At 38.1% G+C, this 72,089-nt stretch overlaps 2 protein-coding genes across 5 annotated transcripts; both read left to right on the top strand.

Moving 5' to 3' along the window:
- Positions 1-7,621: 7,621 nt before the first annotated feature.
- On the top strand, positions 7,622-23,930 carry AMBN (ameloblastin). 2 transcript variants are annotated; one of them, XM_026712787.2, is made up of 11 exons: positions 7,625-7,741; positions 10,947-11,057; positions 11,974-12,024; positions 13,658-13,705; positions 14,767-14,883; positions 16,076-16,315; positions 17,442-17,480; positions 17,694-17,753; positions 18,853-18,897; positions 20,330-20,371; positions 22,989-23,930. In XM_026712787.2, the coding sequence occupies exons 2-11, from the start codon at positions 10,986-10,988 to the stop codon at positions 23,463-23,465; spliced, it is 1,191 nt and encodes a 396-aa protein (XP_026568572.2). In that variant the 5' UTR covers positions 7,625-7,741; positions 10,947-10,985; the 3' UTR covers positions 23,466-23,930. The 2 variants fall into 2 exon arrangements, with proteins under 2 accessions (XP_087782566.1, XP_026568572.2); XM_087926440.1 differs by lacking the exon at positions 17,442-17,480 and having other exon boundaries at positions 7,622-7,741.
- Positions 23,931-37,464: 13,534 nt separating this feature from the next.
- On the top strand, positions 37,465-58,957 carry ENAM (enamelin). 3 transcript variants are annotated; one of them, XM_087926417.1, is made up of 9 exons: positions 37,492-37,583; positions 42,891-42,955; positions 43,203-43,271; positions 43,370-43,414; positions 44,519-44,560; positions 48,829-49,155; positions 51,075-51,116; positions 55,284-55,325; positions 55,622-58,957. In XM_087926417.1, the coding sequence occupies exons 3-9, from the start codon at positions 43,218-43,220 to the stop codon at positions 58,196-58,198; spliced, it is 3,129 nt and encodes a 1,042-aa protein (XP_087782543.1). In that variant the 5' UTR covers positions 37,492-37,583; positions 42,891-42,955; positions 43,203-43,217; the 3' UTR covers positions 58,199-58,957. The 3 variants fall into 3 exon arrangements, with proteins under 3 accessions (XP_026568454.1, XP_087782544.1, XP_087782543.1); XM_026712669.2 differs by lacking the exon at positions 42,891-42,955 and having other exon boundaries at positions 37,465-37,583; XM_087926418.1 differs by lacking the exons at positions 42,891-42,955; positions 55,284-55,325 and having other exon boundaries at positions 37,465-37,583.
- The last annotated feature ends 13,132 nt before the right edge of the window (positions 58,958-72,089 follow it).

Raw genomic sequence — 72,089 nt, 5'->3', positions numbered from 1 at the left:
AATAAGAGGAAGTTCAAATGAGAATCTGAATGAATGAATTCTATGGACTTGACATCATTGAATGACTGTCCACCAGGAAGAACTTTACAAATTCTTTCTTGAAGTTGCCTTGTAGGGGAGGTGGGCGGCACAATTTCATTTTAATAAAATAAATAAATTTACAAATATTAAAACATTTGAATGAAGCTGATACCTGGTCAGGATTCTGAGAGTTTTCCATGAACATGGCAAATGTGGAGGAACAGCATATTAATGTGGAGTTGCATACCATGAGATATTTTTTTCATCCAGATAATATAATCTGACTATTTGTGACTTTTGGAGTGACTGCTAAGATGAAAACATGAAAGGCCTCTGTTTTAGGCCAATTACTATGATTTGGTAACGTACAACAAAGTTGTATACTTAGGTTGGACACGATGAATGAATGTATTTAAATTGATTTATTACTCATCTACTATTTACTGTGAATGTTTTAATGATTTCTATGGTTGTGAACCACCAGGAATCTTTCTGAATTACACAGGTAGTCCTCAACTTACAACCACAATTGGGCACAAAATTTATGTTGCTAAGCAGAACAGTTAAGGCAGTTTTGTCCCATTTTACGACCTTCCTTGTCACAGTTGTTAAGTGAACCACTGACATTTTATATTGGTTACACAGTTGTTAAGTGAATCTGGCTTCCCCATTGACTTTGCTTGCTGGAAGATCGCAAATATGAGTTTATGAGTTTATGTTAACTCATAAAACATTTTGTATACACGTTTTATAGTTGAGAGGGATCATGTGACTCTGGGACACAGTAACCATCATAAATTTGAATCGCCAAGCATCTGAATTTTGATCACATGACCACAGGGATGCTGCAACAGTCATAAGGGTGAAAAAATGGTCATAAGTCACTTTTTTCGGTGTCGTTGCAACTTTAGGGGGGGCTCACTAAACAAACCATTGTAAGTTGAGGGCTATCTGTAATGGTATATAAAGAAGATATAAGACAAGGAAAGTACTAATAATTAAACAGTATGTTTGTGAGTTAGCGTGGCAAGTGTCATATTCTGTTCCTAGTTTCCATTGTTTCCATTGAATTGAGGCCTCACAGGAATAAACTACACCTAGGATCACCAGAGGTGTGCACTGGCATCAGCTTCCCATCACTTTCTATTTCCACCTTGCCACTTTTCATCGAAATTTAGCTGGTGGGAACAGAGTTCCTTCCAAACTGAGTGAGAGAGCACTGGGGGCTGAAGCTTTTTTTTCTGAAAATCAACTGGAATGCATTATGCTTTCATCTCTCAGCCAGCATCTCACTTTATTTCTAGGGTTTTTTTTCACCTGAAGCCAGACAGCCGCAAATGCCACAAGTCATTCAGAATTTTCCATTGTCTAGCCAGTCCTTTGCCTGACTTGCTGTGCTATATAGACAAACCGATAGTTTTCTAACCACCATAGATCATCCTTGTTTGTAACTGCAAGCTGTGCAACATCCATTACAAGCAATTTCACCTTGTGCTCCCTGTCTGCTCCCATTTTAATTACAGTTGGTTGGATGAAATATTGCCCAAGCTGCAGAAATCTTTAGCTCATCATTCTGATCTGAGACACTACTTCAGTTTATATAGAATGTAGCCTTCTAAAAGCTACCCAGAGATTAAGACAAGCAGACGTTCTGTTCTAATTCAGATGTTCACACGGGTTCAGCAGTTTCTATAACTTCCATAATGACTATAAGAGCCATTCAGGTGGCAGAGAAACACAACCCAAAGCTTGTGATGGCCCATTTCCAGTGTGTGGAAGGCTGACTTCTTTTTTTATTTTCCAAATTTTTTATTAATTTTTTAAAAACAAACATATACAAACAAAACACAAAACATGAAAAACATAAAACATCTTTTTTGAAAGCAGCTTGATCCCGGGTTACATCTCTTCGTACAGACATAAATTCAAGTTCATGCTCACTTTTATATACCATTCCATATCTTATTACCATTCTACATTTTTATATAGCTTCTCCCCTCTTTTCACTCTCTTAATTCTATTTTATTTATTTCATCTTAATTTAAATCATTATACTTATATCCTTTGTCTGTCCTGTTTCAGCTGTCTATTATCTTTTCTCATTAACACAAAATTTCTCCTATTATCACTGATTGGAGTATGACGCCTTTATATCTTTCCCCTAAATTTAACACTTAATATAATACATAACTTTCATTTGGATTCTGCTTAGTACATTCTAAAGCTATTTTAAGAAAAGAAAAAATTATAAATATATAATATAATTAAAACAACAATCAGTTCCAATTGAACTCTATCATTAAAATTAATATTCATTTAAATCTTAAACATTTTACACATTCCTTTTCAAATAGGTATCATGCTTCTATGGGAACAGTTATAAATTTTGCGTAGTTACTTCCTCCCATTTCACTTATATTTTAAAACATTATGTAATTAAAATGTTCCCATTCCTTCTTAGTTCAATTCTCTCATATTTCATTTCATTTATTTTGTTCAAGAAAAAAAAGTTTCACTGAATTACATTGAATATTTTATCCCATTTTATAATCATAAGTTATTCCAATTTTCTAACATTATTTCTAATACAAATACAACAATACAGTCTTATGTACCTTTGCAGAATCTCTTTTTCAGTTATATTTTACCCATTATCTCTAAATAAATCCTGTTTCTTTACATCTTGTTTCAAACCTTTGTAGCTTCTCTTCCCTTCCTTCCTCCCTTGCTTCTTCACTCTGCCCTTTTTACCCCCTTGTCTCTCCATCTCCATCTCCATTTCCCTCTTCTGTATTCCTCTTTTCTGTTGCTTTCTGACATTATATCCACTTTTCACCTTATTTTGCCCTTTTTTGGTTGTTTTTTTAGATCTTAAAATCTCCATTTTCTTTCCTCACTTTCCCCTTTCTTCCCCAGATAAAGTTACTTGTTCATTAGCTTCTTCTTTGTCCCAATCTTCTTGTTCTTGTAATTTCTCATATGTAGAAATCGCCATTTCTAAAAAATGAAAAACAAAGCCAAAATAGCCCTTCCCTTCTTGTTTCTTTTCTTTATATTTTTTAAATTCCATTTTCAGTTCATCCACAAGTGATGCCATTGTAAAAAATTTTTTAAACAACCACCCAAGTGTTTTTAATCATTGAAATATAATTTCCCAAAGTCCCAGAGTCACCAGGCAGTCCAAATACACACAAGCTGTTTCATTTAACACTTTCTTCTTTTTTCACATTCTCTTCCTGGGGCTATAATTCAGTTACAAAGTTCCAATTAAAATGTATCTTTTAGAAGTCTTGTTACAATTTAACTTTAGATTCTTTTAAATTCCAAGCAGTCACCTCCAGCCAACTCTTACTCTTATTTTTTTCCCTCTCCCTTCCCACTTACAGAGAAAAAAGTTTTTTCAGTGGTCAGAAATCTTTATTGTCCCCTTGGCTTTAATTTTCCAGTTTAATTAGCTGCTGATGCCAAAATGGGTTTTTCCAATTTCTCATTCATCTGCTGTCACCATAAGGAAGGAGAGTGAGAAAAAACAAACTTTCCCTTTTCACTTTTATTCACTGCTTCCCGATCTTCTTTGGGAGCGATGTATCCTTTTTTAAAATTTAAATTCCAGGGTATCTTGAATGTTGCTTCTTATCCCGGTCAGCCAAAACTTTTACTTCTTAGCTTCCTCCTGCACATTCTTTTCTGGATGAGTGCTTCTTTGTGGCGGCCATTTCTGACCGCCACTCTACAGCCTTCAGAAAACGGAGTTAAGCTGGCTGAGGAGGGGAGGTGCGGCTCCCCTCAAGCCCTGCCCAGTCTCCCCTGTCTTCAGTCACCTCTACAGGGTGACTTAGCCCCGAAGCCAGGTGGCTCGGGGCACTCCAGCGGCGAGCGCAAGCAGAAACCGCACACAATCGTGGATTCCTGCTGCCGCCGAAGCCCTGCAAACCAGAAGTTTCAGGAAGACTGACTTTTGATAATTTTCAAAAAAAATATCAAGTTGCCAGAACACTCTCAGCCAATTTGTTGTTGATTTTCTATAGAGTTGACACTTCCCTAGTCAAATAGCTTAGGATAAATCGTTTGTAGCTCTTTTTGCATTCAAGATTAACTAGAAGCAAATTGATCAGATGCTGCTAGACTCTTCCCTCACCATTGCTTCTTCTTCAGTCACATAACTGGAGCCATAATATGGATATTGTGCTCAACCAAGTATTTCAGCAGTATGTTTCCCACAGATGGGTGAGCTGCTATGGGAAACCACCCATTTATGAGGGCCTCGGGATGAAGTTTGAGAAGATAAAAACCAAATTTATTGATTTGTATCCCTTCTGTTATTAGTTTTACAAAAAGCCCAAGGCAGCAAACATATCCAACACAACTTCCTCCTCCTATTTTCCCCACAACAATAACCCTATGAGGTGTGTGTGGGTGGGCGGGAAGAGAGATTGGACTAAGGTCAACCAGCTCTCTTTCACAGCTAAGGTAGGACTAGAACTCACAGGCTTCTAGTTTCTAGCTTCATGCCTTAACCACTAGACCAAACTGGCTCTCCACTAGAACAAACTAATCAGGTGGCACTAAAGATCACCAGAGTGAAACTTTGGAAGATGATCAATTCCTCCATGATCTGAAAGCTCTAAAGGTCTTAGCTTTTTTTAAGTGTATTTCTTAGAGCCTTTATAGTTTTTATCATTATAAATCTTTGTAAGTTACCCAAATAATGGTCACAATGTTATACTACAACTTCTACAAGCCCTTACTCATTTATGAGCACCATAATAGTTGGGTTGATAGGAAAATCTGAAGATTATGAGACTCACCATCCCAGATCTTCTAGATTTCAGTTTTCAAGTTTATTTGGCACTTTTGAGGTGTTCTTTGAGAATCTTTGAGAAAGTAATTTATACATTAAGTCTTCAATAAAAATATGAAATATAAAAGCCAACCCAATGAAGCCACATTGTAGGACAAAAATCTGATTGTTTGGTTGTCTCTTCTCATATATAGTGCAAAAGTTTAGGAAAAGAAAAACAGTGCTGTAAAAGGAGCTTAATTTATTTATTGCAATAGAATTATTTATCAGTCACAGTACTTATTGAAATCAAAATTATCTTTTGATTATCAATTATCAAAAGATTACATAATAAGGCAGGTTCCTTTTAAAGTTTTATTCATTTTTCTGCATGTATTTTTCAAACTTACTTGCCAAAAATATTCCTCTTTTTATTGAAATCAAAATTATCTTTAAAAATGTAAATAACATTTATACTTCTACAACTTATCTTTGGGCAGGAGGAATTAGAATGATCTTGGAATCTGTTCTTTGGAATAACTGAAGAACTGGATTGGAAATAGAAAGATACGGGAGCAATTTATCATATGTACATTATAGGGTTGAAGAATGATAACGATTAAAATGAGAGGATTCCCCAATATATACTGTGTTGACCCCTTAATGGAAAGACAAGATATAAGTGCAGCAAAAAATTAATTATCAGACATAAGGTAAAACAATTTTTGAGGATTTTAGAAATAAAGTCATAATTGACTGTCTGGCTAGCACCACCTTTTAACAATTTTTTATCATAGCTTGCCTCTTTTAAATTTTATATACTGTTTTTATGTATTTAATATTTTATTGTACACTGCCCAGAGTCCCTCTATAAGGGAGATGGATGGTTTTAAAATAAATGAAATATATAAATAAAATAAATAAATAAAAATAAATAATACTGGGGCTATTTCACATAGCATACTCAACACTGACTTATTGCTACATCAGGTGACAAACCATGATTGAGAAATAAGTGTCTTGATCATGGTATCTCTTTTGTCAGGTAAGTATAGAAAAAAGTACAACCGCTAATTATTATAGTTAATTCTATTGTATCACTGGATATTGTTCAAATATGCCTTGATTTTGATATCTTGATATTCAAATCCACATTTCTCTTTGCATTATACAACCATCTATTACTTGCTCCAAATCATTCAGGCTCTTAGCCAACAGTGGAATATTCCCTGCACACAAGAGTACACAAATATTCACATCCCCAACACTTCTCTAATACCACTCCAAACTTTTTCATTTATTCACAAAAACATCAAACAATCAAGTGAATATCACACATTTTTGCTTTATACCCTGCTCAGTGTTTAACCATTTGCTAGACATTTCATTTATTGTCACTCATGTTTTATTTCCATTGTACATTATTCTTGATGTGATGGAATGTGGTGAAGAGGTAGATTGCCAGGAGGGTGCATTCTTAGAGGCATGAGACATCTTCTCAGTCCAGAAATTGTGATTCCAGTGTGAAAGAAAAAGGATGAAGACAACACCACCCTATTTGTTCACAAAATATATTGTAGGTGCAGATAATAGAGTCTTCAGTCTGGTAAGATTTTGTCTATAGGAATCAAACAAAACAAAGTAAGTCAGCTTGGAAGAATTGCCACATGCCATTCTTGGTTTGGGGCATGACACTTACCATATATATTCAGCAACTAAACGTCACCATTTCTTGCTTTCTTTAATTACATTCTTTGCAATTATCCTTTCCTTTTTAGAAATACAATGCAGCCACCATTCAATTAATTAAGGCTGCCAGGCCAACCCCGCCCCGCAACAGCCTCTCCATCTAGATCCCAACAGCTTTGAGATAAAATCTTGACTATATTGCTTGATTGACCCGGGCTCAAGAAATACAACTTGGTAACATCAGTCTACCAATGGACCTGAAACGGTGTTGTCAGACGATCTCATGCAGCAGCTTCATTTAGATGTTAAATAGAAAAACCACAGAGACTGACCATGGAAAAAGAGGAACCGCTGCAGCACTGGGCCCACTGCTCCTAATCCTTGAAGTCAGTCCAGAAAGATACTATAATTATATAGTATAGTACTATAATTTATATAGTATCTATAGATACTATAGTATCCACTATCCAGCACTGTTGCAGTACAAAGATAGCTGTATTGTGTCCATCTCAGCTCCACCAAGACCATCTACAAGTACAGTCAATGCAGTATCTTTGTTACAATCAGGCATGAAAGCAGACCAGAAAGGACATAAGACTTCTTTCAGGACTCTCTGAAACCTGACCACCAGATTAGAGAATGATAAGAAATTGTTTAACATTGCTATAACAAATGATAGCTGAGGAGGGGTTGGGGTACACCATTGCTTCCTTCAGAGCCACAAGACAACCCCTCATTCTTATTTCTCCTGGCACAAGCTCTGTTACTGAACCATGACACGACAGGCAGTTATTTTACTGGCTAATTCTTCTGGAGATACTGGGCATGTGAAATTCTAGCCTTTTAGGGATTTATTTAAAATGTACCTCCATTGTCAGCAGGTAGAGGACTATCTTGAGACATGGTGTCATAAACAGACTATCTCACCCTGTTGTTTTGTTGCACATTCTACTCTGATGCTCATGTTTTATCCGCTAGAAAATAGTTTCTCTAAATACAGGCCTAAGAATCCAATTATAAATAATAAGATGTTTCAGGTTTTGTGAGCACAGAAAGGATGGGTGGGATGAAGTGAGAAGCATGTAATTCCCTTGCCCTCTTTCTTGATTTGATTGGCTAACCAGTCTTTTCAATCAGGTTTATATTCTAGAGTCAGAAAAAGAAGCTCCCATGCCTGTGAAAGCTTTATTTTGTGAAGATTTCTTGAATTGCTCAACAAGTATTGGGAGGAAATTTCCAGACGCTTTGAAGGTAACATTTATTTCAATATTCTGCATTGGACAAACTTGGTTTTACGATGATCATATCTTGTCACAGATGGGCTTCTACCTCTTTAAAACCTCTCAGAAACAAGGATATTTCCTTTCTTCTCCTCACTGCAGTAATTGGAAACATGGCACTTCCAGGATTTTATTCTGCACAAGTTAAAAATGTACAGAAACAACCCAGGGATCTATGACAAAGCTGCAGTTAATATGATAATCTTTTAAAAGTTCCAAATAACTCTATTGTTTACTGCAAAGATTATCATGATTACTGAAATGTGATCCATAAGAAACCTTGCTAGCATTAAAACTGAAGCCCAACAGTATATCAAAGAATTGACAATATTTTTTGGTTCTGCTGTTGGTGAATTTGGGGGTAATTTGGCTTTGTCTGGAAGCCTTCCAAATTGTGAAACATGGCAATTTTTCATGGGAGACTTTGGTTTGGTTAGATTAATCCATTCATATGAAAAACCTTGCACTCATCTGGATCACTGCAACACAACCATGGTATAGGCCTAATTGTTGTTATTATTGCTTCTTAAATTTGCAGCTTGTGAAACTCAAAACATTTCCCCCCTTTTTGCTGCTAGCCTAACAATATCTGATAGATGCTGCTACAAGGCAGGAAAAAAAAATCCTAGGATGAATATCACATGATTAGGTTGTTTTTATCCAAAATATCTGCATCTTGAAGTCAATTACCTGTGTTAAAATGCCAGAAAAATGAACTAGAATTATTTTTTATAGCATAACTGAATGGTACAGAGGCAATAAGCTCAGCAGAAGCTGAGACAGTTGTCTGTTGGTGGGGGAAAGAAAGGAGAAATCACCACGCTTGCTAATAGTAACCGAAAGGAAGTGACTATCAATTATGGAAGGAATTGTCCTATCACCAAGATAAGCCTTGTGGCAGAAAACCAGGAGTCCATTTAGAAAAGGGACCACCAGTTTTAATAAAGATGCCACATCTCATTTTGTAGTTAAGTCATACACATTATCATTTAAAGAGCTTTTTCTTCCTACGCTGGTGGTGGGATTCGAACATTTTTACTACCAGCTCTGTGGGTATGGCTTGGTGGGCATGGCTTGGTGGGCATGGCTTGGCGGGCATGGCAGGAGAAAGATACTGTAAAATCTCCATTCCCTCCCCACTCCTGGGGGAAAGATACTGCAAAATCCATATTCCCTTCCCACCCCACTAACCTGCTTTCCAGCTCCGTTCTCCAGTGCAGGGCAACAAAAGAACACCCAGTTGATCAGCTGGGACACGGGAGGCAGAGAATAGATGGGGGTGGGGCCAGTCAGAGGTGGTATTTGTCAGCTACTCAACTACTCAAAATTTCTGCTACCGGTTCTCCAGAACTGGTCAGAACCTGCTGAATACCACCTCTGACCTACATCAACTCGTTTCATGCCAAATCCTCCTACCTTCATTAAGCTCCAGAACCATACTTGAAACCATCTTAAAGATATCCTGTATTCCTGTATCATCGTTAAACTAGTGCTTTCCTCCTTACTCCAATACAGATTTTGCTTCAGATACAATCTGTCCGTGATTCTGTTAATGATTCAGTCAGATGATTTTTGTGTGGTTGGATTAGCTCATCATGTACTTTAGGCTAGTGCTGATACAGTAGTCCCAAGCAATTCTGGTCTCAATCATGGTCGTAAGTCGAGGACTACCTGTAATCCCTATGTTGTGATATGTCCTACATCTATTGCCCAACAAAAAGGATATTATATTATACAATATTAGTACATTAACTTCTGGGCAATACTGCATAAGATAAGGATAGCCTAATTTGCCAGCACTGTGGTTGTGGAGGGCAGCCAATGTTATGCTGGTCTAGTTTTCTATCATCTTAAGGACTGGTGGATAACATTTGGTACTCAGCTTTGAGGAAGAAATCATTAAGAAGGGTTAGGGTTAGGGTTATCCGATTTCTGACTCCCTGGTTTTCCACATGTTTTCATTACTGTATTTTTATATATCTAACTTATCTGTATTTTGTCTTGTTAAATAGTTACGTTATGTTACTGATAAGGTCTTATGACTATTCATTTAAATAAACAATACAATACATTAAGAAGGCCATTTTGGACTAGTGGTTAAGGCACCGGGCTAGAGACCTGAGCTCAAGTCCTATCTTTGCCATGAAAGCCAACTGGGTGACTTTAGGCACTTTCTCTCTCAGCCCAAGTCAGGGTTAAGCAATGGTGGGATTCAATTTTTTTTACTACCAGTTCTGTGGGTGTGGCTTGTGGGCATGGCTTCCGACTCCAGGGGAAGGTTACTGCAAAATCCCCATTCCCTCCCCATCCCACTAATCTGCTTTCCAGCTCTGTTCTTATGTGCAGGGCAACAAAAGAAGACCTACCCAATCAGCTGGGACTTCGGAAGCAGAGAATAGATGGGGGTGGAGCCAGTCAGAGGTGGTAATTGCCGGTTCTCCGAACTACTCAACGTTTTTGCTACTGGTTCTCCAGAACTGGTCAGAACCTGCTGAATACCACCTCTGGGATTAAGGACAGTATACAAATAAATAAAAATTAAGTTCAAAGGTGCACCCTAAGAAATAGCTTAGTTTGTACACTACAGATCCATGGTTGTGATTACACCAAGGTCAACCGGCCGCTGTGTGGTCGCATAGCCCTGTGTGATTTGATTTCCCTTCTCTGCCAGCTCCTATCACTTTCTGGCAGTGAGTCAAGGAGACCTTGGAAGCCTCTCCCCAAAGGCCTGGTGTGTTTACATCAGTGTTGGAAGGAAGCATGCCCAGAGCAGGCCTGTCCTGGTTTAATTGTTTTCTTCCCCTTAAGGTCATGCCAACCATTTTATAACCAAGTTGAGGTGACAACAAAAGACAAATCTTCCTCTGGAGAGGGCCTGCACTAAATACTAAATACTTGTCCTCCACTAAATACTTAAAACATTTTTGATGAACATCAGAAATGCACTAACTGAGCTACCCTGAATTTGCCATTCACATTAATTCTTAATGTGATAGAATTATTAATGCAGTTAAGAATTTTAATGTGGAAGAATAGTTGATGGGACAAATTGGCCTTCCATCTTCCTGTCAAACTAGCAGTAAGGATGGGAAAAATAATAATAGGATGTTTGTATATTGGTGATTTTACTGTTTCATTAAATATTGTCCTTTTTTCTTTTTTTTAACTCCTTCCAGGATTTCATCACCCTCTACAGTTCCTTCTAGTCCCCTTTTATGGGCCACATCCCAATTATGAAACAATGGACATTTGTGTTATGCCTTTTAGGAGCATGTTCTGCTTTGCCGGTAATTCTTACAACTTTATCTCAAACTGTTACTTATAGCCCATAAAGTTAAAATAAACCCGTTTCTTAATAAAAACAGAAATAATGAATATTATGCGGTCACCCGTTTTGTGTTAGATTGTGTTTCTCAGCCTAGACAACTTTAAAAATTCCCTAGTCAGGATGCTGGTTGGGGAATTCTGAGAGTTAAAGTCAACATATCTTCAAATTGCCATGATTGAAAAATACTGTGCTAGATCTTTTCTTTTTAATCAAATCTAGTAATCTCCAGACACAGTTCCTAAATCCCAGCTTTGGGTTCTTTTTCATATCAAAATTACAGTATATTACCATGGTTCTATAGGGCAATGTCTTCTGCTCCTTTGTGCTTCTAGCAGTAATTATGGTTTCTGTATTTCCTGTAATGAGGACTTTTGAACAACCATTGTACTTTAGAATAGTTTCCTTGAAATTTTCATCAATTGTTTTCAATAGGTAAACAAGTCCTCATTTTCTAAATCTGCCTTACCTTTCTAATTGTTTTAATTAAAGATCCACTAAGAAGGCTGAAGAATCTCTGATCTAAAATATTTCATCCCAGTCCTGGAAACCTGAAGTCCTATACTTTAAAAATCCAGAGTTCATCCTGATGTTCAGTAATTTAAACCGAGCCAGTGGGTTGGTTGCCAGTTTTCCCTCTTTGGGCCCCATAAATTACTCTAGATTGCTGAAATATGACAGCAATTTCCTCTAATAACAGGGGAGGAGGAAGAATAACAAAGAAGAAATCATATTCAATATCATACCTCAATCCTCCAATGAAATCATCATGTCACCACCCCAGCCCACCCCAGCAGTTCTCAGTAATATTATTCATATTCTTTGAAACAGTGTCACCTCTGGTCACATAAATTATTCTTAATCTTGCATATCTATAGATACTGCCTCATCATGCTGGGATTCCTGGAATGGGTAGTATAAGCCTTGAGGTATGTATTTGTGTGTTTATGGGTCTCTATTTGTGTCTGTGTATGCATGTATGTATATAAGTATGCGTGCAATCTCCAAAGATTTACACACACACACTCAAAATGTGTTTCTAAATTATTTTGTTTAAATGTTTCTATACCATTGACTAAGAATGAGTTAGTATACTGCTTAAGGCACCTGGTTCCAAACCAAGAAGCTGCAAGTTCTAGTCCTCTCTGGGTGACCCTGCACCCTTCCCTCTCTTTTAGCCCAAGGAGGCATGCAAGAGTAAACCCAGGGCTGGGCTGCTGGGGGCTTGCAGGGGTTTAGGAGAGCCCTAGCTAAGATTCTGTGCAGTAAATTGCCCCTCCCCTCCACGTGGCCCATTTGGGATGCAGGTAAGTGCAGAGCTCACGTGGAGGCTCGGGAGGGTGAAAAACAGGCCTCCTGGAAGTTCAGGAAGGCCAGAAATGAGCCCGTTTCTGGCTTGCGGAGAGCCTTCAGAGCCAGGGGAAGATGTTTTAGTCCTCCCAGAGGCTCAAGGAAAGCCTCTGGAGCTTGGGGAAGGAAAAAACAACCCCCCGCCATGGTTCAGGAAGCCAACTAGGCCACACCCACAACAGCCATGCCCACCCAGCAACTGGGCAGAGAACCCTTTGCTAAAATTTTTGAAGCCCACCCCTGGGTAAACCCCTTCTGAAAATGTTGTCTAGAACAGTTGCCCCCAACTTTTGGGGTACCAGCGACCGGTTCCATGAAGAGAGGTTTTTTTCCATGGACTGGAGGAGTGGAAGGAACGGGAGAGAGGGAGGGCCACCAGTGAAATGAAAAAAAAAAAAAGAATAGATTTAGAGGATAAGGCGCAGGCAACCCGGCACCCAGAAGCCCAGGACCAAAAAGCTGTGGAGGGCAAACAGCCAATGATCAAGGAGAAGAGATATTTGCCTGCAGTGAAATGAAACATGACAGGCAAACTAAGCAGAGCTGTTTTTGCTCAGGCATGACGGAAAATATTACTTTTCAAGGTCTAGTAGTGTAATGGAGAATGTCTTCACAGTTGGTTGGGGGCAGTTGAGGACAATGCCACAAATTCTTGCCCTAGAGAAATGGTTAAGGGGCCTTTCTGTGCACTAGGACAATTTAGTTGTACATATCCACCTTTGTTTTCTCAGAAGTAAACAATTTGGAATTTTCACATAGAAGGATAGATTGCATATGAACAACTCTGCTCCCTCAACACCCACCTTTTGAGTTAGTTTTTTGTCCAACAGCTGAAAGAATTTTTCCTTCCTCTTTTATACATGTAAAGGTAGCAACACCCATACAAATGAGTTGGCATTAGATTCAAGACAGACAAAAGAAAATGCTTCTTCACACAGTCCATAATTAACCCCCTGTGTCTGCAAAGAACTAAGATGCCTTGTAAAAAGGAGATGGGATGAACGTAATAGAATTTGTGTAGATGGGATTGTGATCAAACACGGCTGTTTCAGAGGCAATACAATTCTGAATACAAGCTGCATTAGGTGGAGGGGGAGTGGAGGCTATTATTTTTAACTACTTTTTGTGAGCTCCGTGAAAAGATGTGCAAACATCACAAAATAGAAAATACTGATTACAATAACATTGAAGATTTTAAATATTGCTTTACAGGGAATGAGACAGCTGGGTGGACCAAGTATACCAAAGGTACTCCCACAGGTAATCACAGTTATACCACGTATCCTCTTTTCAGAAAAATATATTAATGGTTTTGAGAATAAGCTGGTGGTGCTGTTGCAAACTTTTTTTTATTTATTGACTTACATCCAAAGCAAGGAACCTTTGACTTTAGAAAGAATTGGAATTGATTAACTGTACTGAAATGATCACTGATTAGGGAATGAGGACCAAACCTCACAAAATCTGAAAAAAGATTATGGGTAAACTTAGTCTTAACCAAGTTTACAATCAAACCAAATATTTATTTTGTTTATTGAGAAGCATGAAATGACTCTGTTTCAATGTACAATTATTTTAATCAGGTTCAATAAGACATACTTCTTTAATAAACAAGTTACAGATTAGGTTCTCAAGAAATCCTACCATGTTCCCTATGACTTAATCCCAAGTAAATCTTTAAGGGAGTTCAGTGACTAATAAATTTAAAATAATAACAATAAAGTGTGGATAAGTCCGAATTATCCTGTTGTTTTCTTAGATATTCAGCTCAGTTTAATACTCTGTGTTCAATAGAAAGTACTTCTGGACTCAATGACTCTTACTGTCCAGCAACTATGTGCTGTAGTTTGATTTTAATAATAACCTAACACTGTCACGCTTCATTTATTTATATAGTAATCCTGAAGACACTCTGGAAATTTATGTTATTGTGTCAAATATCCTGTAGTGATCTTCTAGGGTGTTTGTTAAACTGACTGTATATAATATTGATTGAAAGGGTTCCAAGCTGAATTCATTTGTTTCCTTATCGAGGCTTGTGTGTTGTCAAAAGGCAGAATGATTAATAAATAGGTATGTAGTGCCTCTTCCTTCTCTTTGGCCCTTTTTCTCTAGATAAATTTATGGATCTATTATCAATGAAAGGAATTTGGTATCCATATATACATAAAGGAATCAAGTAGAAAACCCATTACAGCAACTATCTATTATTATGAATTAATTCTGATTGGTAATATTGGCTTGAATTTAACTCCTGTTCAAACTTGTTAGCCTCTGAATTATAGCTTCAGAATAAATGTATTTAATCATACCACTTTTAGTATGGCCAGACATACAGCTACGCTGATCCATTTAATTCAATGTGGATGCACAATTTCCTACCATCACATTCATCATTTTACTTGATACGGCAAAGACCTCAACATGAAACCCAACAGGTAAGCAATTTAAGGTATTATAGCCCAGAAACATTACAGTATTAAAACAGAACTCTTCTTTTTTGCCTTCTAGATATTTTTCCCTAGACTGTTCTTTTTTTTAATATTCTTGGATCCCAACTTTAAGAATTCCACATCGCCCATTATGGTCCTCCATGGAACTATAATTCCCTGGATCTTCCATGAAGATTCTCAGTCATCTAAGTCATGGTTGTCCCAAAGGTGCTTTTTTCAAAAGGCAACTGGACTTTGTTTTTCCATGAAGATGTTTTGCTTCACACCCAGTGTCAATTGAAGAAGTTTCTTGGATGAGAAGCAATACATGTTCAAGGAAAAACAAAGTCCAGTTGCCTTTTGAAAAAGCATCTTTGGACATTTCCTGGATTTTCAGCAGCATGACCTCTTTCTTATCTTCTGCATGCAATAGGTGACATCAGTCTCAGTCCAGTCCCCTCAGAATGGCTGTATGCCACGGCTAATCACAAAACTTCCATTTACTAAAATGCTAAGAGGCATTGAATCTAGTCCTTTTCCCAAATGCTTTCTATCACTCCTATCAGTATATCTTTATCCTGGGCTTGTGGTTCACCTTTACACAAAGCACAGAATTGCAGTTCCCTTCTTATTTAATGTCTAGAAAAAGCTTTGAAATCATACTTAACAGGAGTCATTTTTCAAAATTGTCTATGGAGGTTCTCATTCATCCAAGTCAGGGTTGTCCCAAATGTGCTTTTATTTTAAAGGTAACTTTCTGATTTTTCTTTAAGACATTTTGCTTCTCATCCAAGAAGCTTCGCTTCTTCTGTTCTGGAAGTTTCTTAGTTGTGAAGCAAAATGTCTTAAAGAAAAATTAGGAAGTCTAGTTGCCTTTAAAATAAAAGCATCTTTGGGACATTCTTCAAAATTGATGAGGTGCTAGATGTTGACATTTTTCTCTGCAACATGGTGGCTTCCTGTATTAAAAGAATCAATAAAAATATTAGGTGGGACATGGCACTTATTAGGAAACTTTGATGGCCCTGAGAATTGAGAATTCTGATCTGGGAGGCAAACAAATTATAGTATGGAATTTTATAAGCCCAAAATTCATTTGTCAGTTCCATTGTTCATGCAGCCTTTCAGTGTGCCTGAAATGACTCATTCATGATTTTAACTTTCCTCTTCTGGTTATTCATCTTTTATCACTCCATAGTATGAATACACAATGCCAGTGCACCCTCCTCCATTGCCATCTCAAACACCCACTCTACTCCAACAACCTGGGATACAAGACCAACCTCATTACCATTATACCCATTTCCTTCCTACAAGGCAAGTCCAAATACAACATTATGATATCCAGCCACCATTTCATCCAAAACAGTTGTCTCTATCAGAAGGAAATCAGCCAGACGTTCAGCAGCAGCTATCATTGGACAGACATGCTCAACAGGTCAGTTTGATAAGCAATTGCGATACTTCTAATATGAGTGGGAATTGTCTGCATCTTGACTTATGACTGCCCATAATTATGGTTGTAAGTCATTATATAAGTCAAGGCATTACGTAAGTAGATCCAAAATCTTGGCATTTTCTGTGGCAGTTGTGAAGCGAATTCATTTTACCCAGTGAGTGGATTTTTTGCTGGAAAATAAATAAATAAATACCAGAAGCTAGCAAAAAAAAGTTGAAAATGACAGTCACTTGACCGTAGGACACTAGAAATGGTCTTAAAGGTGATCCAGTTGTCAAGTGCCAAAATGCGATGATGTGCCAGTGGAGGGGGGAGGCCATCACCACTTCAAAATTGGATCATAAATAGCTTTTGGGGTGTCTGTTATAAGTTTGATTGGTAACTAAGCAATTAGTTGTAAGTCAAGGACTATCTGTGATCAAATCATTAAGCACTAATCTTTGGCATGGAGGTTATAAAGAATATGATGGCACAAGATCAAGTTAAGGCTGAAAGAATCATTTAATTCTGATTGTTCTCACTTTTTTCATGTTACATAGTTTGCGGGGGGGGTACAGTCTAAAATGTGTATATATTTTAATGCATGATTCTTGTTTTAATTTTTCCTTTTCCTTTTAACCACATATAAAATTTTTTACAAAGAGCCTTTCCTGGTATAACTCGTACATTTTGGATTTTTAATTTAATCAATATGTGCCTTTTCCAGCAGACTTTTCTTTAATAAACTTTTTAAAAGAAATGTTGACTGCATTACAGTAAATTAGACACATTTGCAATCAAAGGCAAAGAAAATATTTGGAAGACGGTATTTACTAAGTAAATTGACTGATGTAGATTCTTTGAATGTGATCTTGCAACAATTCAAATCTACATTATGAACAAATTCCTTCTTAAATAAATGTGGTTCATTTATATATCAGTTTCTGAATTTCTCTGTAAGATACAAATAAACATTTCTTCTAGATTTTAAGCCTCTTCCAAGAATTTAAACACTTATAATACAAAACACAATTATATTTAGATTGAAAGCTTTGCTTAGTTTATTCTTTATTTTCTACATGTTGTCAAGTTAATGATATCAAATGTTTTCTTTAATTAACTATAGTTACCAGCTATACAAGACTATTCAGGGACATTGAGCCAAGTAAGTATATTTTAACTATGAGAATTATAACAGAGGCAAACATCTTGATCAAAACAACTACTTAGAAACAGACACAGGAACACACACACACACACACACACATTCAGTGTGCCATATGGAGTTCTTTAGAATTTTTTTTCTGTGTTAAGGCAGTATGTATTGTAATCCCTCATATATTTTTTTCCATTTAACTTTTTCTTTCTTTTTGTAAAGATCTACCCTGGCTTATTTGGAACCCAACAAAACACAGGCGAACAACCACAGCAACGATCTGTAAGTTGGTTCCCCAACTAAAATCTTATTGTTAATACAGTTGAATTTCCATCATTGGAATTTCATTTCCATCATTAACACACAAATGTAGACATACTTATTTGCAAATTATCCTTTGTCTCAAACATTTCAGTTCTCCGAAATGCAAACATATTTAACAAAGCAACTTTTCCCCAAATATGATTCTTCCCTAGAAAGACCTTGATCCATGAGTTTATTAAATTATTAAGAGATTCCAACATAATCCTGATCAGTGGTGGGATTCAAATCTTTTTACTACCAGTTCTGTGGGTGTGGCTTGGTGGGCATGGCTGGGTGGGCATGACAGGGAGGGATACTGTAAAATCTCCATTCCCACCCCACTTCAGGGGGAGGTTACTACAAAATCTCCATTCCCACCCCACTCCAGGGGAAGGATACTGCAAAATCCCATTCCCTCCCCACCCCACTAACCTGCTTTCCAGCTCTGTTCTCCTATGCAGGGCAATCAAAGAAGACCCAGCCGATCAGCTGGGGCTCGGGAGGCAGAGAATAGATGGGGGCGTGACCAGTCAGAGGTGATATTTGCCGGTTCTCCAAACTACTCAAAATTTCCGCTACCAGTTCTCCAGAACTGGTCAGAACCTGCTGAATACCACCTCTAAGTTTCCTGGTTCTTATGCATTTCTGAAAAAAATGGCATAATCTTAATAAAGAGAGCCAGTTGGTCAAGTGGTTAAGTCACGAGGCTAGAAACAGGGAGACCATGAATTTCAGTCCCACTTAGTTATGAAAATAAGCTGGGTGACCTTGGTCCAGTGTTTCTCCACCCAACCCACCTCACAGGGTTGTTTTATGGGGACAATCGATGGAGGGGAGGCATATTAGATATGTTAGCTGCCTTGAATTATTTATAAAAATAATAAAGGAAGAATATAAATGAAAATAAATACTGAGGTACTTCCTTAAGAATGTTTATGATACCTGTTAAAGCCAGGTTGTGGATAAAGATGAATTATTGTTCTGGCTAAAAGGGTATTTTCCTTCCTATTTTTATATAGTTTAAAACAAAACAAGCATCTTAAAATCAGTTTAATTCTTTCTTGTCTTTTTTATCTAGATTTATCCCAATTTGCAATATATGTCTTATGTAACAAATAAAGGAGTAAGTACTTAACATTAATCTACACCAAATGAAAACCTTCAGACTTATGACATTTGGGATAAATAATTGTATTTCTGTGTATTCTGTATAAAATACCGCGTGGAAATAGTGGAACCAGCTGATTACAAAAACAGTTCATTAACAGAGGTTTTTGGAATTTCAATATTGTCTTTTTTATTATTGTTTACAATTTTTAATACTTTTATATTTTTACATAATATACTAATTATTGTTTTTTCTGTTAACCACTTTGTTATTAATATAGTTTATAGATGACAAGCTAACAACTTGTAAGTAGATGTAGTAGTTTAATGGTTTAAAATACTACTTTTAGCCTGTTTTGCGAGGGGTGACAAACCAATACAGCTATATTATACTAATTAGCATTCAAGTAGGGAGGATGTTATGTGGGTATGAGTTAGGGTTTTTTTAGGACACTTTTTTTTGTTAATGTCTTTTTTGTTTTTTTTCTTTTGGTTTTTTTTTAAATATTTTGGTATTTTGTATTTATTCTTTGAATAAAGTAAAAAATTTGAATTAAAAAAAAATGAAGGAAATAGTGCGAACCAGCAGCATCACAACTGAACTTTGAACACCCAGAATTAGATTTTAGGAATAGATTAATCTCCATTGAAAATGTGCAATAAATCATTTTCTCGCATTCCCCATAGGGATGGAAAGGATTATATGAATCTTAAACTTGGACCACCTCTGTAGTTTCCTTCCCATCTGTTAATCTGCTTCTGTGTGTTCCCATTTATTATTTTGTAGGTCACACTAAAAGTGAGCAAAAAATAAAAAGAAGTGACTTAGTCATAGATCACACTTCCCTCAACATAGGCACAGACTAACATTTATTTACAATAATAATGTTACTATACATCGTTTACAGATGTGTGTTAAGAGAGTTGTCTATGTGCATCCTGAGATACGGAATACTACATGTGCATTTAAATTCCCATAATTTTCTCGCCAACATATCCATTGTTCAGAATTCTGGAAATTAATTCATATTTAGAAGTCGGTCAGGTTGGGGAAAACTGTAATACATGATCTATACTGTATATTAATATATAAACAAGTTTAAATCCAGATGTTTGAATGGCAAAGGTAATGATTATTATTCAAGTTATTGTGGCCACTGAAAGGCTCACATTTCAGATTTTTAATTTACAGCTTTTAAAATGGAGAACAGTTGAACTTACCACAATACCTGCAGTTTTTTTTTTTTCTTCAACAGATAACATAATATTTCAAAAGAAAAGAAAAACGTGTTTAGGAGCATTAATCTTGTTGTTGGTAATACAGGAATGTGCACTATTAAATGCAACAAAACAATAGCACCTGAAAAATTAGGACTCTGTTGATATTAGACTGGCATGTTTCATTCCTGATATGTGGTTTGCTTATATACATGTTATTATTTATACAGGCTCCTACCAGATTAGGAATAGTAAGCTCAGAAGAAATGCAGGTAAGTTGTGGGCATCATACTCATTTACATATGGGTTAAGAAGGGATAAAAATCTACTTTCTCTTTAAAGATAACCAGTCATACAACCCAAGGTTGAGAAATGGATGTGCAGATCAAGCTTCAAGGGTTTTACCTTAGTAATATAAATGTGAAGTACAGTGGAGGGAGGGGAAGCTATTATGGCCAAGGATAAATATATAAGTGGGAATAATTCTGAAAAGCAAAGATATAGTCTTTTGCTCCAAAAGGGTGAGAACTTTATACACACACTTGGAGACCCTTGAAGAATGGCCTCTGTCCAGGGGTGGGATTCAATTTTTTTTAACAACTGGTTCTGTGGGTGTGGCTTAGTTGGTGGGCATGGCTTGGTGGTCATGTAAACTCAATATCACTCACATTGAGGCATGCATCTCCTCTCCTGGCCTCTCATGACTGTGGGGATGCTGCAAGTTGTCAGTGTGAAAAATGGTCATAAGTCACTTTTTCAAATGCCATTGTAACTTTGAATGGTCACTCCACACAAGCAAAGTACCAGCAAAGGAGGGGAAAAAAAACTCCAGAGAAATTTCTGAGACAGGAAGTCTAGTCCTGCCAAGAATGTAATAAGGGTTAACGGAGAGGCAGTTTCTGTAAGCAACACCAGAATGTTTCCTTCCTGCCTTCCTTACAGGATTAGGCCAGTAATTTCTTCTAACAACCGGTTCTCCGAACTGCTTAGAATGTTAACAACCGGTTCTAGCGAATAGGTGTGAAACTGGTAGAATCCCACCCCTGCCTCTGTACTTCATCTTCCAAAGATTCTCTGAGGGAAAAAATGGCCCGCATTATTATAAATATAAAATATTTCCCTGGACAGCATTGATAAGAAAGCTTGTATAAGACAAGCATTTCCTTGGCATATGTAAGATCAAGTACTGATAAATTTTATTACATTAAACCAATTTCTGCAGAATTTAGCACATGCTCATTTCTTCTAATGAAATTGATGGAATCCAAAGTATTTGTTACCTTGGGATGGATGGTTGGATGGATGGATGGATAGATGGATGGATGGATATAATAGTCCAGAAGTTTAAAGTTGATTTCTAAGGAAGTGATTTGCAACCTATGAAATTTTTGCAATTCACCTACAAATAAAGCAATAATAAATAAAAGTGATATAAACATAGTCAACATAAAAAGGTCCAGAATGTATCTGTATGCAATTTATCTACCCTCTCAATCCTCATGAACTCTAGGCAGTTTATAGATATTAAAATAGCAATAAAATTATATTTTAAAACTTCAAAACAAAATTATAATGATTAATATTGAATAAAGAATATACATGTCCATAACACACACAGAGACACACAGACACACACACAGAGAGAGGGAGGGAGGGAGGAGAGAGAGAGAGAGAGAAAGAGTAAGTACTTAGAATCAGTCTCCAAAAACTTTTTGATAAAAAAAACTCCATCCTTTTATCATCATGAGGATGGGCACTATAGTTGCTTGAAGGAGAAAGTATTCCATAGTAGAGGAGATGACACTGAGAACCTCTAACATTTATAACTTGTAAGACTCTTGGAGTCACCTTATATAGGAGATGGGTGACATAAAAATCTAATAAACAAACAAACACTGGGATCCTCCTGATAGCTCTTGGAACGTGGGAATGCTTTAGTAGGCGTTCCGTAGCCCAGTGATTCTCAATCTTTGAAAAGTTCCATGAGTGGGCCTCAATTGTCTTCCCCCATTCAAATCCTGAAAGTTTCCAGGCACTGTCAGAGGACTTCTCCTGCATTTTCCCTTGGGTTCAGGATGGAGCTGTAGCACTAGATATTGACTATACCTCATTCTGAGCAGATGAATGATTTCTCCCAGCAGTTTCAAGTAGATGTTTCTTAGAATAGGGAGAACACTCGCCTCTGAAGCACTCTATAAATGGGTATCTGACTTCTCCCCTCTCTGTTGTTTATATTCACTACTATATGTTTTTGCCTGATAAAAAGACCCCCAAAGTTTACTGGCACTGAGCAGCATGATATCTAATGTGGGAATAAGGATTGCACAATTAAGTTTACTTATTCACAGAAACAGCAGGGCTGCATTCATTCATGCAGTTATTTCTCAAGAATTGATTTGGTAGGTCTTGGCTGAGCTCCAAATAAATCCAGATTCTGATATTGATTTTTGCTCTCCTTTTTTTTTTTTTTTGCTCTTTTGACACTTCCACAATTCTTATTCTCAAAATTCTCAATGATCTACTACCATTTTCCTGGTGCTACTACTACTACTACTAGTAGTAGTAGTAGTAGTAGTAGTGTTCAGTTCCCCCCCAAAAAAACAGCTCTTAGCTGATTGATGGCCCAACTTCAAATTCCATCTCAGCCTAGCTATGTCATCTGTCATTTATCCTCTAAGGTTTCGGTGTCAACACAGTATTTATTTTCTGGAACCTTTCCCACTGCATAAAAACAGTTTAGATTTTCATTCCTCAAGTTTGCATTTAGGACAGCTTGCTAAGCCCCAAAGCCAACACTTTCCACTCCCATTACCATCACTCTCCCTATGATTGTCATCTGGATCTTCAGAGGGTTCCCGGCCATTCATGTACCGTCATTGTTTTTTCCAGGATGGAGGATTTGGTGCACCAGCCTATCGGGCAGCAGGCCCCCATGGCTTTCCCATGGATGGCAGATTTGGAAATATGCCACTGAACAGTGGCCAACCAGGAGATTACACAGTCGAAGATGATCAACTGGGCATTACAGAACAGCCTGAAGTTCCCAAAGGAGTTAAACTAGGGCCCAACCCTCCAAACAGAGGGAACAATGTTATCCCTGTAGATATCAACCCAAGGGATGCCTTGCCCAATGCCAATAACAATCTGTTAAACCCTGCTGGACAAAGTAAAGGGCAACCAAATGCACATCAAGCCACTGCCTTGCCTCCAGGGACTCCTGATAGCTTCATTCCTTTAGAGGAAACTAGCACTGCCATGCGTTTGGATCCTACCATGTTTCCTGACTCCTATTACTCAACCAGTGCTGGAAATGAGGCTGGTCAGCCACAAGTCAGTCAGAGCAGCTGGCATATGCAAGAGCCTTGAGAATCCTTGAAGAACACATGCTTGCTTGTGTTCTCTTTAGATATTTCTTGGGCTTGAGATGATCTCTTATTCAATGAGAGCCCAAACCTCCAATGGATGAATCAATGGATGTACTGTAGCTTGTTGCAGGGATACCATAAGCTTTACTTCAGTTTTTTTAATATTTCATCTTTAAGAAAGTTTTGGAAGCACCAGGTGACCAATAGTTAAAAACTAAAATTGTTTCCTGTCTGCTTAAGTGATCCATTGCCTGTTTAAGCTCTCTAGCTTTTTTCTGCTTTAGGTCCTTGCCTGACTCATATTTTTATTACAAATTATTTATGAACCCTTTGGCTTTAGATTCCGTTCAAGACTTATAAGCAGGTACACTGATCTGGACGTTGGCTCTCTTAATTCTAATTAGATGGCTCACAGTATTGCATTCTGTTGCTTAGGCAGCATGAAATAAACTTTTATTTAACCACATTATTGATTCTTGTGGCTTCCTTTTTAAAAAAAAATAATAATAATGACATGAAAGAAGAGTATGCAAAATCTGTTTCCAAACTAATCGGAAGCTGTTTCTTTCTTATTTCCCTTTTCAATAACCTCCATCCTGCACCTCCTTCACGAAATATCTACGTTCAAGTAAAATATATACATTTTTTAAATCTGGGGCATTAATTTGATAGCTGAGTTATGATTCTTTGGAAATTGAACCAGCGACCAACAATGCAACAAAGCAAAAATTGCTTACTCTTAGAAAGGAGGGTTGTAGGTGTGGGAATGGCAACTGGGTTTTGTTTAACCTTGAAGACATTTGACTTCTCATCCAGTTCAGTTCAGTTCAGTTCCGAATAGAAAAAGCGTCTTGGGTGAGAAGTGAACCATCTTCAAGACAAAACGAAGTCCAGGTGCCTTTTGAAAAAGCACTTTTGGGACAACCATGACTTGGATGACTGAGAGTCTCTATAGGTATTTAGATGTGGGAAGATGTAGCCTCATAAGCCTTCTGGTTGCAGCTATGAAATCCTCTTCTGTATCATTACAGGCAGTTTTCATTTAGTAGATGCCTCGTTTAGCAACCGTCAAAGTTACAACAACGATAAAAAAGGAACTTTGTATGATCGATCCTTGCATTTATGACCCTCACAAGCCTGCAAGGCAACAGAGATTGTCAGCACAGCTGCAGTTTTTCTTGGCAACCGCTTTGCTTAATGATCAAGTTTTCTAGTCCCAATTGTGGCCACTAAATGAGGACTATCTGTACTTCAATCCCAGTAATGCTAAAAATAGAATAGATACATCATACTATTAATGAGAAAATAGATGGGTATGTGGTGGGGCAGAACCAAAAGGAGGAATGTTCACGGTATGCTACACGACATTCAAACTATGGTAGGAAGAAAGTACATTAGACCTGAAACTGGCAGATTTATTTTCTACCCAGACAGCTCCTATCTTCTGCACTGCTGATACAAACATAGCATCACTTTGGAGCGAGTAACTCCTTACAATGGATTTTTTAAAAATATGTTTGAATTGCTCTACTCACTTTTTTAATTGAAAAACTGAGACACCAAGTCTTGTGCAACAAAGTGACCTCTTGACACATCCCCGGCCTTCCCACCCTCTGGACAGATGAACTCTGCCCTTCATACCTAGTTTCATAAGTGGAATGTAAAGACTGATATTACGAAGCTACAAAGCTGCTGCCTTTCTCAGAAGTTAGCATCAGTGCTATCTCAACATCTCTCATGTCTTCTATTTCCAATAACGTCTGGGCAAATGCCTCTGCAAGGCTTACAGGGGAACACATAAAAATGACAGCCATTCCTCATTTTGCATCTGATATTGAGCTCCAAGCAGTGGTACGATTCAACCAGTGTAAGAACTGGTTCGGTGAGTGTGCACTCCACGCATGCACATAGCATTTAAAACAGTCCATTTTCATTTCTAATACTTACCTTCTACTGCAAGCCCCTGTGAATAACAGCTGAGGTGCGTCAAATCAGCTGTGCTCTACAAAAACCAAAATAAAACACAGGAAAGAGGGGTGGGTGGACGGGGCCACATGCTCACCGGAAGTACCGGTTTGCCCGAACTGGTCCAAACTGGTAGAATCCCAACTCTGGCTCTGAGCCATACATCACATTAGTCCTATTATCTCAAACATGGGTTATCATAAAGAAAATAGTAGATATAGGTCATGGTCTGAAGCATTCCTTTGATCTAGAGTGGGGCATTGTGCCAATTTTCTGTTGAAAAGTCAGCTTTTCCTGGTGGCTTTTGGCCTCTGAAGGTATATTTGCTCTAAGTGATCATTTTATCCCCTAACTAGTTGTAGTCTTCCAGATTGGAGAAGGACAATTTGCCATGATTCATGAATATAACTTGCATGATTCTCCTTTTTACTTCTGTATCCAAAAAGAAATTATTTCTATGTTGTTTTGGAACAGGAAAAGGAAATAACAATGATACCAAATACCAAGGATATGTTGTTGAATTCATGAACAGGCAGAGAAACAGAAGAGTTGAATGTAGAATGGCTACCCACCAAGACTTTGTCATTTCAGTATGAGAAACAGAAAGAATCTTTTTTGGACTAGCAAGACCAGAATGGAAGGAAGACAGTTTCTACCCCTATTATAGGGGAACTGAATGATGGAACAAACTAGCAAAGAAAGGTGGTGTTCTAATCTCAGATCCCTGGAGGAATCAATTCTTAATTAAAGGAACTATGTTGATCCCTGAAGCATGTACTCTGAACTACCCTATGCCTCAAATATTTGTAAATAGAAGGAAAGGATTATTTTGCCATCTACAGAAGGATCCTTGTCCACATTCATAGTGGCTCCCATACAGACATCCCATATATTCTACATGGGAGCCACTTTGAAAGTGGAAAAGGAACACAGATGCTTCCTTCAGGTTTTTCCTTTGTTTGGCTCAAAAACATCTGGGATGGAAGTTGCTCCTAAGATGGTCCAAGCACACAAGTTCCAGGTCTTGTTTGCTACTAATGTATGTTTCTGAGTCCCAAACTATGGTTATTTTTTAAATGTTTATTAATTTCTTATCTCTCCTTTATTATTTTTATAAATAACTCAAAGTGTCAGCATTCCAGAAAAATCAAACTCCAACACCAAAACTCTGAGGCAGACATATTCTCAAAGTTCCATTTTATTAGAGTAGTCATACTGGCACATCTGGGAAAACCTGAATCTGAGAGTTCTGGGATTTCCCCACAATAATTCAAAACACAAATCCAGCCCCTGTACCCATCACATGGTCCATCCCATCCGCCCCAACTGGAAACATCTCCCAACCACTCCTCATCCAGACATGGAAGAATGCTATTATGTCTAACTACATACTCTCTACAAAATCCCCCTTTCCAATTTCCCAGGCACAGGAATGTGGCTGCATGGAAGCTTCTGGTGCTAATATGGCTTCCAAAGCTGACACAAAGCAGTAAGCATACACTATGCTTATGTCAGCTTTGGAAGCCATATTGACACCAGATGCTTCCACACCGTCACATCCTTGAGCCTGGGAAAATTGGAGGAGAGAATTTCTTGAAATGTATGCTTAAGAAGAATACATAATAGCATTCTTCTTCTAAGTCAAGGTCATGTTATTCTGCACCTGGGTGAGGAAAAGTCTCAAGTTGGGACGAATGGTGATTGGGACATGTGATGCGATGATGGGTGCAGGGGGTGAATTTGTAGTTTTTACTTATTGCAAGGAAGCCTGGAACTTTCAGATTCTCCAGATGTGCCAAATACTATCCAAATCACTATTCAAATAAAATAAAACTTTTGAGAAGATGTTTGTCTCGGAGTTATTCGTTGGAGTGGAGATTTTCTAACCCAAATCTCTAAATAGCTACCAGCACCCCAAAAGAGGGATATCGAGGTGCTGACTCCTAGCACCAACCTAAAACTTGGGCAGTGCAAAGACTCAGCAAAGATGGAGGAGAAGGAGGGATCCACAAAAGAAGCAGTGGGGACGGATACCGGAGGACTGATTGAGACCTGGTGTCCTCCTTCTGAAGAATTTGCGCAAGCCATTGAAGCTGCAGGAGAAAGACGAAGGCTAGGCACTCGGCCCAAAGAAAAGGATTCTGGGAGAAGATGCCAGACTGAGCTGAATCCAGAGATGGGACCGGAGGAGGAGCTGCCTGAACACCTTTCCTACTCTAGCCCAAAAAATTCAGGCTATGAGCCAGAATGCAGAGACGTGGGGCCTGCTGAATGTGACAACTTCCAAGATTGGAACCTGTTGCCCCCATCCCATGGCCAATCATTAGCAGAGCTTCCAGAACACTTTGAGTGACTTAAAGTGGGGTGTTATGTCCCATAGTCACAACCTCTCCAGCCGAACTGGAACTTAACTCAACCCATGATCACTTTTCCTGGTCTAGGACCTGACAGTGGAACCAGCATGGCACCGGCAACATTCCTCTCGGCTGGAGGTGGCTGAAGAATCAGTTCGGCATGGCAGGGGCAAGCGGCAAGGAGACAGCAGACACACCCAACATTTGGGATGTTAGAACCTCAAATTCCTTCCCCTCATCAGCCAGTGGTGAGGCTACCCACTGCAGAGGGCATTCCCCCAAGCTGGGAATTCTATCGTGGTCAGGGGTGGGTCCAATGCCAGTGGATGCCAGCACTAGGTGCACCATCTGGTTCGGGACCACCATAGGGGCCAATTTGCAGCAACAATCCCGGCACAGCAATGGGGGTCAGTTACAGCAGCAGACTGCAGCCGCACACCCCTTTCCCAACATGGCAATGAGTTCAGCAGATGGCCCCTAGTTCAGCCGCCCCTCGGAGTACCCCTGCAGGGACCCCTCCTGCTGCCTGCAGCAGCACATCAGATTCCAGCTCAGCCACCCCTCAGAGTACCCCTAAGGGCCCCTCCTGTCACCTGCTGCAGCACAGCAAATTCCAGCTCAGCTGGTGGTTGCCATGGTGATTCCCCCAGTCAGGCGAGAACTGCCAAGGTTTAGAGCAACTTTTGATGGGAAGCCTGAGAAACTTGCTTACTTCCTCAGCCAAATCTGGGCACATAGAGATCAATTTGGAAACCAATATGGAACAGACCGTGACCTAGTTTTAACTCCTTTCCCCCTTTTTCCCCTTATTACTACACTTGGCATTATTTGATCATTGAAAATGGCTTCTTCTTTGTCCCGCCCTTCTTCTTGCTCTTGAAGCTTTTCCTTTTGCTTTTCATAGTTCAGGATCTCCATTTCAAGAAATTCAAATACAAAGCCAAAGGATCTTCCTCCCCTTTCTGCATCTTCTTTCTGGTTTTTAAGACTCATCTTCAATTCCTCCAGGAATGATGCCATTTTAAACACTTTTGAACAACTACCCGATTGACTTTAAGTAAAAACAGAAGAAGAAAGAAAAGACCAATGCTAAAAAACACCTTTTTTATATCACCAAATGATCCCAGACTGTTCCTTCTTGTTTCTTTCCTTTACTTTTCCTTTCTGTGGGTTATTGTATCCTTTAATGAGGTTTCAGTTACAATGTATCCTTGGGAGTCTTTTCAAAGTTTCACTGTTAATCCTCTTTATTTTTCCAGGTGGCACTCCATTTTTTCATTATTCCAAGTTCCATCCTTTTGCCTCCAGTCTTCTCCTTTTTAGGGCTTTAAAATGACAAAAAACAGAACAAAACACTTTATTCTCCTTTTGATACAAATTTCAGCTTAAAGTTGCCTATTAGTGTCAAGGTAAATTAGTACAAATTTCTTTCCATATCATTTGTAATTATCAATATAAAGGTAAAAAAAAGGGGGGGTTTAACCTCCTTTTCTCTTTCCTTCGCCATTTAAAAATCTTCTTTCAGAAGTATCCCTCTAAGTACTTTTAGATTCAGGGTACCTTTCTTAGATGTTCTCTGTTGATTAGCCCAGTCTGTCCTGCTTTCCTCTTTGTCTTCCTCCTGCACAATCTTATCCAGTCGGGTTCTTCTTCGAGGTGGCCATTTCTGACCACTGCTGCAACCACCTTTGGGAAAGGGAGTTTAGACCAGCCAAGGAGGAGAAATGCAGCTCCCCTCCACTCGGCTAGCAGTCTCTCCCCTCTTCACCACCTCTATGAGGTGGCTTCATCCCCAAATCCAAAGGATCAGGGTGCTCCAGCTGAGAGCACAGATCAAAACCATGCACGATCGCAGATTTCGGTCTGTCACTGAAGAAACTCAAACCGGAAGTCACCTACAAATATTCCCTTCTATCGATAACCTGTACTTTCAAGTTTCCCAAAGGTGCACTTATCACCACCACAACTGAATCCATCCACATGCTTCTGATCATGTTCTTCCTCTTTTTCCTTCTACCTTTCACCGAATCAGAACCATTTACAGAGAGCTGGGCCTTTCCATAAGTGTGTCTGAAAAAGGATAATTTGAGCCTGGATATTTTTGCTGTGAATCTGAGTTGATTTCTTCAATGATCCATCAGTTTGGGGGGTTTTGGCTGTCAAGGACCTTAGTTGAAGGTTATACTGAACTTCTGGAGGGTACTCAAGTTGGGGATTTATTTATTTGGACAGTTTATAAGGCTATCTTAAAGCAATGACTCTAGGCAATGAATGGTAGTAAATTATGTCACTGGTGGGATCAACATTTTCAACCCAGCATACCATGGCATTTCAGGAAGGTGGGATAAAAGAATCTCAGTTTTAGAATGAAATCTATAATCAAGATAGATTTCAATTAGAAGAATGATCCTAGGTCATTTCATTCCAAGGATTGCCCTGTTTCAAGAAGTGCTCCCAGGATTCCATTTGCAGCTAAGTGGCCCCTTGAAGTAGCAGTTTGTAGAGCAAGGCCCAGATGGTCTTTCAAAATTCTCCACCTAATCTGTGGGCAGAGAAATTAGCTGGTTGATTTATTGGAAATTTCCTAAGGGAAGGAGAGGTTTTCCAAACACATTCTGAAGGCTCTTCTTTATTAACACTATTACTGAAAACAAACAAATCATGAAATTTCCCTCATGTTGTTCTTCAGCTGGCATTCAGTTGAACTCCCAAGGCATTCGCTCACTGAAAAATTGACAGTGCAATGAACATTCGCTGTTTATACAGCAATCCCCTGGTATCTCTCATTATTAAGTCAATGCAAGAATACTACAACCCATTAGAATATCTCCAAAACTCTCTTTTCTGACAGAATTTCTAAAACAAATTCTCTTTCAGCAGATTAAATGAGGATGTGTAGGAATAAAAATCTGATGAATTTCTCCATCTGATATTAATTATTACATTATTTTAGTTTATCTTAGTGAAACAGCATATATTTTGTACTGAGATAAGAACACTCTAAGAATAGCCAGATGGGGTATGTGTATTTGTGTGTGTGTGTGTGTGTGTGTGCTGCATGTGTGAAAATATCATCAGCATAATTAAAAATAAATATTGAAATTTTGCATACTCACAAAGACTCATAAAATCCAACAAACAATATCAACAAAGATATATTTATGAAATATTTTCATCAAAATACAATGGCAAATATATTACCTTACTGGCATTTCCCACATTTTTCAGAAACATTTTAAGACTTTGTGTTGTTCTTCCTTTCTCTTACATTGTCATCCAGTTTTCATGCCTAAGATAGGACTAAAACCCATTTTATCTTGGTTTCTACCCTTGTTCTTAACCATTGGACCATATACAGTTTATACTGTATAATTACTTATAGAAAATAATGCTTTTAAAGTTTCAGAAAGAATATTTCTATCTAATCACTGTGAATTATCCCCAAATAATTCCTTATTGTTTTGTCTCAATTACTATGAAAAAGAAACCATTTCCCCTTTTCGTTCTTAATGTATCTTCAGTGAAGAATTACTATTCAAAATATATAACTGAACAATCACCAGCTAATTGATTTAAAGATGTGAAAACCTCAAACTCTAATTATTTGATTTATAAGAATGAAAACCTATGATCCCTAGCTTATATTTTCAAAACTTCTGCTTTCTTTTCCAATTTTTCTATAGTGTGACTCCCTATTTTTTTTCTCAAAAATGGGTAAGCTTTTGCCTTGCCACAAAATAAAATTTTCCATGAGGTATATACATTTAATTAATAAATAAATAAAACTCCTATCTGCATATCTACCACATCAGTTCTCTATTATTTTAAAAAATACACCCATCAACTTCTATGTATTTTAATTAACTGACAAATTGAGGGATATCTAACAATGAATTACAATAATGCAACTACCAACTACCCAGACTGTTTTCCTTCAGTGACACTATTAGTAGTGCATAGTCAGAAACTGTAACTGGATTAATGCCATATTTGTCAACTAAATTAGCCAGTAATCCAGCTTTCTATTTAAGATTAAGTTCTTAGAAAAGCCACCTGTTGTGATATTCTTGGCTGTTTCAGCATTATAGAACCTTTAGACGACAAAGAATGCTTGTTTTGTGGAATAACTTGCATAGATATAAGAACAGAAAGCTTCCAATAGGACTGAACCCCTGTTTAACTTTGGCTCTATACTATATTCATTCTGTTTCATGCAGCTATTAACACACAGCAGAGGCAAGCCACAATATATAAATAAGCAACCTGGTGTCATATTAATGTTTTGGATTGCAATTGCAATTCCCTTACACATTGACTAATGGGGTCTATGGACTACTGGATTGGGATCTGTGGAAATTGTAAGGCCTGGAAGCCATCATATTGTCAATGTCTGTTTCATCTGAACCTACAAGAGCAAATCAAAAATATATGGAAATGTCATGGAGAGGCCCCACACCTCAATGTTCAAAGTAAAGATGCATTTGCTCCTAGTAGCAACATAGACATGGAACTATTGCTTTCTTGGCAACAATACAGAAGCACTTGTCATTGGCCCCTTTGACATTCAACAGGATTGTATTACTTGATTTGGTCATTGTCATGGCCAGCCAAAACAATTCATTTTTTCTACAATTGATTTCTGTACTGATGATGTAGAGTGCTTAAGAGTGTGCTACTTAATAATAACGATTTAGTCAACTCGTGTGCTGCCCAATCTTAGTAGACTGCAAAGAAGTCTATGGCCTGGGGAGCAAAGAGCAAAACTATATTTCTAGCAAAGCTTCTTGGCTCTTGTTGTTTCCCTGCTCGTGCACTAAGCCAGTGATCCCTCAAATCAGGGATTCTCCAATCATGGTAAAACCACTGACCACATCTCTAGAGTTCTCACCTAACAGAAGCAATGGAAATTCTACCTAAGAATTTCTCTTCTTCCCAAGCAGTAGACTACCTGGGGCAGTGATGGCTAAACTTTCCGTCCTCACGTGCCAAAAGTGTGTGTGCATGTGTGCCGGCACCCATAAGGCAATGCACGCAGGGGCTCCCACATCCCCTGTGCATGTACGCATGTGCACACTGTGCATCTCGGCAGATGTGTGTGCGACCCCCAAAACTCACTGCACATTTCTGTGCATGTGTGCGTGTCTCCTGTGCAGTGCGTGGTAGCTGCCTGACAATCAGCTGGCGGATGGTGCATGCACCCGCTCTAGGGTAACGGCTCACATGCCGGTGGAGATGGCTCTGTGTGCCGCTTCCAGCATTAGTGCCATAGGTTCACCATCACAGACCTAGGGAAAGATTACTAAGCCCCGGCCTCTTCCAAATCCCACAACGTCTTCCTATTTCAGAAGGATATCAAGATAATAAGGAAGCTTGACCGTCACAAGCTTGTCTTCACACTGAAGGACCTGACCTTTCTCCAGAATGGAAATCTGAAACTCCTGAACTAATCATTTGGGAATCTGCATATCTACTTCCATGCTATTTTTCTCTTCCACGAGAAAACAGCCCCTACAATCAAAAATGTGCTGTGAATTGTGTTTTCCCTCCAAACACTGACCCTTCCATTAAATGCCAGACATCACATGGTAGTGAATGTCCAGACCAGAACCTTGCCCCCAAAATGTGCAATGATGTTTAACTTTCTGATCCTTGCTATAAATATATGTTGCAAGAAGGGAAACAAAGAAAACGTGAGTAGAATTCAGACAGGGCAAAAGCGGTGCCAAACCCCCAGAGCCTAAAGGAATAATCATGAAATACGATGTTTACACTCATTCTGCTGATGATTCCCGTATTTGCTTTTCATCTTTCATTACAGTTCAGCAACCTTTCTATTTCGCTTTGTTCTTAGATGGATAATTTTATACCTAGGCTTAACAAGCTGAAGGGAGTTGTTACCAGAAGATGCGGTCTACATAAAGAGTTCAACGCATTCAAGGCTAGAGGATTTGTTGTTTATGTAAGGGTGTTTGGTTTTTACACAAGTAGGCAGAGCGAAATGATATACCAGTGCTGTAATATCTATCCATTGCAGACGCTACAATTATCACTTACAGCTTTCTTCTGTAAGATGAGTGCAAGGGGGCAACTGATGGGATAGCATGTGAAACTAGCTGATTTTAGGAATCCCTTGTGGTTGGGCTGAAAGGGATTTGCTTTCCTTGATGGCACATTTTGCCGTATTTATGGTAGTGGACATTCTCTTGACATTGTGCAATTGTATTTTGGGTGTCTGGCTTTGACTCCCAGTGGTAGCTTTAGTTCATGCCCAATATTTGACAGTTAATATTTGATCATAGTTAGCAGTTAATGATTAATGCATCATGTAATTTTTTTCTAATGGGTCTCCCACATTAGTATTTTTGCAGTAGAGCCTGCTACTACTTCTTACTACCACCATCAAACAATAAAAGTAATCCCAGTCTAGCTATGCCGTAAAATGGAAATAATTCATCATATGCATTTTAAGATGATGGACCATAAGGCCTCTAACTTGCAAAATCCTATATCATAATACATCTGTTAGTCATTAAACCTGATTTCTTAAAGCATTAGATAATTCACAGTACAATATCAAACTCTCTCAACACAGTACTCCCCAGAATATTGGATAAAAGCTCCAATAATTCTCAGCCAGCATGGCTGATAGTTGCAATATTATATCCATAGCTTTTACTTTTAGGGAAAATTTCCAGGCAAACTTGCCTATCTAAAAATCGTTGCCATTTTCAAGCATTTAGAGGGAGGGGTGTGGCATATGGTATATGCAATTCCCATTTCACTTCTAGGATTATTAACTCTTTAATAACATTTTTGTTGAACAACTTACATATTTTAGATTCTTGATCAACTCAGTCCCTATAAATCTAGTCCTTCACTTACAAATAGGGGGCAGAATTTGCATTGTAAGCAAGATGGTTTTAAGTGAGTCATACCCAATTTTACAACCCTTTTTTGCCATTAAGCAGAACATTGCAGCTGTTAAGTGAATTACACAGTCATTACATGAATCCAGCTTCCTCCATTGACCATTTGTTGGAAGCCAACTGGGAAGGTCAGAAATGGCAACCACATTTCCTGGGACATTTGCAACCATCATAAATACACGCCGGTTGCCAAGTACCCAAATTTTGATTGCCTGACTATGGAGATGTTGCAATGGTATAAATTTGGGGTCACAAGCCCCTTTTTCAGTGCTGTTCTAACTTAAAACAAATGGTTGTAACTTGAGTAATACCTCTGCTAGTGTTTGTCAACCTTAGCAACTTTAAGATGCATGGATTTTAACTCCTAGAATTCCCCAGTCAGCAAGGAACAGAAAGGCTGGGTGGGGAATTCTTGGAGTTGAAGTCCATACATCTTAAAGGTTGCCATCGCCATTTGCAGAGCAAAATAGAGAGGCAAACTTTATTTTAGATAATGCACTTATTTGTTTGTGAATGGAGATTGTTCTGTTAGACCTGGATATTTTCCCTGAATATAAATAAGGCAGATTAAGTGAAACGGGTGAATATGGGATATGGCAGAAGAAACTATGAACAGGTTGTCTTGGTACGAAGTATATTTTTCCTATTTTCCTATTGAGATCAATGACATACTGGGAAATTTTGACTATTGCAAACAACTCTTCTGGCATAGAAAAAGTCCTTTTGCATAATCTCTTCTCTGAGCTACTCCAAGGAGTATCTGGATTCAGCAGGAAGTTCTCTAAAATAAATTGGAATTATGATGTTTTCTGAGACAGAGTGGGCTAGTCATATTATTTGTGATGGTTTCTTTTCTGTGAGCTTAAGTGTCCAGTTCTTTTCCCCATTTGTTTGTCTGATGGATTTAAACTTTTCTGAAAACTTAAACATAGTTATGATTGGCCCATAATAAGGTAATCTTCTGGAATCTATGATAACAATAGTAAATAAAGTGTATTTTCTAAGGCATTTTAATCACTTATGTTTATATGTTAAATATGGGAAAGTTTCAAATACTCTGTGTGCTGTTTTAATCACTAATGTCATCCTATGTTTTAATTATTTAGCAAATTTATATAGTCAGCTATCTCACAAAACTAACTCTGGGTAGCAAACAACAATGAAATAATTACCTAATACTTTAGGTATTTGTTCTAAATTGTTGGATGCTGTCTTGAGAAAACCTGAGTTTGGAAAGTGGTGTACAAATTTTATAAAGAATAAAAGAACAAATGCAACTTTTATTTAATAATTTATTTAGCAAATGTATATAGCTACCCAACTTATAAAATGTGACTCTGGGTATCTTACAGATATAGTAACAGTTAATATAATATAACAATTTAAGAAACATCAAACATCAGTATATGAAATAATAATAAATATTTTGGTAGCTTCTGTCTACTTTTTTCCCTACTAGAGTGCAATGTATTGAGATCTGTACTATTAATTGTAGTTTGACCTTGGTGCAAATAAATACATGACGGTTAATCCCTTTTCAAATAAACTGTCAAAGAATACACACACACACACACACACACACACACACATACACACACACATATCCAGCAGCTTCCTCCTCTAAAGGGAATAAAAACATAAAGAAAAAAGAAAAAGGACAAACAACAGAAAAAGAAATAGAAATAGAAGAAAAGGGGGGAAAGATTATAAGGAAGAATTTGTTTGCAATCTTCTTAACAGTAATTGTATATATTTATATTTTATTGTCTCTAAGGTTACATTAGTTTATTTCTTTCTTTCTATACGCTACTCTTTCCAAACTTCATACCCATAAGTTTATTTTTCTCTTTCTTCAGCAAAAAGTCCATAAGAGGTTTCTGGGCAGTAATAAATGTAGTATGGTATTTCTCTAATCAAACAAGTTAATTTTGCCCTCTCTGCTAATTTTGTCATCTTTTTCAACCCTTCCTTCAATTGTGGGTATTTCAAAGTCTTTCCATTTTTGTGCATATAATACTTCTGCAGCAGTATCATATATAAAAATAATATCCCAGGATTTCTAATTGACTCTCCATTAATCCCAACCCAAAAGAAAAAATTGTTCTGAATTTATCTTTAAAATTTGTTGTCATTCTCTGTATTCAAACCCATTTTTTTTTTTTTGCTTTTTTACAATTAGGCATGATAGGCATCATTAATTTGTTCATTCATTCATTCATTCATTCATTCATTCAATTCAATTCAATTCATTCATTCAAATGTTCCCTATTCTATTGCCTTTCAGATATGTTAGAATTCTTACAATTCCCAGACCAGGATGGAACTGTGTCTAGAATTGTAGTCTAAACACCCATAAGGTATCCTATTAAGGAAGGATGTTATACATTTAGTGTATCTTATTGGAGTGATTTTTCCATCAAGATACTAGGGCCTGTATGAATACAGTTCTCAAAGTCTGTTTCTCCAGTACAGCTGCTAAATCCTCATTTGATACTTATAACACTATTTTTTAAAAAAAAAGTAAAAAATAAAAACACCTGGCTGGATGAGAGTGACATAGATGTATATAGGAAGGATTGCAGTGTAAGCTCCCTCTCCCAACTCTTATTAAACATAATAAGAGAGCTTTTCTCAGCTCTTATAATAACATATCCAAAATCTTACATGGACTGTATCAGCTGAGAGGCTAGAGTTCAGAATGACGTCAAATGTCTTATAAGCCTTGATTGGTTCTAAGATTCTAAAACAACAGTTAAAGCCTGTCCTGCCATTGACTTTAGAATGGAGAGCCAATTCTTTGATTTTTCATTCTTATCTGTATTTTTTTCCTCAACTCCTCTGAGGATCCCAAAGCTATTTCCCCACATTTAAGAGGTAATTATATTGTTATATTATATTACATTTGTAGTATATTATAATTATTCTATAGTTTATTTTTAACTTAACATTTACTCTTCTCATGGGTGTAAATATTAATCAAGAAGAATATCCATTAACTGATTTTCTATCTTGCAAATATATGTCTTTGCAATCCCATGTTTTGGGATTTTTGCATTCCAGTTAAAAATTTAAAGCGTAATCAAAATTGGATTTTTTAAAACTTTGTAGGAAAATATAGGCATTTATTTTACAACAAAAAAGACTAAATGTGTTTAATTTTGGTATGATTACACATTAAATGTTTATTACCTTCAAGTAGGTAACTGGTAAACCAGTGATGTATGCAAACTCTACATTGCAGATCCTACCAAATTTGTTACAAATATTAAAATTATAAAGCTGGCTGTATAGATTTCCTGTTTCTTTTGTTACTACAGAACAAAAATGATTGGTCATCTGATGTCTTTTGCTAATTCCTACTACATATTCCCAGGTCATCCTAATGTCAATTCTGTAAGATATAGATTGCAAGAAAACTAGACATTAGCTTTATTAAACTAAGCAAGATTGATTTTGGTTTTACCTGATGAGATTTTCCTATTTGTACTAAGATTTGCATTTTAATGCTGATTTTTAAAATTTAACCCTTCTTGCAAGTTTTAGACAGTAGAAAATTGCAATAAGAAGGCAGATAAGGTGATATATAAGTGTGTGTGTGTGTGTGTGTGTGTGTGTGTGTGTGTATGTGTATTTTTCTTCATGAACTTCAATAATAGCAAAGTCCACTTTTGTTATTGAAAGTTGTAGGTAAAAACAACTTCTCCTAGATTCTTAGATGTAAAGTTATCTGCCCATAAAGAATCTATGGGTTTAATAGTGATCACCTCTATAGAAGCTATTTTGATTTCAGAAATCATGAATAAATAAAACATTTCAAAAATTACAAACTGAAGATCTATAACTGAAACACCAGGAAGAAATCTTTGCTTTAAAAGAGGATTGTTAGACTTTTCAGATGAACCAATAAGTGTAGGTCATTGATGTGGCAATACTAAGGGATAGCAGAAAAGAAGACAATGAATCAGAGAAGATCAAGATCAAGAAGATAATTGATCAAGAAGATTAAGATCTGAAAACTGAAGTTAAAAATCATGGCACAAACCATAATAAGTCATGGTGGTTCCAGTGATCATAAGCAAAATGGGCACCACACCAGAAAATTTTGAATGGCACTTGGAAATTCTGTTCATTGAGAAAATTCTCAATTGTCAATTACAAAAGGCCAACTGCTTGGATCTGCGTATATTAGGCCGATACATTTTGACACCCTAGGTTTTTGGGAAGAACTTGATATGTATAAAAATCAAAATCTGCTAAAGTATTGGAAGCTGTGATTTTACATTGTTGTAATTAATAATATGGCAGAGAGGTAAAGTGTTGCTGTGACCTTCTTGGTCATCCTTCTTAATTAAAGTGGAAGATGGACCATAAGGCAAAGGCTTAAGGCTTTAGGCTTCACTTTTAATTTGCTTTTCCTTTAAAACTTTCAACTATGAAAGTTCTGTGGGTTCAGGGAGAGACTATTCAATGGTGAGGAGTTCAAGATAAAGATTGACTCAAGTTGATCTCACCTTATGGTGAATATGTGACAGTTCGATGTGGTTCTCTTGGAAACAACAGGGAAGTGTTGCAGGGATGTTTTCTGGGTATTCCAGTCTAACAAACAATCTTTGGATTTCCTAGTAGTGTCCTAAGTTAGACAATCCAATCCTGCTTCACTTGACTCTGCCAAGGTCAGCTCGATGCTGCCACCACCCAATAGATATTGGGAACAGAAGTATCTATGAACATGGCACAGTTGAAATTACAGGGACTTTCATGTATACTGTACATGGTTACAATTACACTGTAAATGACCAACATAACATAACTAATTTGTTCCACTTATTTGGACATTGGATAAGTCATGTTTCAAATTCCAGTGTAAAATGCATAATATCTATACTGAGTTTGGAGATCTGGGTATGTATACAGCCTGGTCAATGGCTTTGTTAATTGTTGTTGGAATACCTTAGCCATATATCTCAGTGTTGTACTATATAAGGTTTTTTAAAATAATATTTCTATTCTCTCTGTGTGTATATGTGATGTAATTGTTTTTGTATAATTTTAATTATTGTGAGCTGCCCAGAGTCATGTATTCGAGATAGACAGCTATATAAACACAGATAATGAATGAATCTATAAAATCAATAAAGCTTTATTGCCTTGAATATCCCAACTAAAAATACAACCATTTCTTGCAGGTGCTACCTAGACCTAGAGAGATACCTTCTTGCATAATATAATATAGTAGCCTCTTGGTAAAGGTGGAAATGTTTGCTAAACAGAATCACTAGCAGGTATGCCCATATCTTTTCACAGCTAGCCCTTCTAAATTGCAGGTTTCTTGGCTAGTGTCTATAACACCTAGGCCATATGGCTTCTTTTTTTCCCCATTCCCTTTTTATATAGAGTTTATATAACATCTGATCTTGGTTTGCTCAACTTTGGGATATCCATCCATCCAGTCATTGAATCATAAATATAGATTCCCAAGCTTAGTAACTCCCAAAACTCCTGAAGTTCAACAAAACTGGATTGAACCAAACTGGATCAGAATGATGCATTCTATACCATGAGATGGTAAACTTTTTCTCTAAAGGGCAAGATCTCTTACTCCCTCTCCAAGGGAGCTGGCAGCAGGCAAGTCTAGGAATGTGGCAGCCATTGGAGAGTACTGGACACTAGTAAGGAAATCTCTGATAGGTTGCCACATCCACTCAAGTTATGCTTTTCCTGATCTTTGGCCAGCTCCTTTGTCTACTATCTGCCCATCCATTCATAGCTTGTGAGCCATATAAAACAGGTGGGTTTCTCCCATGGAGTGTAGTTTGCTAACCCTTAGTTTATACCTCCATGCTCATTTTCCAGCTGAATGGAATTTTCTTTTTTAATATTAGAAAAAGCTTATTTTCTGGCGTCATATCTAAGTACTCACTGTGATAGACATTCAATATCTGGCTGGACACTGTGGAAAATAGGATGAAAAACCCATCCTGGAACTACCTTTTCCCTTTTCTATTTGTCCATGACAGACTAGAAATCCTAGGAAACCGAATATACGGTATTAAGGTGGATGCACAGAAAGATGGAAGTTGGAATAGAGTATACAATTCCAGTTTTCTTGTTACATGCATGTACTGAGCTTCTTGTAAAGGTTAGGGTTAAAAACACAACAGGTAGCAACATAATATAGTCGTTCAAAGCAACTATGATTATAGCACAGTTCTTATTACTTTTGTTTGGAACTCTTCCACGAGATATTAATCAGTCAAATGCAGAGACATATTGGAGGTAAAATATTTCTTGGTCAAATGCAAACTGAATCTTATGCAGAGAGGTCCCATATACATTAGGTACACACCCATCCTTTCTGCAATGCTTAGGTTTCACTCTTTTGAATTCCTTCCAAACCAACAGAAAGTTGGAAAGTTGCCAGCAGAACGGCCTTCTAAAAAAATGAATCTGACCAAATGTGGTATGCAGAAGAAGCCAATAAAAGGAAGATAACATTGAATCAGGCCACAGCAGGTGGAGGAGAAAAGAAACTCCCCTAGTTTTCCTCCACCCCTCATCCTTAAGCACCCGTCTCCTCCCTTCTGGTCACATGACCCAGAGTGTAGCTACTATTAAGGGGTTGGAAAGAAGCCATGATCTTTGTGCTTTCCCTGGCTTTTTTTTTTAAAAAAGCTACCTGATTAAATCTTTACATAGAAGATAAAACACTTTGAAGCAATAGCACATCCATACTTTCTATTTGACCCATTGCCACTATGGGGCACTCTGCTTCCTGAATGCAGGAATGAATAAATGGATGTCCTCTCACTTTGAGACAATTTCAAATTCATACTCCAGCTGTGTTTTCCAGATTTGATTCAGATTTGCTGCTTTCTTACCTGAGCCTCTTCTTTTGTCTCTTTGAGTCAGTGTTGACATCTGGTGGTTGCCTGCACTGGTCCCTGCAGTTCTCTTGGCAAGATTCATGAAGGGTTTGCATTTGCCTTGTCTTCTTTTTATGACTGAGGGGGACTAACCGAAGGTCACCCAGCTGCCTTTGTGGCTATGGCGGGAATCAAGTCTCCCTGTTTCCAGCCTTGTGCCTTAAATACTACACCAAAAAGCTCTCCTTAAGCCCTTTAGAGTGGATGATTTCCAACTCTTCCGTTCTGATATTAGCCCCCAATCTGATTGGCTTCAGTGTCTCGTTTCATTTCCTCCAGTGACTGATTGTTGCCTTTGGACAGCTATTGGTCAGCAGTTGATTTTTCTTTTCTTTATCTTTTTTCTTTTCTAAAAATACATAATTTTGTGGTTGATATAATAATGTCTGTTAAATTAATGAACTAGCCACAACCATAGACACTCATTCTCCATTTAATCCTTACATCTCCTACTTTCTTTTTGTTTCTATCCAGTCTGGATGATGTATGCTTTCTTGCTTCCTCCACACCCCTGTCCATAGCACTATATAGTTCCCTTCTCTTCCTGTAAAAATATTCAAGAGAAGACTTTTGTGCATTCTGGGAACACTGTGCTTTGCTTCTATAGAAATGAAATATTAATTCTTCCTTGCAACAAAGTTTCTTTTAACCTACCATGAAAACAGGAAGAAAAGAACAACCTGTGCCCTATATCTTTGACGTTGTTATATCACAGGAAAAGAGAGAGAGAGAAAAAAGAAATGTCTGTTTTTGTGTCAAAGTGATAAATACGAAAAAGGGATGGGGATCAGTGGTGGTATGCTACCAGTTCGGCCTGGTGCGGCTGAACTGGTAGTAAAAAAAGCCTCCAACGATCAGCTGAGAGGAGGAAAGAAAGTCTCAGAGATCACCTGAGGGGAAAAAGAAGAGAAAAGCGCAGGAACAGCCCTCCCACCCACCTCTGCGCTTTTCTCTTCTTTCTCCTCTCAGCTGATTGGCGCTGCGGGCCTCAGCCGGTGTGTGGAAAGCTGCGCGCCTGCGTTAGGAATGTGCGCATTACGTGCGCATGCGTGCGCAAGCGATCACTGAACTAGTAGTGGCACAGGAAGGATCCCACTGCTGATGGGGATGAACACATCCATGCGTGCAAACATCTAGAAAGCAAAGGAAAGGCTCTGAGACTACTGAACAATCAACCATTTTAAGGTTTTGAAGTTGATCTAAGAGACAGCTTCAGATGGTATAGGATACCCTCCAAGTTAACACCTTTGTCTGTTAGTTACAGTTCAAGCATTGTGTTGGCAGAAATTACATCAGAGGAAACTTTGGGGTTTTCTTACTGTGGTAAGTTTAGTTTTTCACAATCAATACATACCTTATTTAAAGGCATGGTTCCCTATTTCACTAAGTCAACTGTGGTTGCTTTGCAATGGTGAGAAGAATTAACATTTTTTTTCTCCAGTAATCATTTCAAGCCCATTGACACCTCTCATGATAACATGAGAGATACTCTTTCCTGATTTGAGCTGTAAAAGCCACTGTGCTAAAATAAGTATGTAATGGACTGTTTATTGTGTTTATCTCTACTTAGTGGAGAAGTTGAAAGATGAAGTTAATCCTCCTATATCTATGCCTTGTAGGCATATCTTATGCTGGTCCGGTGAGTATTTCAGAACCAGACACTTTATTGCATTTCATTTTTTTTTAATTCCCTGCTTGTGAAACTCAGTCATACATCTATTTCTTCCTTCTCTCTAGCTGCGCAAACCACGTAGGGCAGGATATGGAAGCAAAAGTGAAGAAGTACGTATATTTTTCACCTTTTTTTTTTCCACTGAAAAAGAGGCCTTGGATTTATTAATTCAAGCAAAAATTATCCTAATCCCACAGGTTAACTTTTCTCCCATCACTCAATCCATTTGTGGATGCTCAGAGTCACTATCTAGTTTGAAGATCATAAAGTATGCAAAGTCAGAATGGAAGGACACTGTTAGAGGACAAAGGTGAAGGACATACATTGCCTTGAGAGGACCGTGGGTCAATTTCTAACACAGATAAAATTATGGTGAGGAAATTCTTAGAAAACAAAGCCCATTTAGATGTGTGAATAATCTAGCTGGCAGTAAATGAACTCATCTTTTTAAATGCCTAAAAGTAAAAATAAAACTTTCATATATATTTTCAAAGCACCCCTTTCCTTTAAGAGGAAAAATCTGGAAGAATTGGGATTTTTTCTGGGTCCAGATGGTTATGTTTAAGGCTATGATCTCACTTTTTTTGAACATAGAACCCACTGGACTATTCTGAAGTAGGAGTTGCAGGCTTGAATGGTCAGTAGTCAATTTTATTTCCAGCATTGAGAGTGATGGTCAAGAAGTTTTGGTTTCTCAAAATTGGAAACTTTAACATGGGTGGACTTCAACTTGCAGAATTCCTTAACTAGCCACGTTTTAATAAAATGGTAAGAGCCATGGTGGCACAGTGGAATGCGGTTATTGCCAGGCTAATTCTGCTGCCTGCCAGCAGTTCAATCCTGACCGACTCAAGGTCTGAGTCAGCCTTGAGTTCATCCTTCTGAGGTCAGTGAAATGAGGATCCAGATTGTTGGGAGCAATATGCTGATTCTGAAAACCACTTAGAGAGAACTGTAAAGCATTGTGAAGCAATACATAAGTCTAAATCAGGGCTGTCAAACTCCTGGCCCACGTATCACATGCTGAGGTTGTCCAGCATGTCCAGTTTAGGGAAGGGGGGGAAAGTCCTGATACGTCATGTGACACAATGACATGAGTTTGACACCCCTGGTCTAAATGCTATTGTTATTGCTAAAATGCTGGTAGTTCAGCCTAATGAACAATATTCTCATTTACCCAAAAGACACAAGGTAATAAATGTATTTTCTTACAGATGATGCAGTTTGGTCCATATGGTTATATAAATCCACCACAAGTAAGTCTTTCTTCTTCTTCTTGGAAGAATAGTACTATTACACACAATGAAATGTACAATAAATGAAAATGAATCTTGAAATTTAAATGTGTTACTTTTGAAAAGTTACTGTGAGAATTGGAGAGAAATCTGTCACTACTAAGAAGCTTCCAGCTCACTCAGTGTGAAGGTAGGAAGGAGATGGTATTGCTTTCATCAGATTTTATTTACTTTTAACTTTATTTTATACTAGGATATGCCAGTTCTTAATATCCTCTGAAGCAAGGGATATAAACAAAAGCAGTTGAAAACAACATTTCAGCTTTAAAAGGAGTATAATAAAGGGCAGATTATAAAGCAGCTTTTTTGAAGCATGACAGACATAAAAGATGATCTGACATAACATTCTACTTGCACTAGCGTAAATTCTCCTTAGAGCCAACCTCAGTTGGTCATGCCCCTGTAGTTTTTATTGCAATAATATGAAAGTGATTTGCCTTTGCCTTCCATATCAACCTTCCTGCCCACATACAACCTTGAAGTTTCTTCATCTCCCATCCAGGTACTAATCAAAAGGGCTGTGCAATGCTTTGGATTTAATTCAGAAGATACATCAGAAAGAACAGGAATAACCAAACACCTACTGAACCTTATTAAAGAAACGTTCCAGAAAATGTTTTTTGACTTACATTGCACAAATCCTACTAACCAACTGTGATCCTAATTAGGTTTTCACGATAAGCCAAAATCAGCTGCTGCAAATGAAACAGTGAATGTTTTGCATTGGGAGGATGTGTCTCCTAAAAATGGTTAGAAAGTCATTTTTGCACTATGGGCAGCAAAATGTGAGGATGACACTCTAAACAAAATAATCTAAACATAAAGTCAAACTTCTAGAAAAAAATGCAGGTTAAATGTCCTCCAGTAATATCACTGCATCAGTATCCATCAGGGACTTGTTGCTGAATAATATACATCTGATCACTTAGATATTACCTGTGTCCACTCCCCTAATTCTGATTCTAACCTGGTAATACGTTTATTACTGTACATCCAGTACAAACCATACAAACATGCAGGCTTCAATCAAAATTCTTCTCCTGGTCTGGATTATTGAATGATATCCCCATGACACTGCAAAGTTGAAAGGTCTCTTGAGTCTTAAAACTATATAATGGTCTTAAAACTATATATCTGTCAGTTGGAAGTACAACAGTACTTCAACTGCTGTCACCTTGCTAATTGCGGGCTAATTCATGTTAAAATTTTGCAGATATTCTCATATCTTTGAATGCTAACATTATCAGGACAGGAGGATCCTACTTTGAGTTCCTACTGAAAATACCCATTAAAATTTCATACTATGTTATGTGGGATTCTGTACAACCCATCCAGTAGTGGGATCCTACCTTAGTCACTATCAGTTCGGTGGGTGATTGTGCATGTGTGCAAGTGCATGCACCTCTAATGAACACACCAGTGGTGGAATTCAAATTTTTTTACTACTGGTTCTGTGGGCGTGGCTTGGTGGGCGTGGCAGGGGAAGGATACTGTAAAAGCTCCAGACAGAAGTGGTGTTTGCTGGTTCTCCGAACTATTCAAAATTTCCGCTACCGGTTCTCCAGAACTGGTCAGAACCTGCTGAATACCACCTCTGGTGCACACCCCTAACAAGCCAATTAGCTGAGAGGATGAAGAAACAAAGAGCTAGGAGCGACCCTCCCACCCTCTCATGTGCTTTTTGGTCTTTTATCCTCTCAGCTGATCAGCTGATCAGAGGCTTTTGTTTCCCCTCTCAGCTGAATGGAGGCTTTTTTCTTTTTACTACTGGTTCAAGTGAACCGGTCTGAACTGGTAGCATACCACCATTGAACCCATCTCTTCCAAAAAAATATGCTTCCGTTCTAAATAGAAGGGAAGTGTCTTCTACCAGGGAAAATGTTAGATTTCTTCCAGGCTACGTAATGCTTTTCTAATTGTATCCATCTATACCTGTCTAAATCTTGCAATATCCACTGAAAATTTCATGTAATAGAAATATTAATCAGTGATGTTATTTCCATAGAATTAATCACCCATGTTCTCTTTTTTTAATGCTTGTTCTCTTTCTTTTACTTGCTAGCCACAAGGGTTTTCACGTGGCTTAGAAAATGGATTAATTTCTAGTTTTATTTTATTTGCTAGTCACCTAGGATTTTCTCAATTAGGTAGATTAGAAATTGGATTAAACATTATAAACAATAAAACAATGTTACTAGCATCATTTTCTAAAATTATTTTAGAAAATGTGTTTGAGATATAATTCAAATATTCTCACTTTGTGTTTTATCCCCTTCATGAAGCCTTTGCATAGAAGAATCTTGTGATACTATCTAAATTCTTGGATAGTTGTTGTTAAAGAGTGCATTTACAGATGATCCATATTTTTGTCCCTAAACCTTCCAAGGCATATCAGAACTGTTCTCTGATTATATTCAGTTATGTTGGCCTTTAAATGCAGAAAACTTGCTTACTATGAATGGAATGGAATGGAATGGAATGGAATAGAATAGAATAGAATAGAATAGAATAGAATAGAATAGAATAGAATAGAATAGAATAGAATAGAATTCTTTATTGGCCAAATGTGGTTGGACACACAAGGAATTTATCTTGGTGCAGATGCTCTCTGTATACATAAAAGAAAAGATACATTCGTCAAGAGTCAAGAATCATAAGGTACAACACTTAAAGATAGTCATAGGGTACAATAAGCAATCAAATCATACTAGGAAACAGTCAATATAAATTTTTAGGATACAAGCAACAAAGTTGCTTGTATCCTAAAGATTTATATTGACTGTTGCTTGTATCCTTACAGTCACAAGTGGGAGGGGATGGGTGATAAGGAGTGATGAGAAGGTTAATAGTAATAGTAGTGCAGACTTTGTAAATAGTTGAACAACGTTGAGGGAATTATTGGTTTAGCAGAGTGATGGCTTTTGGGAAAAAACTGTCCTTGTGTCTAGTTGTTCTGGTGTGCAGTGCTCTATAGCGTCATTTTGAGGGAATGAATTGAGACAGTTTATGTCTGGGATGTGAGGAGTCTGTAAATATTTTCACAGCCCTCTCTCATGAGCCCACCAATACTCCCTCTATCTAAACAATGAGAAGAAATCAAAATGGCATTCAGCCACTACTCTGTCTCCTAAAGCTAGCATGGCTCCTGTAATAACAGAAATCTCCTTATCCCAACTTCATCCATAAAGAAAACAAATCAACTGCAGCTCCTTTTTATATTCCAGGAAACCTGAGGGTTACTCCACAATTCATCGCAAATTGTTATGGTGACAACATCATATGCTGACATTTTTGTAACCAGCAGTTTACTCAATAGTTTCAGCCATGTTTATATGTTATTGGAACAGCGGAGTAGACACTGCCAAAATAAGAGGAAATTGATATGCAAGGGGGGTCCCAAAGCCAGTCCATATCATGCAAGAGTAGAAGCTGAGAAACAACTCCAAAGTGGATCAAACCAGTCAAAATAACAAAGTTGGAAGGAACTTTGGAGGTCTTCTAGTCCAAACCTCTGGTCAAGTAGAAAATCCTATATCATTTCAACAAATTGTTGTCCAATCTCTTTTTAAAAACCTACAGTGTCGTAGCACACACAATCTCTGGAGGCAAGTTGTTCCACGAATTAATTGTTCTAACTGTCAGGAAATTTCTCCTTAGTTCAAAGTTGCTTCTCTCCTTGATTAGTTTTCACTCATTGATTCTTGTTCTGCCTTCTTGTTCTGCCTTCAGGTGCTTTGGAGAATAGATTGACTCCCTCTTCTTTGTGGCAGACCCTGAGATATTGGAACACTGCTATCATGTCATCCCTAGTCCTTCTTTTCATCAAACTAGACATATCCAGTTCCAGCAATGGTTCTTGGGTGCTCCTCCAGTACCCATCATCTTTGTTGCTCTTTTCTGTACTCTTTCCAGAATCTCTACATCTTTTTTACATTGTGTTGACCAAAACTGGATGCAATATTCCATATATGGTTTTACCAGGGCATTATAAAGTGGCATTAATACTTCATGCCATCTTGATTCTTTTTTGACAGCTGCAGCACACTGCTGGATCACAGAAGCTGCTACGTAGGAGCCCTAAATTTCTGTACATTTTTGCCATCTAAAACCTCTTAGTCTTGCAAAAAATCAACTACAGTGGAAGAGCAACAAAGTACAACATTAAACATTTGATTCCCATGTGCTGAAACACTACACTAATTTTTTTTTAAAAAAAACTTTTATTTCAGATTGCTGGTTCCTTTTATGGCTACCATTCAAATTACCCACAGATGTTCTCCCAGTGGCCTATATTGCCTCTGCAGAGATTTTTCCTCTGGCCACAATCAGCCTCATCAACCCGTCAAGCTTCTAAGGTTCCCCAACAGAAGCCTCAACAAATTCCAGGAACTAAGCAGCCCAACGAAAGGCCACAGTTACCACCACAACAGCAACCAAGATATCAGCAGCCACAACCTCTGCCAAAACAGCCACAAAAGACCAACCCATCTCAGACTTACCCACAAGTACCATTTCAGCATCCTAAGGAGGGAAAACAGCAACAGCAACAGCCCCAGGTAAATGAGTAGATTTGAAATGATTATAAGATCTGCAGTGGTGCAATGGTTAGAATGCAGTATTGCAGGCTAAATCTGCATTCCACTGCCAGGAGTTCATTTCTCACCAGCTCAAAGTTGATTCAGCTTTCGATCCTTCCATCGTTCAGAGGTTGGTAAAATGAGGACCCAGATTGTTGGGGGCAATATGCTGACTCTGTAAACTGTTTAGAGAGGGCCAGGAAGCACTAGGGAGTGGTATATAAATCTAAGTGTTATTGCTAATTGTAGAATCCTGAAGACATCAAATAAAAACAAGAATTATTCTTCTTGGGAAATAAACCTTCCAAATTGGAGTAGAGGATTTGAAGAAAGAGATTAGGAGAGGAGAAAATGTTTACTCTGTTCATTAGTTGGGTCAGTTGATTCACAATTGCATCAGGTTATTTGATTTAGGCTTAATTTAGTTTGCTAATTTTGCAGCCATGGTTTGTCAACTAAGTTTATGTTCAACTTTGTGTACAAACCCAGCTGATACTGATCAAAACATAATCAACATATTTCTGTGTACCATGTAATACACCAATACAGAGTGTGATAAGAGCTTGTCCTAGATGTTTCTCAAGGTATAATATTTACTCAAGAGAATACTGCATGTATCTACTCAAATGGACTCCACAAAAGCTTATGTCAAATAAATTTATTAGCCTTTAAGATGCACCAAATCTCTTGGCTGGCTTAGCTGCACTTGACTAACATAATACACGTGACATTTATTTATGATCAAAAATCAAAGACAAATTTGTAAAACATCATTAAGTTGCTCTACAGAAGGCATTGTGTTGGATTAATATACGTACCACTCTGGGAACTTATTTCAATCTTGGAGCTGACTGGCACTATTTATTTTCTAAACATTTACTGTGGTTATTTAATTAGTTTTCTGGGAGACTCCATTGGAATATGTACAGGCAGTAGTTGCATAAAAATAAAATAATGTGCATTGGAAGGAAATTTGCACAGACAGAACAGAATAACAGAGCTGGAAGGGATCTTGGAGGTCTTTTACTCAAACCCCCTCCTCAAGCAGGGGACCTACACAAGTTCAAATTCATGGCTGTCCAGACTCTTTTTGAAAGCGTCTAGTGATGGAGCACCCACAACTTCTGAAGGGAAGCCATTCCACTGGTTTATTGGTCTAACTGTGAGGAAATTTCTCCTTAGTTAAAGGTGGCTTCTCTCTTTGGCTGGTTTCCATTGCTTGTCTTGCCTTCTGATGCCTTGGAAAATAGGATGACACCATCTTCTTTGTGGCAGCCCTTCAAATATTGGAACACTGCTATTATGTCACCTTTAGTCCTTCTTTTCACTAGACTAGTCATACCCAATTCCTGAAACCGTTCTCCATATGTTTTAGCCTCTAGTTCCCTATACATCTTTGTTGTTCTTTTCTGCAGATTCTCAATATATTTTTTATATTGCGACCAAAACTGGATGCAATATTCCAAGTATGGTCTTATCAAGGCTTGTTCACTTAATAAAAATCATGGTTACCTAGGATCTAGTTCCATTTGGATTTACAGGTTATAACCTAATAGTGTTGTCACTATACCATTTGTGTGTTCAGCTTCAAGTCCTCATGTTGGAAATCACACACATTGCAATCCTTTGGTGTCTTCTCAGGAGTGAAATTCCATCAGCTTAAATGGCACTTATTGCCTGGAAGCAAATATTAAATAGCTTGGGTGCATCTATTCAGAGAAGTATTTCCCCCATTGCCCATATTATTTAGAATTAAGCTACCAGAACAGAAATATTTTGTAGTCCTTTCAGTAACCCAAGACTGCCTCAAAAGATTATTGTGCTGCATTCATGGCATAGTGACACTGCAATTTTTTTATGTTGTAAATACATAACAGCTGGTTCCTTTCCTTTTGCAGGGTTTTCCTCCATATTCGCAACCACCTTGGCATTTTCCACAGGTGAGTCAATTATTCTTAATGTAGAAATCTGAAGCTGGTTGATTATACAGTAGTTTTATAGTTTATTGGTTTGGGTCTGTTAAAAAAATACCTTCAGGAGACAGGGGTAGAGATAGAGATTGTGATATAAAAGTCCGTGAGTGGTATATATTGCCTTAGTGGAAACATCCTTCCTGTATTCAAACATGAGATAAAACCTGTTCTGGAAATATTATCTATTATGACGTGCTCATGCATTCTCCTGCAAAAAAGAACTAAACCCAGCATAATTCTTACAAAACACTAAATCATTACTGTGGCCTTAATCAACTTTAAGTCTTCAGATGTATGGATTTCAAGTCCAAAATACTTATCTGGCAGGGTATTCTGGGAATTAAAGACCATATATTTGGAAAGTGTCCAATGAGTTACAGTTATGAATCGAATAACCATTAGATTGTATTCTCCTTTAGTCATGAAGCCCACGAAGTGAGTTTTAGTCACATCTGCCTCACAAGATTGCCAGGAAGATAAAAAGGAGGAGATAAACTCTGTGTGTGCCTTGACTAAATGCACCTTTTGTGGAGCTCTTTGACATTAAAATACATTTGAGATGGATGAAATTTTCCCTTTCGTTTGCCTCTAATGCTTTTTAGGAGAGGATAGCAATTAAATTGTTATATTTGTGGGAGGACTGTTTGTGTTAAAAATCAGCAGGATTTAAGATGCCTGGCTAACCATTGTTCAAGGAACCAGTGTTCTTTATTTCTTTATTTATGACATAATACAATCCTAGAGACATCACCTTAAAGCAAAGTGTACATGCAAAGAACTGGAAAAAAAAATGCAACACTGATTATCCATTGATGATTTAAAAGAGCACAACTAAACATCTTTCAAGGAACCAGTATGCTCTGTGTATTTATTGATGATGTAATCCTGGGGACATCACCCTAAGGCAGGAGTCTCCAAAACTGGCTGACTGAGGAATTCTGGGAATTCATGTTTTAAAGTTGCCAAATCTGGAGACGCTCACCTTAAGGCAAGATATCAATGAAACATGGTTACCATTTAATTATCATGACAATTTCAAAGCCATCTGACCATTGTTTTTACTGTAGATTTTTGGTCCAAGAGGCTTCCAATCAAAACACTATGGGCAGGGGCGGGTTTCAAAATTTTTAACAACCAGTTTTGTGGGGCATGGCTTAGGTGGTAGGTGTGGCTTGGTGGTCATGTGACTGGGTGGGCGTGGCTTGGGGGTCATGTTATTGGCTGGGTGTGGCCAACTCAATATCACTCACATCTTCTCGCCTGGCCTCTCATGACTGTGGGGATGCTGCAACAGTCATAAGTGTGAACAATGGTCATAAGTCACTTTTTTCAGTGCCATTGTAACTTTGAATGGTCACTCCACACAAGCAAAGTACCAGCAAAGGAGGGGAAAAAAAACCCAGGGAAGTTCCTGAGACAGGAAGTCTAGTCCTGCCAAGAATATAATAAGAGTTATTGGAGAGACAGTTTCTGTAAGCAACACCAGAATGTTTCTTTCCTGTCTTCCTTACAGGATTAGGCCAGTAATTTCTTCTAACAACCGGTTCTAGTGAATAGGTGCGAACTGATAGAATCCCACCCCTGACTATGGGTCTTATTAGGGAGAGAGATATTCTGTTTTGAGAGTTATTGTTTCTTTTGATAAAGTGTTAAACCAATTCTTTTAGCAACCAAACCAACTCTTCAATATCCCTTTTTGTCATGCCACTAAGTTGTAGTGGCTTGGTTTCCTACTGAAATTAAGTAGCAAATAACAATTTGGTGTCTAATTGTTACTAATTATGGTAGATATGGTCCTGGAAGTATTTTAAATGTTTATTATTTTTTCCTGTTGCCTGCCTACCATAACTGTATAACCTCACCTCACAATGTCAGTACTAATCTAATCAGAGTAACTAAGGTACCACACCACTTGTAGCTCAAACATTCAGTTACGTTGGTCTGGGCAACCAGATATTTTTAGTCCCAAAATAATAAAGCCAAAATCATGAACAGGAGTAAACAGTCCTGAGATTATATGAAGTCCTTCTCTGATAAAATATGTGGTCCCTGCAACTCTTTCTAATATTTCATTGGCAAGCTAATCAATATGATCTGTTACATAAATAGCTTACTTGTATATCACTACTATTAGAAAGTGACAGTCAATCAGATTTCTCTTAGCCAATCTGGTGAACCTTTCATTATTACTGTGATTGTCAATGCTCTGTTTTTAGAGGCAAAACTGTATATGAAGAATGTTCTGTAGAACATTTCTTAAATAAGCTGAAAAACGACTAAAACGTATACCACATATTTCTAATTTTATAATAAATAAAATAAATAAATAGATAAATTCTGCCGTTCTATGCTAAGTGAGTACTGAAACCTTAAGTGTACATCTTACTTACTATGAAAAACTTTTAAAATGGTGAAGAACCCTTTTACTTCTGAATTTTGTATTCTGTTTTTAAGATGTTTATTGAGTTTTTAAATTCACATATTCTCTTAATGTGCAAGTAAAAACAAACTAATGAAAAACAAACTCTTAACAATCCTAAAAAGCTAATAGAAATTCTCATAGTAAATGTGTCCTTAGTTAAATTTTCCATTTAAAAAATGTCAAACAATTGAGTGAAATAGAGGGAAAGCTTCAGTACTTAAAGTTGTGTAATGCAACTGAAGAAAGATTTCAACTAAATACTTCAGCAAAAGAATAAACATAATAAAATATACTTTATTACTCCACTGATGTTTTTCTAACTTTGGTTTATAGTTGTATCTTCAAACATGAACCATCCAGCCATCACTGTGATATAAACTCTGTTGTCATTGTGCTTATATCATACAGTGATGACCTAGAAGGCACTATGAATGAGTAAAGATCCTGCCAATATATTTTTAAAATCTTTTCAGTTTCCCAAGTGCTGACATTTACCAACTGTTGAAAAGAGGGATCAGGATCAAAAAAGAGATGAGAGGAGAATGTAATATCTGAAATCCTGACAAAATGCATCTCAGTCTATAATATTTTCTCCAAAGTGTGCAGATTAATAGTTATCCCAGCTATCTCCTAGAACAAATTCATATGTAGTTCAAATAGTCCCACCCACTATCATCTCCAGGGAACCTAGAACATCTATGGGTAGCACCCCTATGTACACCCAAATTATCCCCTATAAAATAATTCTCCTCCCAATGTTGGCTTATGCTCAGGCCACAAAACATAGAAAGACAAAGAGAGGTTTGAATATACATGTGTATATATTTTTTTAAAAAAGATGCAGTTACAAGAGAGAATAAGGTGATCAGGAAAATTAGGGAAAAAGTAATGACTAAAATATTGATAATTTTTTTAATCTCACATTTATTATTTATATAAATAATTCAAGGTGCTGAACAAACGTAATACTCATTCTTCCTCCTATTTACTCCACAACAAAAACCCTGCAAGGTGTGTTAGGTTAAAAGTGAAGGGGGCTGGCCCAGTAGTGGGATTCAATTTTTTTTACTACCGGTTCTGTGGGTGTGGCAGGGGAAGGATACTGAAAAATCCCCATTCTCTCCCCACCCCACTAACCTGCTTTCCAGCTCCGTTCTCTTGTGCAGGGCAACAAAAGAAGACCCAGCCAATCAGCTGGGACTCAAGAGGCAGAGAATGAATGGGGGCAGTCAGAGGTGGTATTTGCCAGTTCTCCGAACTCCTCAAAATTTCCTCTACTGATTTTCCAGAACTGGTCAGAACCTGCTGAATACCACCTCTGGACTGGCCCCAAATCACCCAGCTGGCTTTCATGACTATGGAGAGACTAGAACTCGTGGAACCCCTGATTTCTAGCCTGGTGCCTTAACCACTAGACCAAATTGGTTCTTGATAGATCTTAAATAAGTATACTTGACTGATAAACATTGAGTTATTACTGTCTAGGGAGATTCTCAGTCATCCAGGTTATGGTTGTTTCAGGGGTGCTTTTTCAAGAGGCAACTGGATTTTCTTTCAGCTCTGAGAGATGAAGAAGCTTCTGTGATGAGAAGCAAAACATCTTTGCCTCTTGATAAAGCACCCTTGGGATTGAGTTATTATTCCATTAGCTATTTAATGCTTCCATCCTGTATTTCCCTAATCCTTCCTGACTTATTTATTAATCTCCTTAGCATATGCCATTTGGACAGCCACCTGTCAGCAACGAAGAAGGGGTAAGTATAACAATTAAATGCACTAATCTATATATGAGCTACGAGTAAAGCAAAATCGAGGCATAGTTTGAGAAGAACTACCATGATTTTCAAAGAGACTTTGATTATACCATAGTTGCACACATCACCATATTTAATGTTTGCTAGTTCTAAGGCTTAAGTTTGCTGCGCATTGAATCATATTTCTTTTATCATAATTATGCCTTGGAGGTAAGATCTCTTTAGAATCTTTGGCTTTTTAGGGCAATCAGAAACACCTGATTAAGATATGATTATTTTCTCCTTTGCATTTTTAGACTCCATATTTTGGATATGGCTACCATGGGTTAGGAAATCGGCCTCCTTATTATTCTGAAGAGATGTTTGAACAAGACTTTGAGAAACCCAAAGAAAAAGAACCCCCTAAAGAGAACCCAGCAACAAACTCAACAGTTTCAGACACAAATTCAACCATTCCAGCCAGCCATGGAGAGAATGCTACTCTTTCAGGAATCAGCACGACAAATAATGAGGCCAATTTTCCAGGTCTTTCCAAGAAAATTGTTAGTGGAAACGGAATCCCAACACTTTCTCCTACTGGTCATATGTCAGGACAAAATGAAGCAGCCCAGAATGGCTTTGATCAATCAAATAATAGACCTAAGTCTACAAATACCAATGTTTTTCACAACTTTTTTTCAGGTAGTCAACAACCCAGGGGACGTGGTACATATATTTATAAACCCAACCCAGATATAAGTAATTCAAGACGTAACACTTTAGTTTCTAGAGGAAATCCATCTATGCAAGCTGAAAACCCCGAAGACCCTTGGGTTTATAGAGACAATTCAGTTCACGGAGCTAATCTGCAGAAAATTAACAGTAATCACCCAACTGCAAAAAATAGGCCAAACTCATATGGGGAACAAGAGAATTTTCATTATCCTGGAAATAATCCATCAAGCTGGAGAGCTCATCCTAGCTCTGATCCAGGACCTCAGTGGAATAAGAATCCAGCATATGGAGGTAATAAACAACCTAGTTCTCCATCAGAAAGCCATTCTCTGAACAAAGTGGAAGAAAACATTGATAGGTATCACCCTTCTAGAACACAACAGTCAAATGGTCAATCCCATCATGACATATTTTTGGATACAAGGGGAACTCCATTTGAAAAAGAAGCCCATAAGAATGATTGGATTGAACAGTCCTTTATTCATCCAGATCATCAGAGAGAACAATTTCCATCTTTACAAAACCGAATGTGGAACCAGAAAGATTTAGAGATAGTTAAAGAAACTCCTCCAGGATATAATTCAGCGTACTCCCCAGGTTCTTTTCATCAGAGGGAACATGCTACTTATTCTGATAAGAATTCTTACAGGCAGCAAGATCCTTCCTTTTATCCCAAATTTTGGGATGACAAACAGATTTTCCCTACAATAGAGCGTCCAGGCCAAAGAGAAAGGCCATCTTATTCGCCCCTTTTGCCTTCAGATCAAATGCACAGGAGCGAATATCATGGAAGCATTCAGCAGGAAAATGAATTATATTCCAGGCAAAATATACAGCCCCATGAAAAACATTTGGCTGACCCTGATATTCAATACCAAAATCCCCCCTATAATCCAAGTGAGCACCATATAAATCCCAAATATTATACAAAACAACCAGCCGATGAAAGAGGCAATTTGCCATATGAGGAAATTAACAGATGGATTCCAGAACATTCTCCAGTTCGTGGTTCAGAACATTATGAAAATGTTCCATATCATATAAGCAATACACATGGTCACACAGAGAAGAATCTGCCCTACTCTCCACCACAAACTAGTCATATTTTCCAAGGAAGATCACCTTATGATGAAAGAGATACATGGGCCACCAAAGTGGCTGACCCATCTGCTCTCAAAGAAACATCATCCTATTTTAATACGTACCCCTCAAACATCAGAAAAAATCCAACATATGCTGAAGATACATGGCGAGCTGTACATATTAGTGCACCCATTTCAAGTAATAATGGTCCTGGAAGGAGAAATTATCCTAATACAAGTGTATATCCAAGAGAACACGAAACCATCACCTCTCAACCTACTATCAATTATTTTTGCTGTGCAGGTGAGTCCCCAGGGGGAAATGAAAATATGCTGGCACCTTTGAGAATTGCACCTCAATTCAATCTGGTTTCATGGGAACAAAAAAGTAGTCCAACTTATCCAGAAGGTAGTCATGCCTTGTATGCCAGACGTCCTGCATACCTAGCTGGTATCCAGTCTAATCATTGGAACAATTCTTTAAAGTCTAATCAAAGAGAAAATCCAGGTGACTTTGGGGAAGAAGTAGCAGATCTAGAGATGAGTCTTCCATGCTCCAATTCTCTATTAGGCCAAACAAGTGATCATGATACTATCTATGAAACTGGATTATTTCCTTCCAAGGGTATACTTTGCTCTAAAAATAGTATCAGAGGGGATGGCCATAGTGTTCTTGCTCATATTGTGGAGGTAAATCAGCCCAAGAGAGAGTTTGAAAGGGCAACTTTAAGGTTTCCACAACCACAAAGCATAAGAAATGAAGCTGCCAGTGATATTGATAGGAAGGCTCACCGTGCAACACAAGGGTTTGGGTGGACACCATGCTTTGGAAGTTGGTTAAAACAGCATATATCTAGTACTGGAGACCCATTAGTGGATCAGCCTTCTGATGTCTTTTATTTAGAGAATTCAATGCATGCTGGAAAACCTATCATGCTGCCTGAACCCCAGCCAATGTCTAGCACAGTCCCATCTCAAGATGTAGGAGAAGATCAATTAAAACTCACTTCTCCAGAAGAACAGATGGGACAACCAAATGAAAGGACAACAGATTGTTTACTCTTCCAAGATGAGTGATATATTAAAAAGAACCTTCTTTTCAGAATCTGCAAAAGCAGAATATATCACAAATGGAAAACTAAATAAATATGTCTGCAGCAACTATGTCTATATCTTACCTTAAGTTCAAAGGCAGATGTTTGAGTGCAGATGTAGGTAAATGTAATGAAGACATCTATGCTGTTCCAAAATAGATTTGACATTTATCAGCTGAAATCTATAGATCATGTTTCTCCAATCAGGGGCTATCCAGATTTATCTGATTTGCATGTCTAAAAGCAATAACGGCTGGGATTATTGCAATTGTAGCTCATCAATTTAAGACAACCTTAAACCAAACCTAAGACAGTCTTGAGGAAATTGGGTTGGGATAGGGAGTAGTAGAGAGTTAATCCAATCAAACCCAAAGAGACAACTTTCTACCTGAATATTTTATTTTTAAAGTGTTATTCTGGTTGCTTTTTTTTTCTTTTGTCTCTCTTCCCACAAATGGATAAAGTCTATCCATAACATTTTGCCCCTGCTCATCCTTCTGTCAATGTCCTGTATGTGTTTTGTGGTATTTTTCCTTTACAATTATCACAAATGCAAAACTAAATAAATATGTCTGCAGCACTACATCTGTATCTCACCTTAAGTTCAAAGGTAATTGTTTGATTAATGGCTAATTTTATATGTAAATATATGTATGCATGCAGAAACTGCCTATCTGTGTTCAGATGAATATATCTGCTAATATTACAAGCCAAATATTATGTCTATGCAAGGACCAAGTTTTCCCATGCGCTTTTGGCCTCAGTTTGTCCAGAAAGAAAAATGTTGTCATCAAACACAGCACATCAATAACATTTTGTACTCTTCTTTGCTGGGGTACAAATGACTAGGTTAAAATAAATGCACTTTCACTCCTTTTCTGAAGCTCTTTGACATTAAAATGCATTCATTATGGGCAGAATTTTTCCTTTCATGTGCCTGTGCTAATTTTTAGCAGAAGATGGCAATTAAATTGTCACCCTTTTTTGTTTTCAGCTTTCCGTTCAGAACCAGCAGAATTTAAGATGAGTTTACAGGAACACGTCTAACCATCCTCCAAGGAACCAGTGTTTCCTATTTTGTTATTGATGATATAATATAATCCTAAAGACATCACCTTTAAAGCACAGAGTCAGAAAAAATGCAACACTGATTGTCCATGGATGATCCCTCCTATCATTAAGAAGACAAAGACTATCTAAAGTAGGGCTGACAAACTCTTGGCCCGCGGGCTGTGTCATGCGCTGGCCCTGCCCAGTTTAATGAAGGGGGGAAAAGTCCTGATATGTAACGCCACCTTGATGACACGAGTTTGACACCCCTGATTTAAAGCACACATGCTATTTCTTCCTGAATTCTGTTCCTTTTCACACACATGTAAGATGGCTGAAATCTGGCACATAGATTATGTCAATAGCATAAGCCTAAGGATGACAGAGACACACCGTTCTGTTTACTGGAATCTCTAAGACCTGTTTGAGCTCAGCAACCACTTTGACACTTATTCACCAGAAATGCCTTTCATCCTTTTGCAGATTGATGTATATGTTTATTGCTTTTTTTTTCCTATTCCCACCCACATTTCTCCCCCCACAAAGGTTAGAGAATGTATTGTATCGAACTAAGTTAAGAGCGCATGCAATCATGCATAGGAAAACACTATGCTGTTCTGAATACATATGATCAAGGGCAGGCTTATATCAATATTTCCTTTTGGGCAACAGGAGCAGAGAAGTGTCTGTATAGAGAATGAACTGTAACCTTTATTATTCTTTCCAACACCCCCCCCCCCAAAAAAAAACATTAGAAAGAAATTACATAAAGAGGATTGGAAGTTTAATCGATCATCAACAAGACTACTCTGAAGACTGAACAGAATGGGAACAAATTTAGTGTTGGAAAAATAGTATCTCTATAATCAAAGTCAAAAATGAATCAAATCAAGTGGGGGATTGCTGAGAAAGAAACTCCCAATTTCCCCCATTTATCTCTCTGGGAAAGGCAGTTAAATGGGAACTCAGAATGTTTTTGAGTGCTCCATTCTGAAACCCAAACTTTCCTTCCTCTCAATTCCGTGACTCTGAGCAGGGGTCTAGAACAACACACCATGGCCAACATGCCACAACAAACTCACCACGACCAACTCACCACAGGACAACTCAGTGTGGGACAATTCAGCTCCATATTAATGGTTTCATCAAAGTACGAAAACATGGTCAGTTTGAATTACAGTATTGTGACTCTTGTATTTTAGTTTTTTGGATTCACTTTATTTTACCCTGTTTCTCCAACAATACGGCCTCCCCCAATAGGAGGTCCCAGAATGTTTTATAGGCATGAAATGAAATTAAGCCCCTCCCCCCAAATTAAGGCCTATATTAAAACATGCGAAATGGGGGGGAATGGTGGGGGGGCTTGCCATTAGGAAGTACTTTTGTTGCACACCCGGATATGGTGCTGCCTGTGTTGACCCCAATATGAAGTGCCCCACCAACGCTGAGGTCAACATCCAAGCCATCGCCGCCTGCCCGCCCGAAGATGCAAGGGTGGGGGAATTAAGTCACCCTCAAAAAGATGGCCTAGCCATTTTTTGGGGTGGGTGGGCTCAAAAAAAAATAACACCCGGCCTTATTATATGAGAAACACGGTGTTATTATTGGCCACAGTTACATTGAAATTTATTTAACTTGTTTGAACTTTTGTACTTGTTGAATTGTCCTGTGGTGAGTCATCCCACAGCAAGTTGTCCATAGCGATTTGGCCATGGTCCATTGTCCCAGTCTGCTGAGGCAGGGTCTATGCTGCCTTCTCTTTGCTTCCCAGGGCACATTATGCACAGCTGGATGAGACACAAAGGAAGAGAAGAAATACAGGTGCAGAGGTGCCATGTGTTACTTTATATCACAGAAGAAAATACCCTTCTACCACAGCTGGAAAAGAGGTTCAGAAGAATTCCAGAAACTATGGGTGGCATGCTTTCCCTCTCTTGGAATCTTGTACAGAGATTGTACAAAGACAAGTAACTCTATTCTTATGAAATAAGATTACCTGAAAAGCTCCTGCCAAAGGTAGGCTTCGACAACGGCATCTCAATAGCATCTCTGAGTAAATGTTTATCCCCAAATCTGTATTCTAAATCTGGGGTGGAACCTATGGCACTCCAGACATCTCTGGACATTTCCATCATCTCTCACCATTAAGGAGTTTTGCCTCAGATTGATGGGAATTGAAATCTAGGACTCTGAAGATCCAGTAGTTCCCCTCTTCTGCACCAAATATAATCCATTACATTTTATGGGCATTTAATGCTATATCTTGACCAGTTATTGAATGATGCATATTTGATAAGAATATTGCATGAAGTACTGATCTTCTGTTATCATATTTAGCACATTCCTGTGTTAAAGCCTTATCAGAAAGACCACAGATGAGCAGAATGTATATCAACTATTTTGATGACCACTAGATGGCAATAAGGAGCACAGTAATCGCCATCTAGTGGTAGTCTGATTGTTTGCAGCCTAATTATAAAATGGCTAGCAGTACAGGTAGTCCTTGACTTACGACCACATTTGAGCCCAAAATTTCAGTTGCTAGCTGAGACAGTTGTTAAGTGAACTTTGCCCCATTTTATGATCTTTCTTGCTACAGCTGTTAAGTGAACCACTGCAGTTGTTAAGTTAGTAACACGTTTGTTCGGTGAATCTAGCTTCTCCGCTGGCTTTGCTTGTCAGAAGATCGCAAAAGGGGATCACACAATCCCAGGACACTCAACCATCATAAATATGAATCAGTTAATTTTGATCTCCTGACCAAGAGGATGCTGCAATGCTGGAAAGTGTGAAAAATGGTCATGTCGCTTTTTTTCAATGCCTTTGTCATGGTTACTAAATGAACTGTTATAAGTCAAGGCCTGCCTGAATTGCACCAACTAAACATATGGTTTTGATAAAATAAAAAAGGGGATTCTTAATTGAAAAATTAATCAAGGGGGAAAGGAGTTAAGGGCTGTCTAATCAAATAAAAAAAAAACTCTTAACATCATCCTAAGGTTACTTAGAAGAAAGTCACCCTAAGTTGAACAATATTGAATTTCAAGTTATTGAACACATCTGGCATATCAACCCAAAGTATGCATAGTCTTTTTTTTTTTTGGAAGCAAGATTTGAAAGACAAATGCCAGCTTCTTGGATTGAGCTCAGATGCTAACTTCCAAGGCAACAGACAGTTCTGTCCTGGCCAGCATGCTCTGGAGATCAGGTTCTCCATCCTGTACTAGCTGATGCTTCTGATCATTTTTCAAAGTCTGCCCTCTACTTTCTTCATCTTTACAAAAAGGATCTCAGTTACATCTGCTAAATTTCTGTACCTTTGTTAAAGCCAGCGTGAGGGTTCCAATTCTACATGAGAAAAAAAAATGCTATTCCTAGCATCAGAGCCTTCAGCAAATATTGCCTTACTAAAAATGTTATTTAGACTCATAAAAACGCTAGATTAATAGTCTGAGAAATAAGAGCTGAGCTTTTAGCTCCTCCGCAAAAACATAGCCTGGGCTAGAAGTCAATTCCAACATTCCTTCCCACGACAAGGATCATTTGCAGTATTTGACCTCTGGGTTATCAGGAAATGTAAGTGCCAATCCACATAAATGTTAGAGCATCCAAGCATCACAGAGGAAATAAAACCCAGGACAACATTGTGTGCAGAATGAGGACTGAAGATATGCAAGGAGGACTTGGTTGACTCAGTTCTCAGTGTCTCTAATTGCATTTTATAGGAGATGCTAAACAGGCTATAAAATCCTTCCCCCGCGGGATTGCTTAAATCTTTCTCTTTATAATGAGGGTCATTTCACTGGTTATTGTAAGATATTGGCACATGAGTGGTTCTCACTGGTTGGCATCAAAATAAAGAGCCATTAGTTAGTCTCAAACGGGTAGATGGCTTTAAAACATATGCCCTCAGGATGCAATTATTGGTCATAATTGCTTAAGACAAAGCCAACTGGATCAGATTAAGGGAGAAATGTGGAGCTCTCAAAATGTTTGGAACTGTGGCGGCCATAACCATCTCTGATTAGTGGCCAATCTAGTTAGGGATTATGGGGATTACTAATCTGAAATGCCAGGAAACAGCAGGTCTATTTGACACTCTGGGATGATAACATTTAGCACATTTCATCTACCAATCCTAACATCACAAATTTGGAGCCATCTATAACAGTGATGGCTAACCTTTTTGGCACAAGTGCCCAAAGGGCACAAACATCTCCTACGCATATGCATGCCTCCTGTGCATGTGTGTGTGTCTCCCATGCATGCACCCTGCCCCATGCATGTGGATACATCCCCTGTGTCTGCGCCCCACCCCATGTATGCACAGCAGAGACCCAAAGATCAGCTGGCCAGTGGGAGGCACGCAGGCATGCACAGTGGAGCTGAGCTGGAGTAATAGCTCATGTGCCCACAGAGAGGGCTCTGTGTGGCACCTGTGACACATGTGCCATAGGTTCGCCATCACGGATCTATAGCAGGTACTTGAATTCTGATGATGGTGAATAGGAATTTCACAAACAGAACGTGTGAAGACTATCTGGTTCCATTTAATTGCTGGAGATGAGAGCTGTGAAGAGACTTATTTTTTTTATAAACAGTTTTCGAACACCTTGATCAGTGGTGGGATTCAAACATTTTTACTAACGGTTCTGTGGGCATGGTGGGCATGGCAGGGAAAGGACACTGTAAAATCTCCAGTCAGAGGTGGTATTCGCTAGTTCTCCGAACTACTTAAAATTTCCGCTACCGCTTCTCCAAAACTGGTCAGAACCTGCTGAATACCACCTCTGACCTTGATCAGAGCCTCTAAACTGATATCTCACTTATCTGAATAACATTTTGCAAACCACAATGATAATCAACAAACATTTCTCTTATTTTGTTTTGTGCGCTTCTGAAAAAAATTGCCTAACGGACAGTGGATGCTTGTCAAAGTGACCAGCAATCTACACCTTACTTGCCCTTAACCAATTAGCTAATGATCATTGAAAACCGAAGCAGAATATTTTCATTAAAAGGTCAGCATTGCCACTTTTTTAGGGGGATGCTTGGAGGGTGGAGAAAAGGAGCTTCCTAACATCTCCAATGCCAAATTAGCAGTGGTATCAGGATCTGTAGATTAAAAAAAATAAATTAAAAATCAAGGAAGTTTACACAATGTTTACATTATATCAACAAAGCTCCAAGGACTGGTGGTGGGAGGCACTATTTGGTAATTTTCCTCCTTCCTCCTGTAGAAAGTTAGCACCCACCCCTCTCCTAGAAAAATGAAATATTTTAGGAAATATTAAAAAGGCAGAATATTATACTTTCCTAAAAAAGGAATGGAAAAACATGCTCTTGGAGATGTAAAGCAGCACCGACCTTTCTTAATAGCCTTCAGCAGATGTCACCATTTAACAGATAAACAACTTATTGAAAGAAGCCAAGTATCTAGGTAGCTCTATTCACAGGCAGAGCAATACTGCAGCCAGAAATCCATTCAAGGCAAGATATTTTGAAATTCCCTGCAGCAAGATCTGAATGAAGGTAGGATTAGCCTTCAGCCACACTAGGAAATGTCCAACGCCCTTTCAGTTGCACCACTCCCAGCAAACTTCAACCAAACTTAGCTCAGACAAACACCTAGGATTTGCATTTCCTCTTTTGCCTATAGAGCCCATTATGACCCCTACATAACCCCTACATGGCCCCATGGAATTGTGACAACAACCAATAGAATACATGTTCTTGCACAGGAACAGGAAGCTCAAGTGCAAAGCCCAAGGGAAGGTATAAAAAAACCCCACTCTCATCTCCATGTGGTCAGCTGCCCAGAACCCATGTGGTTCTGCTTCATCATTAAACCTTATTTCTCCCAGCTTGGAACTGAACCAGATGGATATTTCTTCCCACACTCCATTGCTGGTACCAGTTGGTATGGGTAGGTGGGAAAGGTCCAGTCCTGGGTCCCTATTATATGTAGTGTTTGGGGTCTTGAGTCTTTCTCCTCTCTTAACTAACATCTGTATGAAGCCACTGACTGAGGTCATTTGGGTGCACAGTGTTCAACTGTGTCAGCTGATAACATCCTATTATACACCTATAATAGGATGTATATATTGATACCACCTCTGTGCAAATAGGAAAATCATCATTCCAGAACCCAGAGAACCATCATAATCAGTTTTGGTATAATGCAACCTATTATGTAACAGTCAGTATTATCACAGCAGCCATGTGGAAGCAAGCCAGCAATACACATCTTCTGAAGGCGGCTGACTCTTCCAATGTTGGCCTATCAAAGATTCACGAATCTCCATCTTCCTTATGCATCTTTGTTTTAAGACTCCAAAAAATCTGACAAATGCCATGGAAGTGATGTCTTCAAAAGTCGGCCTCTTTTAATTCATTCTACTTTCTATTGAGGGAATGGGGCATAATCTTCTCTGTACATTACACTTCTGTGCTGTAATCTCTTGTCCCAAACATCTGCAAAATGGATAATCACCAAATGTGTAGAATCTCAGCCTTAAAACGTAAGATGAAAGTTATTTTGAGTCTAATGGCAGCTAATGGATTTCACCTTTTTTTCCAGTCATTATCCTTTTCTGGAAGAGAAATATTTGAATTCAAGATTATCCTCCTTCAGACATTTTAAAAACTTTCTGAAAGCATTGTGGTACACTTATTGTATTTTTGTTCCATTCTTCCATAAGGTAGACCAGTAAGAAAGTTCTAGAATATGTCTGCAACACACAAAGTATTGGGTTTCAATAGTTTTCTATCTCTGACATTTTCTTCTACTGTACAGTTTGCAATTTGCTGCAATATTTTACAACTGAGTTTAGTTAGATTCATACAGTTCATCCATACAGTTAGCTGGATTCGAACAATGCAGGCTTATCATATGCAGTTGTTATTTATACCATATGCCTGTGATTCATATTATTTTTCCTGCAATTCATAATTAGTTAAAGACATTATTTTTTTAAATGGGGGAATTTAGTAAATAAATGTCAGTTTCAACTTATGTTTACACAAGAAGCAAAAGGAGTCACTTAAAATCAGATTTAGAGAAGGTTTTTTTGGGGGGTGGGGGGGAACCAGAATATGCTTGACTATATTTTGTGCAAAAGAATGTACCCAAATAACAAATGCATCGTCTGAGATGCGCTCTAATGAGAAAAAATAGCATTTCTGTAACATTACCTTTGAGACCTCAAATGTATTAACATTCATTTTTTTTCATATTTTAAATGAATATGAAAAGCCAAGGCAGGCTGCCTGCCTTAAGTGCCCATTAAATGCTAAAATTAAACAGATGAATTGCTTCTACCCTTTAGGAACTATTAAAGGAACAAACAGTCAAGAAATATGCCATAGACTAGCACTTGGTAGAATGACTATGAAGGCCTTGGAAAAGGTAAGAGCAAATGCTATAATGCATCTATGCCTATAAAGATCAGAGTCAGGCAAGGCATGGTATTTCCTATAGCACTCTATGGAAACCAAGTTAAAATTTGAATATTCTTTATTGGCCAAGTGTGGTTGAACACACAAGGAATTTGTCTCCAGTGCATTGGTGTACATACGAACAACAAAGTGATATGATCATAAGGTCAACAGTAGAAGGTACAAGGAAAGATGACAAGGACAATAGTAATAGTCATACTATGTGATTAGATATCCTTAGGCATAAGACAGTGCTGTGGGAATTAGGTGTTTAGCCATGGTGGCACAGTGGTTAGAGTGCAGTACTGGAGGCTAGTTCTGCTGACTGCTCATTGCCAGCAGTTCAAGTCCCATCAGCTCAAGGTTGACTCAGCCTTCTATCCTTCCAAGGTCAGTAAAGGGAGGACCCAGATTGTTGGGGGCAATATGTTGACTCTGTAAACTGCTTTGAGAAGGCTGTAAAAGCACCATGAAGCATTATATAAGTCTAAGTGCTATTGCTATTAGCAGAGTGACAGCATGGGGGATGGGGGTGGTGGAGGAACTGTCTTTGAAACTAGTTGTTTTGGCATGCAATGTTCTATAATGGCATTCTGAGGAGAGGAGTTGAAACAGTTTATGTTCAGGATGTGAGGGGTCTGTAGATATTTTCTCAGCCCTCTTTCTGGTCTTTGCAGTATACAGATCCTCAATGGAAAGCAGACTGGTTGAATGGAAGAAGCCAGATAAGAAGAATACTAAATACTTTTGACCTTGGTGTTGGACAATCCTGAGAATAGGAGAACTGACACCTTAGGATTTCAAGTCAGGTATGTATGTATGTATGTATGTATGTATGTATGTATGTATGTATGTATTTAATTTATTTGCCACCCATCTCATAGCAAATGAGTCTGGGCAGCTTCAAACATTAAAATCCTAACCCATAACTATCTTGAAATATCTTTAAAATATATGTAATAAAAACAGAATTAGAATTAAAAAATAGAATAAAAATAGAAATCATATGCCTTTCACAAATCCACTCCTCTCTGTTTTTTTATTATGTTTACTAACCACAGTTAACAAACTAATGAATCAGTTTCTCCTTCAAGTTAAATAAAATACAAACCTACAGTTCTAATTAAATCATCAAAGTAATGAAACTATGGAATTTGACCAAGAATGTTATAGCAAATGTTAGCCACATTCAAGGAAATGGAATTATGCTGGTTCAATGAATATAAAATAAATTGCAACTGTCTGAGATGTAACCAGATAGGGAGGGATGCCATTGACCTTGCATCCTTATAGAAGATGCAAGATTTTTAAAAAAAACCTTGGCTATACAGTACATTCTAACTCATGAAATTGTTGCATTTGCCCTTGAGAACAACTGTTGACAGGCTAATAAAAGGCTAATGTTAATCCTTTTCAGAGTTTGAGAATGGTTATTAATTTTAAATACCTTGCGAGCCTGAAAAGGGGCTTGCATTTCTGGGTAGGGCACATTGACCCATTTGATCTTCTAAAACTCTGTCCCATAGGTGTCAAACTCACGGTGTCACATTGCCATCGCAGGATGTATGGTGACATTTCCCCCTTTGCGGAGCTGGGGTGGGCGTGGCTCGTGCATGATGCATCTGGCCTGCAGGCTGCCGGCTTGACACCCTTGCTCTATCCCCTTGCTTGATTGCAGGAAGCCCTTGATCATATGTTGTCATCAAAATGACCTCTTTTGAGAAACCATGCCATTGCAGTTTTAGCAAGGAGGATCTTGCCTGTCTTGATTCGTATTTGTCCGCCATGTCCAAAAAAATAAAGACCTTTTGGAAAATAAAGCAATAATTTTAGCCAGTGGGTAATAATACAGATCATCTAATCTCTGTATTGCTGAAGCCAATTTCCCTCTTTAGTATCTTAGGTAAATGTGGGCCCACTTTAAACATAGTCCTTAAGGATTCAGACAGAACAATTTCCCAGAGGGGCAAAAGAGGAACATGATCCCAACTGAACTTAAAACATTTTTTTAAAAAAATCGCCCTTAACCAAATATAACTCCAATTGAATATCCTTTGTAAGAACATTTCATTTGCTGGAATACCCTTGCAAAGGGAGGCTCTTAGTTTCAGCATAATTGAACTCAAGCATTTCTCATTTAGTGCATGGATGTCAAACTTGCCACATCACGTTGTCATCATGTGACATTTGGCAATGTTTTTCCCCTTTGTGGAGCTGGGGTAGGTGTGGCCTGCATGTGACATATCCAGTCCGTGAGCCACCAGAGTGACACCCCTGATTAGTGGACGAGGTACCCAGAGCTCATTTTTAATCTAGCCGGCGTTTGTGATAAAAATGCTACATCATCTGCCTGCAGTAAAATTCCAAAAGTGCTTCTCAGCTAACTTGGGAGGATGTTGCCATGAGCTGCTTACTTACTCACATAGATACTTCCAAAATCCACCACATGGTTTATTTTTTATTTGATTTATTTGATTTGATTTGTCAATCGCTTACAAGATAATAGGTATGTATATAGATAGTTATGAATACATGAAATGGGTACATATAAGAAAAATAAAAGAACCAATAGGACAGCGACAGTAGGCACATTGGTGCGCTTATGCACGCCCACTACAGACCTCTTAGGAAAGGTGAGGTCAATAGTAGACAGTCAAAGATTAAAGTTGTTGGGGTTTGGGGAAGAAACCACAGAGTCAGGAAGAGTATTCCAGACATTACCACTCTGTTGCTGAAGTCGTATTTCCTGAAATCAAGTTTGGTGCGATTAACCTTGAGTTTGTATCTATTGTGTGCTCTTGTGTTGTTATGATTGAAGCTGAAGTATTCATTGACAGGTAAGTCATTGCAATGTATGATTTTATATACTATACTTAGATCAGATTGAAGATGGCGTAATTCAAGGTTTTCTAGATCTAGAATTTCAAGTCTGGTGGCATAAGGTATTCTACAATGAGATAGAGGAGTGGAGAACTCTTCTTGTGAAATATTTCTGGACTTTCTCAACTGTGCTAATACCAGATACGTAATGCGGATTCTAGATTGAGGAGCTGTATTCAAGTATTGGTCTAGCAAATGTTTTATATGCTCTAGTTAGTAGTGTGATATTACCAGAGAAAAAGCTACATAGGATTAGGTTAACAACTCTTAATGCCTTTTTGGCTACGTAGTTACAGAGGGCTCTAGCACTTAGATGCTAGATACTTAGATGGTGCTAAGATGAACAGTTGCTGGAACTGGGTATGTCTAGTTTAATGAAAAGAAGGACTAGGGGAGACATGATAGCAGTGTTCCAATATCTCAGGGGCTGCCACAAAGAAGGGGGAATCAAGCTATTCTCCAAATTACCTGAGGGCAGGACAAGAAGCAATGGATGTAAACTAATCAAGGAGAGAAGCAATCTAGAACTAAGGAGGAATTTCCTGACTGTTCGAACAATTAATCAGTGGAACAACTTGCCTCCAGAAGTTGTTAATGCTCCAACAATGGAAGTTTTTAAGAAGAGTTTGGATAACCATTTGTCTGAAGTAGTGTAGGGTTTCCTGCCTAAGCAGGGGGTTGGACTAGAAGACCTCCAAGGTTCCTTCCAACTCTGTTATTCTATTCTATTCCCCTGCTTCTGATATAAAAGTTTTGATAAGATTAAAATAGTTCCTAAAAATGCTTAAAATTGTGTGAAAGTTTTTATCTTTATCAGGTGGGGGGGGGGTTGCTTCCCTTTTCTACTGTTGCTGCCACAATTTCTTTAGAGGGATTATGTATGCCTGGCTATGATTTCAATGCTGCATGCCAAGCAGTTGAAGATTAAAAAAGGCTCATGTGAAAGCAAATAAGAATGAAGACAATGTCAATGAAAGAGTGGTTATTATTTCCATATGGAATGGATGCTTAGAGGATTGCAAAGTATATTCACATGCAACTGACAACTGACACATTTGTTCAGGTTTCTTAATTCAGCAAGTAAACTTTATGACGTGAATTTTAAATGGCTGCTACACAATTGTACCTGCTAAATTGTACCTGCTAAATTGTACCTGCTAAATTAAAATACAGAGGGCATCTTCAACCACTGGTCAGAGCTTAAGAAGGTTCTTGGATGAGAAGCAAAACGTCTTCAAAGAAAAAACAGAAAGTCCAGTTGCCTCTTGAAAAAACACCTTTGGGACAACCATGACTGAGAATCTCCATAGACATGAGAATATAGGACAATCTCTAGTCTACTTTCAGCACTCTCTTCTCTGCCCAAATTTTAGGTTTGTCCCAATCACTTTCTTTGTTTTCTCAAGTTCCGAGGGCTTCCCCCCCTCCCCCCCACTGCCACGGATGCTTTCTTCCATCTTCAATCTACAGTAAAAGGAGAAAATCTAAACTGATGGATGAAAAATAACAAGAAAGCGGCACAGAATTTAAACAAACGCTGCAAATGTTAGTGTTCAAGAAAAATAATAAAGGAAAACAAGTTTATCCATGATGTGACAATGCTGAAAAATGGTAAGAGTGCAGAAGTGAATGGGGAAAAAAACAAACACCAGTGCTCCGAGGATGTTAAACATCTAGTAAAGCTGCAGGTATAGATGGTATAATTGTGAAAATGTTAAAATATGGATATCTTCTTTGTGCATAACCTGTTTAACATGTGTGAGGATGTCACCTGTGTCTGGCAATTGGAAGAAACTTGCTGTTGTTCCTTTATATAAAAGAAAAGATGGAAGGAATAAAAACAAAAACTATAGGAGTTAATTTGTTGAGGGTGCCTGGAAAGTTGTTTGAAAGGGTATAAGAAGTAAAAATGGGTAACATTGCAGTCTAGCACAGTTACATTTTAGGCAGGAAGTGCATTTTTGCTTTTCAGCAAGTCATTAAAGAACATGCGAATGTGAGAAAGTTTATTGTTCATCTATTGCTTTAGAGCAGTGGTCACCAACCAGTGGGCCGGGGACCACTGGTGGTCCACAAGAAAATTTTGATGGTTCAAAGAGAAATGTCACCCCCAAAGCACCCTCCAAAGCAATTAATCCAGGCTGCGTGGGAACACAAGGCTTGCATCGCTTGCATTGCGAACAACACAAGTAGTGAGGGGAGGGGAGAAAGGGGGGGGGAACTTGCCCCACTCACCTGGCCTGGCCACCAGGCTGCTTCTTTCTGCTTTTTTCTTCTTCTGCTTTTGGCTGCATGCAAAGAAAGCAGCAAAAGTCTTTCTTTCTCTCCCCCAAACTCTGGCAGAAATTAGTCTTTGGGACTCTGTAAGGCATCCTGCTCCAAGAGGCTGTACCGGCATGACAAGTCTCACAAAGACTCATTTCTGACGGAGTTTGGGGGAGAGAAAGAAAGACTTCTGCTGCTTCTGCTGCTTTCCTTGCATGAAGCCAAAAGTCTCAGTCTCAGTC

Source organism: Pseudonaja textilis, chromosome 2 (assembly GCF_049901715.1).
Source record: "Pseudonaja textilis isolate UNSWEBS1 chromosome 2, rPseTex1.2, whole genome shotgun sequence".
In the NCBI taxonomy this organism is placed as follows: Eukaryota; Metazoa; Chordata; class Lepidosauria; order Squamata; family Elapidae; genus Pseudonaja; species Pseudonaja textilis.
This window is presented reverse-complemented; position numbering and strand designations above follow the sequence as displayed.

Bases quoted from the DNA above. Each gene is read 5' to 3' on its own strand.
- ENAM (XM_026712669.2), top strand. From the start codon at position 43,218: ATGAAGTTAATCCTCCTATATCTATGCCTTGTAGGCATATCTTATGCT. The intron at 43,272-43,369 runs GTGAGTATTTCA...CCTTCTCTCTAG, and splicing joins GCATATCTTATGCTGGTCCG to CTGCGCAAACCACGTAGGGC. The intron at 51,117-55,283 runs GTGAGTCAATTA...TAATCTCCTTAG, and splicing joins CACCTTGGCATTTTCCACAG to CATATGCCATTTGGACAGCC.
- AMBN (XM_026712787.2), top strand. From the start codon at position 10,986: ATGGGCCACATCCCAATTATGAAACAATGGACATTTGTGTTATGCCTT. The intron at 11,058-11,973 runs GTAATTCTTACA...GCATATCTATAG, and splicing joins GAGCATGTTCTGCTTTGCCG to ATACTGCCTCATCATGCTGG. The intron at 17,481-17,693 runs GTAAGTATATTT...CTTTTTGTAAAG, and splicing joins ATTCAGGGACATTGAGCCAA to ATCTACCCTGGCTTATTTGG.